At 37.5% G+C, this 72,089-nt stretch overlaps 1 protein-coding gene and 1 non-coding gene across 2 annotated transcripts; both read right to left on the reverse strand.

The window, feature by feature from the left end:
- Positions 1–735: 735 nt before the first annotated feature.
- SNRPB2 (small nuclear ribonucleoprotein polypeptide B2) lies at positions 736–7,563 on the reverse strand. The gene is made up of 6 exons (XM_049774365.1): positions 7,460–7,563; positions 6,945–7,117; positions 4,196–4,336; positions 3,044–3,094; positions 1,490–1,578; positions 736–1,058 (listed from the first exon to the last, which is right to left on the reverse strand). Exons 1-6 carry the CDS (start codon positions 7,521–7,523, stop codon positions 899–901), a joined length of 678 nt encoding a protein of 225 aa, XP_049630322.1. The 5' UTR covers positions 7,524–7,563; the 3' UTR covers positions 736–898.
- Positions 7,564–41,198: 33,635 nt separating this feature from the next.
- On the reverse strand, positions 41,199–41,305 carry LOC126012989 (U6 spliceosomal RNA). The gene has a single exon (XR_007497328.1). It is a non-coding gene; the product is annotated as a U6 spliceosomal RNA (small nuclear RNA).
- Between the last annotated feature and the right edge of the window lie 30,784 nt (positions 41,306–72,089).

The raw sequence follows: 72,089 nt of genomic DNA on the forward strand, positions 1-72,089 counted from the left end.
CACCATACATAGTACCAATAGCCTGTCAGGAGTGATCCCTGAGTTCAGTGTCAAGATTAAGTCCTAAATGCAGCTGGGTGTGGCTTCCCCAAAGCAAAACACAAATCAGAGATCTCTTGCAGTTCTTAGAGTAAATAACTGAGATTATTAATCAACAGTTATTCTCTTAGAAACAATCCTGCTTTAAGAGATTAAGTTAAAAAGCAAAGCTTGAAGAGAAGCTCTCCTTCTGTTTCCCAGAAACAGAGTACAGATGCACCTGAATGACCTTTTTCAACTTAATACTGGAAGACATAAAAGCCTACAACAAACAAAATATAATCATTTAAAGAATATGAAAAAAAATCAAATTTAGATCCTTTCTAAATCTCATTTTCATCTAACTATCTGGGATTATAATTTTTACCATTTACATAATTTATTAGTTTATAATCTTATTCTCCTTTGCTTTTATATAAAGGGTTTAATGTTTATACCAAAAACTGCTCAAAAATATGTTAGAAAAGCATCATATTACAAGTCATATACCTTATTTAAGATGTTCTCAACTAGGGGCTGGAGAGTTTGAATCTCGGCATCCCATATGGTCCCGAGCCTGCCAAGAGACTTCTGAGCAGAGAGCCAGGAGTGGCCCCTGAGAGCTGCCGGATGTGACCCAAAAACCAAAAAAAAGAGATGTTCTAAACTACTGTAAGCATTAGTGATAGGAGAAATAAAAAATGAACAAAATACACACAGAATACAAATAAAGGTTTATTGTACAAAACTATGACCTTATACATTTTCAAGATCAAGACTAGGTAATTTTAATCCTTCACAATTCTCACAATGCCAAACCAAATGTTATCAAAACCAACATTATAAATAACAAGTCCTTTAAAGTCAACTATCTCAAATGTTATTTCTTGGCATAGGTGATCTTCATAGCATGAGACGGTGTGATCTTAAATCCCTGTAAAGCATCCCTGGCAGCCCCAGCCTGACTATCATTTTCAAATTCAACAAAAGCAATGTCATGTCTCCCAGGTACCAGACGTACTTCTTTGAAACCAGGAAACCTATGGAGAAAATGAAAAAAAAAAAAAAAAAAAAAGCATAGATATATAAATAAATGACTACTTTACAAATATACAGATGACTGTAAACATAAATGTCTGCTTTGTGTGTATGTCTGTTAAGCAATTTGCTGACACTGGAATAGTATCACATCTTACAAAGAATCTTGAGCAGAATGAAAGAACCTAAAATATAATGCCAATTTTGTCGATGTATCAAAGTTGTTTCCTACATAACTCTATTAGAACAATCTAAATATGAGGAAAATTTTTACTTTTCATTTGCTGGATCTGCAGACTAGAATCATCTTATGCTTAATAAAACCTAATCTGTGAAGATGTTGCATAATACATATATAGATTTGTCTATAGAAGTGCTATTAGTCCTGTCAGTGGGCACCCAGAATACAGATATGCTTCCGTAAAAAACTTACTGATTAAACAGCATGGATAACATCATCTCATTTGTCTCTTCTGGTAAATTATTCAGGAATAAAATGTAGTTTGGAGGGTAATCAGGGACCTATTAAGAAGACAAAAAAGTAATGTTAACTTTGTAACAAGAGCAAACAAAGTAAAAATAGTATTGTAGGCATTTAAACTAAATTAAAATACAAACTAGAAAAAGCTACAATGCCAATGAAAACTCACTACATCACTAAGTGAAAAACAACAGAATCAGAAACTATTATTTATAATAACTAACTTAACAGTGACTAAAGAAGCAAATATATAAATTTTGAATGACAGCTCTTATTTCAGAATATTTAAGTCAATATTTAAGTTTTAAGCATTAGGAAGCCAACTGTAATTAAAGACTAGTACTGTCACTTCCTCAGCAAGGTCCCTGAGTAATAATACTCACACACCCAAAACTTTGTGTGTCATTTTTTTAATACCTTCTTGTATTTAAGAACATGTGGAGCTGGGTGGCCTGAGAGAGAGTACAGCAATAGGGCCTTTGCCTTGCATGCAGCTGAACCAAGACAGACGGTGGTTCGAATCCGGGCACCCCATATGGTTCCCCAAGCCAGCCAGGAGCAAACAACCCCTGAACATGTGGAGCTGGAAGACTCTTACGATTCAGATCATGAGGTGACTTTAAATTTTTTTTTTCCTAGTGAATGAGCAATCTATAAGCACTGTTAATAGATATTAGATATTAAACATGGTTCTTGATATCCTACCCTGAAATTTATGGAAGAATAACCTGTTGAAAAGAAGCTCTTTGTCTTTTGGCTAATTTCACAGAAAAAAAAAAAAAGATGAAGTAAGGAACAATCTGTAACAACTTACGGCTAAAGAATGAAGTGTTAGCACTTGTGAACTGATAAAAGAAAATGCTTACTTAATATCAGAAAAGAAAAACCCCAGTGAGGCAAAGAATTCACTGACTCAAGGATCCTGTAACTTAAAATCCAAGATTTCCATAATTTCATTGCAATTATGAAACAATTAAGTCTAGAGCTTTCTCTAAAGCTTTCTCTGAAGAGCCTTTACAATGAAATCTGTTAGGAATTTCCTAAACATCTACAAAGGAGATTTATATTTGTCCTAAGTGCAGGCAAGGGTTCACTGTAAAATTGTAATGTGCAAAGAGTGTGAGTCTATTAGGAAAGACAAATTAGTATTTCAGCCAACTGGAATGAAACAAAGCCTATTCGCCAAGCCATGCTTGTAAACCCCTGAGCAGGGGACTGCAGCTAGAAAACAATTTTGCTTCCAGCAGCCACATAGTTTAAAATCTGATGTTTATACCATCACTGATTAATTATGAAACCAAGATATCAAAGTCTGGTTTTTCTTCTCTTAAAATTAAAATTAAAATTAATATAGGAATAAGTTCCTATATTAAAGACCATAAAAATGTATTGCTTTGTATGTCTTATGAAGGAATTATTTTGTTTTTACACACCTGTAGGTTATTTAATCATTGCTGTTTTGTATTTCTAAAGCAAGTACCATATTTAAAATAAAAAAAGTATTACCTGAGGATTTGGTGTTGTATTTCCTTGAGGATTCGCTGAGTTTGGTGTTCCCTAAATAGAAACGAAAGTTAAAATTTTCATTTTCTCTAAGGAAATAGGCATATTTTAATAATACATAAAATTAGCATTAATTTAAACATAACACTCTTTAAATTTTACTTCAAGAATTTATAACTTAACCCTGACTCAAATATTTATATATTAAACATATCAAATATTTTTGCAAAGTCCAATCCTAAATTTTACAAAGACTCTGTTCATAGAATCAAAAAAAATTTTTCCCGAAAAAAGCTCAATCTAATGTTGAATACAACAAAAGGATTAAAATATAATAATGATAATTAGTAGAAGCAGTAGTTAGTAGCAGATCAAAATGCCCAGGTCAAAGTTCTAAACCAAATAGAAAACGTATGATCAAATTTCATCCCTTTTTTGAGAAGAAATCATATAAACAAACAAACAAAAAAAAGACTAAATAAAATTTTAGTCTACATTTTAATATTGAAATGGCCTGGGGCCGGAGAGATAGCATGGAGGTAAGGCACTTGCCTTTCATGCAGGAGGTCATCGGTTCGAATCCCGGCGCCCCATATGGTCCCCCGTGCCTGCCAGGAGCAATTTCTGAGCATGGAGCCAGGAATAACCCCTGAGCACTGCCGGGTGTGACCCAAAAACTACAAAAAAAAAAAAAAAAAAAAAAAAAGAAATGGCCAACAGATTATTATCTGTTAAGGACTGGTCATTTTTCTTAATTAATTAGGGGAAAAAAGTCAGGTATTTTGTTTAATAAAACTAATTATTTCCAGCTGCTCAAAGAATGCAGCTGAGTGCTCGAAGTTTAAAGAGGACTACAGCAGCATTTACTCACTGGAAGAGTCACTAAATAGGAATAATTTGGAGAATGAGGAAACTAGATGCCATGTTTCATATAAAATATATACATGAGACTTATTTAATTTTAATTTGTTACTTAAACATAAATAATGGAATTTTAAAACTTAAGAATTTTAAACATCTTTCTTTTAAATATTCATAACACACACACACACACACACACATGTTCATACACATCCAATAACCATCACCCAAGTAGAAAGCAGACATCCGTATCCAATTTTTAAGCCAAAAAAACATAGCTTTTGTTGACCTTACCAGGCCAGGCTTTTTGTTTGCAGCTGCAGCAGCCTGCTCCACAGTTTTGGCTTTTTTCTTTTCTTTCTTCTTTTCTTTGTCAGCAAAAGTACCACGCATCTTCGATATTATATCAGAATCTGTTTTTGCATACTGGATTCGCTGATTTATTCGAAAACATGTTACTTTTAATTAGACTGAAACCTATTTACAAAGTCATTAATATTCCAAATTTCTTTATAAAAATGCAGGCTAATTTTGAAGACATCATCCCTGAGAAATATATGTGAGAAGATAGCTAGCTTCCTGAGTGTTGAATGAAAGTAAGTCTTGGCCTATGATTTACAATGCAGTTATATTCCAGCATATTTTTTCAGAAGAAAAACTATAGATTTTCATATGGGAAAAATTCTGAACCATGTTTCATTCCATTAAAACAATGGGGAGGGGCAGAGTAATTGTACAGCGGGTAGGCATCTGCCTTCCACCTGGCTGGTATGCATTTGATCCCTGACATCTACATATTCCCTGAGCCCTGCCAGGAGTTATCCCTCAGCAAAGGACCATCCCTTACTAGGGACCTTTAATAGAAGAATCCAAATGTGTCTACTTGCTATAGGAATTACTTCCAAAATCTTAATCTATTATTTTAACTGAAAAGACAAATTTTTATGTAAATAAATTTTGATTTGCAATCCTTTGAAAGAAAACAAAAGAATGGCACTATTGATTAGTGCAAACATTCTTGATTAGTGCTGTCATAACAAATACACCAAGAAAAGAGGAACACTAGAAAATACTGATCTAAGACAGCAGCTTCTCATCCTTAATATTTATTTCAAGTACCTGGTGTGATTGTACAAAGGCAGATTCTGATGCCATAGGATAGGATGGGGCCTGAGACCAGCAGGTCAAACAATCTGAGCAGTATGTCCAATCTGAAGCATTAGCACACCAATAGATTAATTCCACTTAACTTCAAGTGATGAGTTAAACTATTAGCTTGATGTGTGCACTCAGAAATTTCAACTTCCATTTTCAAGTGAATATTTCTTCACTGGAGTCCAAAGAGCTAAAACTAGTTCTCTGATCACATAAAATTACAACAAACCTACAAATTACTATCTAAAATTGTTTATACAACAAGAATTTGATCTCAATCGAAACAGAACAAGTGGGATTGTAAAGTTGCCTAGGTTTGAGCATGGAACTTGTTAAAAATCAACCACAATTCTTTGCTTCCTTTTACTTAAGCAAGAGGTGAAAGGCTGAGGAGTAACAACTACATATACTATCTGAGCATTGTAGGTTTATGTGGCTGCTCTGGGTTGCCAAAGTATCAGTATACTTAGTCCATTTAACCAAAATAAATATACTGACTACTTGAATTTTTTAGATTTAGTCCTGATGTTTGCCTCCAACTCCCCAGGTTCTCTGCCTTCTCCTTTATCAGAATACATCTCAGATGTTCTTGCACATGTCACTATGACACAGCTTCCTGTGAAAATCACTCATCTCAGCCATCACTTTTACTCAGGTTGTCTAGACAAGCATTTCTCAATCAGAGTCTGTATCAGTCCCCAGTGAGCACCCAGAATATTACAAAGGTGAGGGGATCACAGGATTAAAAAAACAACAACACATAAATGAGTGGCTTGAGATGAAGAGGCCAACCAGAAGGACAGAGAAAGACAGACACTTGAAAAAAAGATCAGAATGTGCCATACTCAGAAAGAAGCTGAGAAATGCCAGCGTCCACAACAAAACATTATTTAGTTCTTATTTTTAAAAATGGAAATGTCAAGAAACTCTGGTCTATACTAAATACAGTTCAGGGAGAAAACTTCACCCAAACCTTAGAGAAAGGAAGAAATCAATCTTTATGCTAAGAATGCCATGACAGAAGCTCCTAAGAAAATAATGTCCCTTTATGGAGGCATTCTGGGCATTAAATAATACAGTGTCCTAGAATCAAACCTTTCTGAGCAGAATGAAACAGAAGAATATCTAAAATGATCAATAATTATAAACCACATTCAGAAATTGTTCTTTTTCAGGATTCCCAAGACTTAGCAGTATATGCTACCTTAATAAGGCAAGACCAAGTCACTTAAAATACTTTCAATATAAAATCAGTCTAATGAATTTTCCCCAATGACTTAAAATATTAGTTGGTAAGATGATCCCAATATCAAATATAGCAAATCGTTTATAGTTCCTTGTATCCTAGGAACAGGTATATTGAAATAGTTCATCTCAGATCAGCAAAACATAACTTCTAAACAGAAACTGCTACTTTCTTTATTTTGAATTGATTTGTTTTCAGATTGCTATACCTGACTGTGTTCAGGGATCACTCCTAGAGTGCCGGGGATTTGAACTGGGGTTACCTGTGGGTAAGGCAAGTTCCCAAACTCCTGTGCTCTTACTCCCATAAAATTGTAATTCATGCCTAAGCTAAACACTAATATTATGTTCCGATCAAATGAAATTTTAACTATTATTTCTTCACACTATAAAAAATGGGCTGGAGGCTCATTGTGACTGTAAAAATAAATACATAATAAATGAATGATCAAATAAAAAAAGGGCTGAAGAGATAGTACAAAGGATAAGAATCCTATTTCACTGTGACCCACTCAAGTTTGATCCCCAGTATCATAAAGGGTTCCCAGAGTACCACCAGAAATGATCCAGAATACGCAGCATACAGTATGGGTCCAAATCACCTAATAGAGTAATTAAAGCCACGATAATAAGATCAACTTACCATTGGTTTACCATAAAATGGAAATCCTTGTAACTGCCTTAAGGCATTAGTGGATGAGCCCAGTTCTTTAAATATCACAAAAGCTTGACCCCTCATCTTCATGGTCTTTAAAGCCACAATATCTACTACATGGCCAAATTGAGAAAATAGTGCATAGAGTGATCTCTTTAACTCTGCGTAAGAGAAAAAAATTAAGTTGGTTGTGAATGAAGCAATGACAAAATTCTTCATCACATCTAATTAAAAGCCCCTCTCACATTCACTTATTTGTTACTTTAATTTTAAAAGTTTCCCAATGGCTATCAAAATTTAATGTACTTGAAACTTCTTATATATGAATTAAAACATAGTCAACATAATTTAGACTATTACTTTAAAAGGCTTAGAATTCTGACACAAGAGACAATTTCAGGCAGAAAAAGGACAAGATTCAATATTTTAAAGCAGTACAGTTTGTAAGATAGGCATAACTGAACATACTTTATTGTGAACAAATATAATTAAAAAGTACTTACCTTCTTTTTTAATTTTGTCATTCATATTATTGATATAAATTGTATGATTTGGTCTGATATCCATGTTTTGAGTCGAACTTTTCAAACAACCTAAAGAGAATAAATTCTGCTAAGAACAAGGAATATTAACTTAGACTATAATGTGATCTAAAGACAATCAGGATAAATAACATGTAAATCCTCTTTCAATCTCAAATGTCAGAAACCAATAATTTTCAGCAGTCTTTAAAACTCTCCAGAACTTGCCTGCAATCCCTTTTCACAGACACCTTTAATAACATTTTATTCAACAAGTCCATTGTTATACTCCTCTTTGAACCAGTGATACTGTTTTCCCACCTGCCAAAGCATAGAGTATAAAGTATCAACAAGGTAATAAAAGTTTGCTGAGCACTGTTATGAGTCTACTACCAAAAATACAAAAGCAGGAGTCCTGACTCCACATTTTGTCATTTGAAAGACCAGAGACGGATAGTACTGTATGATGGGTAAGAGTTCAAATTCCACTAATAGACAAATCTGAATTCAAATTGTGTCTATGCTTACTTATAGCTTAGTTCCATCACCTCTCAGTTGTTCACATCTGATATTACCGAGATGCTAGCAGTGTGTAAGTATTCCTCAGAAATGGTTCCACTACTACCTATCTAGACCTGCATTTGCAGTCAGTATTTTAAATGTTATTAGTGGTTATTTGAAAGCAGAGAACTGACCAGAGTTCCCAGGTCAAATGCAAGCAGACCTGGGAATTAAGCTGGCTATCTTCTCTCCCTCTAACTTTTCTTTCACACGCTCACACACTTCAGCTTCTACACTGTTTGGGGCTGTACTGTATCACCAAGTGTCAGACTCTTTGCCTGTATATTGACTTTAAGTTATACTCAATGCCTGTGAACTGTATATGGACTATTATAGTCACTGCCTGTGAATTGTACAATAACTGTTACACTCAATACCTGTGAAGTGTATACAATCGATGCCTGTGATTTGTACATTGACTGTTACACTCATTGCTTACATTGTTAAACTCAGTGCCCATGAAATGAGCTATATATTATTACATTCCTTGCCCATGAATTGTATATTGGCTGTTACAACCAATGCCTGCGAACTATACACTGGCTGTTACACCATCTCCTGTGAACTGTAGATGGACTGTTATAATGTCTGCGAATTGTATACTGATTGTTCTAAGCAATGCCTATAATCTGTACATTGTTACACTGTTAGTGAACTGTACATTGTTACACTCAATGTTCATGAACTATATATATATATATATATATATATATATATATGATTACACTCCTTGCCCAGGAATTGTATATTGGCTGTTACAACCAATGCCTGTGAACTGTACACTGGCTTTTACACTCATCTCCTGTGAACTGTAGACTGTTATAATCAATGTCTGTGAATTGTAAATTGACTGTTATAATCAATGCCTATAATCTGTACATTGACTGTTACTCTCATTGCTGGCGAACTGTACCTTGTTGCACTCAATCCCTGCAAGCTATGCATTGTTAAACTCCTTGCCCGTGAATTGTACATTGGCTCTTACAATCGATTCCTGTGATGTGCACATGGACTGTTACACTCATTGCTTGTGAACTGTACTATTATCACACACATTGCCCGTTAACTGTATATTGGCTGTTACAATCAATGCCCGGGAACTGTATTTGCCTGGAACACTCATGGCCTGTGAACCATCCAGAATGGCTGGCAGAAATCTGTAAGAGAGAGACCCTGCTCGTGCAGGGAACAGGGGAGAGCAGATGAACTCTTCTCGGTGGAAAGGGGCCCACCGAGACCAAGGGGAGGAGACTGGAGAGGCAAAGCGGCCGAAGAGGGCGTGGGCATCATCCTGGCCCAGGAGATGAGCGGACACCGCTGCCTCTTGGGATGGAATGAATGACCCAGACTCGGGGGAACCAAGCACGTCCGGATCCAGGCCCTGAATCGGGGTCCCGCTCGGCGAGGACTTCCAATCCGCGCTCGGACTCGAACGCGGGGGCACCCCGAACCCCAACGACCGGCCTCACACACTCCTGGCACCCAGAGCACATTGTATCAATGGGTCTAGCAGCCGCCGCCGCGGCCCGGGATGGAGAAGAAGGGACCAGAAACGCGCGCGGGACTCACCGGAGACAAGCTGGGGAACCGGAAGTCAGAAACCGGAAGCCGAGTTCCACAGCGGAAGAGAGGCCGAAGGCGCCTTAATCGAGCGCCGGCCAGGCGGGAAGCCGAGCGTGGAGCGATCGATTCGGCGTGTGCGCATGCGCTTCTGGTGGGCTGGCCGGTGGAGAAGTGCAGAGCTTTGTAGCAACTAACTCCGAGTGCTGGCCCCAAGAGGAGAGATTATTGTACCAGAGTAAGATGCTTTTCTTGTCTCCCTACCACACCTGGGTAGGGAGATCCCCTTGGATCGCCCGAGCACCTTCAGGAGTGATCCCTGAGCACCGCAGGGTGTGGCCCCCAAATCTAAACAATAAGTAAACCAACAGAACTGATGAGGACAAAGTGATGTTTGCAAAAACTCAGCACGTCCCTTTATCACTTCTGCTGGACTTTTATCTTTATCCTACACAACTTTATCCTACTGTTTGCAAAGTTTATATCATTTAAAACTATAGTTTGGATTATCCATTTACAACAGGGTTGATAAAATGGCCTTGGAATGGGATAAAGGCAGGCAAAAATGTTAGTAAAAGAAAGGAATCCGCATTTTCTTTATATTCTACCACTCTGTTTAATCTGGCACAACTGCAGCAATCTTTGTTGACCCTCAGGCCGACAACGAGGTGCCCTGGTACCACTTCTCTGGGACCTGCCTGCCTCTAGCTTTAATATCCAACCATCTCCTTTATAGCAGACAACTTTCAGATTCTTGAGACTTTTAGGAAATTCTTCAACATTCAATTTAAGAGCTTCAAGTCTCAAAATGAGTTCCCAGAGCAAAAGGAATTGCTTTATTGCAATCATACTTTAGGAATAAATACTTGGAGCATAAAGAGCACATTGCCACAATACAATAAATGGTTTCTAAATGCGATTTCTAAATGATGGCTATTACTTAGAGCTTAGAATGGAGTCACATAGGTTGGTACAATTACAGTGGTTTTGTCAAAGATCTAATAAATGGGAAGAGGTATCATATGACCAAGCTTTTATATTATTGCATAACAAGGATGGACTCATTAGAAGTTTTCTTTCTGAAGAATAAAAGGCTCATTTATCCTCCCTAATCATTAAAACCAGTAAGAATGAAAAGTTTTTTTATTATTATTTATCCTTCTGTGTCTGGTGGCATCTCTGAAGTTCCCTGTGCTGCCTCTGCTCTAAGAATCTCCTTCCCTGTCAGATAAGAAAGCCTTGACTGATCCCCCCACCAACATTAAAGAGCTTGTAAGTTGAATTTTGTCTTTTAATAGTGTGAGTAGTTCTGACTTGGTCCAATCTAGAGTTTTGGAAATCATAGCAGTTTATTTGAAGATCTTCTAACTTAAATAAGATGCCATGGTGTTGGGGAGATGGAACCTAGATTAAAGTGTATACTGACTGTGATTTCTTTCTGATGTTTATTAAGAAATGATTTCTCTGTCACATAATCTTTTTAAGCCTGAAGTCTGATAATAGTATAGCCACCCACCCTTTTTAAAGGGGTTATTTTCTTGAAGGATTGTCCTCCAACCTTTAACTTTAATCTTAGTTTGCTCTGACTACTCAAGTGTGTTTCTTTCAGGCAGCATAATATTAAATTCTATTTTCTTATACATTTTGCCACTCCATGACTCTTGATTGGTGCATTGAGAGAGATGACTGTCTTGGGATTTTGTGTCATCTTTTTGTAGAATTTTGTTGTGATCGTAAGGTATATTTCTGGCATGTAGTCCATCCCAAGTCAATCCTAGGTACCACTCAGTCCCCTCACCATTAGGTGTTGCCTTGGAGTCCTTGGAGCACTGATGGGTACCTGGGTAATTCTTGGCACTACAGGGCCTGAGCTGCACCCTATCCTCAGGCTCTCTGGTCTAGTGTTTGAGCCTAGTCTGGTGACTGACAAGTGGCACTTGATCTCCTGAGTACCATTTGGGATCCCCCATCCCACCAGAAAATTTTGATTCTACATTTATTGTAGTTCTGAAATCAACCTTGATTTGAGAGGGGGGGAGTGGGGTCCACATCAAACTGTGCTAAGAGCTACATATATGGATCATTACTGGTGTGCTTAGGGGATATATAAAGGATGTTGGGGATGAAATGTGGGCCAACTTCATGCAAGAAAAGCACTGTATGTATTGTATTCTATCTTTGGTTCCAGCAGTTTTGAAATTAAGAAATTAAACTCTAGCAAACTTGGGCTGTGGTTCAGTGAAATAGTACATGCCTTGCATATATAAAGCTTTGGGTTTGATATATGACATCACAAAAGAGAGTGAGAAGAAGGGAGGAAGGAGGAAAGGAAGGGAGGGAGGAAGTAATGGAGTTTGGAACAGGATTGGCCACATATAAAGCAAAACCTTTTCTATACTATTTCTCTAGCCCCAGAAATAGTCATTTAGGGATTCAAAAAAAAAAAATCAAAAACTAAACTCAGCTTTTGTGTTCTTTGTTCTGTTTAGAACTAACGTCTGAGTAAAATTAGTTTCATTATTGTTTTTGAGAAAAATAATTTTTGATCCTTTTTTAAAAAAAGTATTGATTGATTGATTGGTTACTGGGCCACACCCAGATGCGCTCATGGGTTACTTCTGGCTCTGCATTCAGAAATCACCCCGAGCAGCTGGGGGACCATATGGGATGCCAGGAATTGAACTGGGTCCCTCCTTGGTCAGACGCATACAAGGCAAATGCTTTACCGCTGTGCTATCTCTCGGGCCCTGTTTGATCCTTACTATTCTTAATTATTTAGGAAATAGGGTAGACTGAATTGTTGAAGACCAGAGCAGTGTGGAAACTAGTAGTCTCAAGGACTTAGGTGTCACTTAGCTAGTAAAGTTTGATAAATTCTCCTACCCACCTCATGACCTTCCATGACTTGGCGAGAGGTCCCTGGGGCTTTATTTCTGTGTTGTGTCTTGTTTCTATTATGTGCTAAATTCTTTGATTTGGGGATTTGTCTGTGAGTCCCAGGTTTCTTTTCATATTTCTATGTGCTGTAATATCTAGACTCTGTCCATTCTGTTGTCATACAAAGAAGCTCTTGACAACAAAAGATAAAAAATTATCGATACAAGTGGTCCTTAGTGACTTTTCATTCTAAGTTTAAAACAGTAAATTTATGGTGCTATAACAATAACATAGCAAGTAGAGCATTTGCTTTGCATGTACCTGAACCAGATTAGATCCCTGGTATCCCATATGGTCCCATGAGACTGCCAGGAGTTATTTTTGAATGCAGAGCCAGGAGCAACTGCTGAGTGCTGCCAGTGTGGGCCCATAGCAAAACAAAAACACAAAAATACCACAATACACAAATAAACAAAATTGTAGATCTAAAAAAATGCAGCAGGCTGGTTAGAGTCCAGAAACTTAGAGGAAGATATCTTAGGTAGTTTGTTCTGTTTTGCTTTCTTGCCAGGGAATCAATCATTTTTTGACCTTGAGGAAAGAAAAAATGGGAGATTAGATTAAAGTGTTTTTACCTTTTTCTTGGTTGAGAGAACTCTTGGTCTCAAAAAATTGTGGCTTTATCTTTAGGATTTATCTTGATGCTTGAGGTCCAGGTTCAACTAGGAATTAGGTTATTTATTTATTTCATTTTTATTTTTTTGATTTGTGGGACACACTCAGTGGCATTCAGGGGTTAGTCCTGACTCTGAGCTAAGAAATTGCCCCTGGCAGGGGCCAGAGTGATAGCGCAGCATTAGGGTAGTTTGCCTTGCACATGACTGACCAGGATGGACCTGGGTTTGATCCCCCGGAGTCCCATATGGTCCCCCAAAGCCAGGAGCGATTTCTGAGCATGTTTCCAGGAGTAACCCCTGAGCGTCACCGGGTGTGACCCCAAAACCAAATAAAATAAAATAAAATGATGATGATGATGATGATGATGATAATAATAATAATAATAATAATAATAATAATATGCCCCTGGCAGCTAGGGGACCATATGGGAATATGGGATTCTGGGGATTGAACCCAGATTAGTCCCAGGTCGGCTGTGTGCAAGGCAAACATTACTGCTGTGTTATCACTCCAGCCTCAAGGAATTAGCTTCTTTTAACCTTAAAAATGAAAGTATGGTTTTCGCGATGAGAGCCATCTTGAGTTAGAAATTAAATCAAAGTGCTTGTGTTTAGTTTTATTTTTACAATCATGGGAAAAACAAAGATAATTCTGTTGTACCTAAATTATGTTAGCATGTCTTCCTCACTTTGACGAATAAAACTGGTTTTAAATTTAGTAATTTTATCTGAAACAAAGGTCTTTGAATGTATAAATTTCTTATTCTGCCTATATTTACTAAAAAGAATTATTTTATATTACTTAAATAGAGATGATAACTAACTTGGGTCAGAGAGATAGTACAGTAGGTAGGTTTTTTGTTTTTGTTTGTTTTTTGCCTCTTTGGCACCCCAAATATTTTATGAGCCAACCAGAAGTCATCCTGAATGTAGAGCCATAAGTTCTGAATACCAGCAGGTGTGGCCCCCAAATAATAAAAAACAAACATTGATATAAAACTCTGGCTAGTCCTATCAAGTTAACTTATTATCACCCATTGTCAAAAATTGGCCTTATTTCCTAACACCCAAAATATGAGCCCTTTGGAGGGCCTAAAAGGGCCTGATGTAGATGACCATGTCATTCATGTCACTCCAGCTTCCTCAGAGAGAATCTAAGGAGCCATAGGTAATTCAGCTATGCTTGGTCAAGAGCACTGTCATGGGTTAGGCTCTGTCCCAATGGATTAAATACCAAATCTGTTTGCAACTTTTACCCTGAAAATTATAAAGACTCTTAGAAGTTAGGAAATGCTAAAACTGATCGATTGGTTCAGGGACTATAATTTGGAAAACCTGACAACCCAGAAGCCACCTTGTTTTAAACGAATTCATTAACTATTAGTATATTACTTATGAGAACTAAACATCTACTAATATCATGGGAAGAGGGCAATATTTTTATAATGACTATGGAATCATGTCTGGCTAGATAGTACATGTCAGTAGAACCTTTTTCCTGAGAAATTAACTTGCCTTGATTCAGAGGAACTTTTTAAACTTAATCTAAACTTTCAGCAATTTCCTGGAGAAAGAAAACCGAATAATTATATTCATTTCTACTGTGTTTACACAAAATAATTGTCATTAGAATAAATATATTTTACTATACTTATACAAAATAACTGGCTATATTCATTAGAAGAAATCTTAATCTGTTACAATAATTAATAGAAAAGGGAAAAGGTAGAAAAATATGTTACAGTAACATGCCTTTTCATAAAGACTACAAAATTTCATGGAATTTTTTCTTCTTAATCATATTTATTTCAAAGTTCTTGCTTGTAAATTTGAATAAATACTCATTTGGGGGGTTATATCTATCTGTATCTTTCACAATCAGGTCTCCAGTCTTTATTGTTCCAGTTGACTCACATTGATTATTATTTCTCACAGTCCTCTTCTGAAGGCACTGTGAGATTATGAGGGGGAGATTTATTGTGCTGTTTTCTTGAACATCAGAGACACAGCCAACCAGGAAATCCTGTCATCATAAGGTTTAGTTAGAAACAGACAGTTCTCTGAACTTTTAGCTAAATTAGCAGTTTATTTCTGCTTGTACCTTTCTCCCCTTCTTTTGTCTATAGAACTGTCAAACTGTCAGATTTGTTTCAAAGCCCCAACAACCATAGACAAGGAAGAATTAAAGCTGATCCAAAGAAATTATTATCTGACCTCAGTATTAGAAACCAGAAAGCCTGTTGGGTTAGGGATAGATGAAATGTTAAGAATGATCCTCCTTATCCTGTGCCATCTGATGGCACAGACTTTAATCAAAGACCTTTATTTAGATTGATATTAGAAGTGTGCCTTATGATGCTATCTGATGCTATCAGGCTCCTTGCACATGGCTAACCTGGGTTCAATCCCACTTATGGTTCTGTGAGTCCTACCAATAGTGGTAGTGACTCTTAAGCATAAAGTGACCCTTAGCATAGAGTCAGGACTAATCCCTGAATACTGCTAGGTATGGCCCCCAAAGCAAAATGAACAAAATATGTTTTATGGAAGGACAAGCTTCTGCCATCATCTAGGTTGATAGATCCAGAATATACCAGTTTTTATTCCATCAGTCTTTATGTTGTGATTATTGGCCTTTAAACAAAAAAAATTTATACTGAACAAATTTATCAAAGTGGTACTGGGGAGGAGAGGAAGAAGGAGAATAGAAGAGAACAGATCTAGGAACAATGAAAAAGAGATATTCACACTTTGGTAAGGGTGTAATAATAATTGAAAAGGTCATATACACATCATTATTCATTGCATGAAATACTTAGTATAATAGCTAATATTTGGATTCAACCTACGTTTCCAATGATACAGAAAATGGTCATGAAGATTTGATGGTACAATACACAGCAACAATAAGAAACAGTGAAATTATGCAATTTGCTGCAACATGGATAAAATTGGAAAATATCATGTCAAATTAAGTAAGTTCCAAGGAGGAGAACAAATATAGAAAGATCTCACTTATATGTGACACTTAGAATAACAAGATGACAGACTGAAATTGTAGTAGAGCAGGTGGACATTTACCTTGAACACAGCCAATTGAGCTTTGATCCCAGGTACCCCAGAGGGTCCCCTGAGCCCTTCTAGGAGTGATGATTGAGTGCAGAACCAGGATTCAGTTATTAATATCCTCAGTTGACCCAAAAACAAAAAATAAATAGTATAATTGGATGTAATTATACTATATCCAGGAAATGTAGTGTGTTAAAAGGGGATTACTTAGATAACCCCTAGATCCAGAGTATAAGAAGGAGAGCAGAGAAGGAAAAATAATTGAGGTGGGGAAAGAATAGACAAATAAGAAGCAATGGGGGAAGGAGTAAAGTGTCCTTAGGTATACTGGTGGTATAAAGAAATGGTGACCTTTGCTCTGCCTGTCTTTCTTTTTTTTATAATAATAATTTTTATTTTGACCAAAGTGGATTATATATCTTTTATAGTAATATTTTAGGTACATAGTGACATTGAATCAGGGGAATTTCCACGACCAAAGTTATTCTCCCTCCAACCCTGTTCCCAGTAAGCATCCCATATCCCTAACCTTTATTCCCCAGGTTGCTAGTATAAGTGGTCCGCTCTGTGTCTAGCTTGTTGTAGATTGGGTATCGATTCTGTTGTCATTGGCTTTAGATTTGGTGTTTAAATCTGATCATTTTTATTACTACTTTGTGATCATACAACTGTTATTTTAATTTTTTTATTTAAACAACTTATTACATACATGATTGTGTTTAGTTTTCAGTCATGTAAAGAACACCACCCATCACCAGTGCAACATTCCCATCACCAATGTCCCAAATCTCCCTCCTCCACACCCAACCCCTGCCTGTACCATAGATAAGTTTTCTATTTCTCTCGTACATTCTCATTATTAGGATAGTTCAAAACGTAGTTATTTTTCTAACTAAACTCATCCCTGTTTGTGGTGAGCTTCATGAGGTGACCTGTAACTTCCAGCTCTTTTCTCTTTTGTGTCTGAAAGTTATTATTGCAAGAATGGCTTTCATTTTTCTTAAAACCCATATATGAGTGAGACCATTCTGCATCTCTCTCTCTGACTTATTTCACTCAGCATAATAGATTCCATGTACATCCATGTATAAGAAAATTTCATGACTTCATCTCTCCTGACGGCTGCATAATATTCCATTGTGTATATGTATCACAGTTTCTTTAGCCATTCATCTGTTGAAGGACATCTTGGTTGTTTCCAGAGCCTGGCTATTGTGAATAGTGCTGCAATAAATATAGGTGTGAGGAAGGGGTTTTTGTATTGTATTCTTGTGTTCTTAGGGTATATCCCTAGGAGTGGAATAGCTGGGTCGAATGGGAGCTCAATTTCCAGATTTTGGAGGAATCATCATATCGTTTTCCATAGGGGTTGGACTAGACGGCATTCCCACCAGCAATGGATAAGAGTACCTTTCTCTCCACATCCCCGCCACTGCTTGTTCTCATTCTTTGTGATGTGTGCCAGTCTCTGGGGTGTGAGGTGGTACCTCATAGTTGTTTTGATTTGCATCTCCCTGATGATTAGTGATGTGGAGTATTTTTTCATGTGTCTTTTGGCCATTTGAATTTCTTCTTTTATCAAAGTGTCTGTTCATTTCTTCTCCCCATTTTTTGATGGGATTAGATGTTTTTTTCTTATTAATTTCTGTCAGTGCCTTGTATATTTTGGAGATTAGCCCCTTATCTGATGGGTATTGGGTGAATAGTTTCTCCCACTCAGTGGGGGGCTCTTGTATCCTGGGCGCTATTTCTTTTGAGGTGCAGAAGTTTCTCAGTTTAATATATTCCCATCTGTTAATCTCTGTTTTCACTTGCTTGGAGAGTGCAGTTTCCTCTTTGAAGATGCCTTTAGTTAATGTCCTGGAGTGTTTTACCTCTGTGGTTTTCTATATATCTTATAGTTTCTGGTCTAATATCGAGGTCTTTCATCCATTTGGATTTAACCTTTGTACATGATGTTAGCTGGTCTAAGTTCAATTTTTTGCAAATGGCTAGCCAGTTGTGCCAACACCACTTGTTGAAGAGGCTTTCTTTGCTCCATTTAGGATTTCTTGCTTCTTTATAAAAAATTAGGTGATTGTATGTCTGGGGAACATTTTCTGAGTTTTCAAACCTATTCCACTGATCTGAGGGCGTGTCTTTATTCCAATACCATGCTGTTTTGATAACTATTGCTTTGTAGTAAAGTTTAAAACTGGGGAAAGTAATTCCTCCCATATTCTTTTTCCCAATGATTGCTTTAGCTATTCTAGGGTGTTTATTGTTCGAAACGAATTTCAAAAGTGTCTGATCCACTTCTTTGAAGTGGTATCATGGGTATCATTAGCGGGATCACATTAAATCTGTACAGTGCTTTGGGGAGTGTTGCCATTTTAATGATGTTAGCCTATTAAGGTGGCTAGTTGAAACTAGGAGGCAGGGTTGAGTGGAAAGGGTGGAATGAGAGGGAACCTGGAAACATAAATGGAAGGAAGTTGACCCAGAAGACACTGATGGTGGGATTGGTGCTGGAACACTATATTTTTAAAGAGCTATTGTAAATAACTTTGAATATTGGAGCCGGAGCAGTGGTGCCAGAAGTAAGGTGTCTGCCTTGCAAGTGCTAGCCTAGGACGGACAGCAGTTCAATCCCCTTGCATTTCATATGGTCCCCCCAAACTAGGAGCAATTTTTGAGCACATACACAGGACTAACCCCTGAGCAACAAATGGGTGTGGCCCCAAAAATAAACAAAGAAAACCAAACAAACAGAAAAACTTTGAAAATCATGGTGATTTAATAAAATAAAACTTAAAAACAATAATTAATATTATTATCAGTCAAGTTACCTCAAAAATGTTATCTCTAAAACAATAATAGAAAAGAAAATGTGTTTACTCAGGTTTAACCTAGTTCTGTCTCTCATAGAACATTTAAACTACAGGATTTACTTTGCTGTGAAACAGGTTTTTTTTTTTTATCAAACTAAACCCAGAGGCAGAACTGTATCACCTCAGCAAAGCTTTCTGCTTCTGTTGATGATAAAACTGGTTTATTTTAAAGTAGCAGAAAAATTACCAAAAACAGTTGGGGAATAAAACTGTTTCAAGGCATATAAATAAAGATGATAACTGAGGTGCCTCTTAGTAACTCCAAAAACACATATATTTTTCTAACTTATCTGCACGTGTTTTATGTTTCTCTATAAGTGCTTTCAGTATCTTGGTGCAGTAGCTTTAAGACAGGCCATGTTTAATGGAAAATGCATCATAAAACTGTGGTGAATACATTTGGCTTATTTATGTTCATACAGTCACAAAATGTACCACAATTTGTATTCTTTTTCTCTCCCCAGGTGGTGATTGCATTAAAAAATTTATGTAGAGTGAAATTATTTTCACAACAAGCATTAAACAAATCTGGGCATTATTTGTTAAGCCCCAAATCAGTTTTACCTTTCCTTGGCTAATAGTTATTATGTTCAGTGAAATATCCTCAAAACATCCCTCTAGTTCAGGGGAGATATTATTTTGTGCAATTTTTTTTACCCAGTTCCTTGAAAATGTTTCTTTTTCATTATTTCTGAATACCTTCTTGTTTGAAATAAAGGTAAGACCCAGAAGACTGTCATTGATAATAGACATTACTGAATTGATGTTAATAGTCCTCACACCCATGAGACTAGTGCTCACTGAGCAAAATAGATAACATCTGATATAGGAGGCCCAAGAGATAGCATGGAGGTAGTGCATTTGCCTTGCATGCAGATGGATGGTGGTTTGAATTCCAGCATCCCATGTGGTCCCCCAAGCCTGCCAGGAGTGATTTCTGAGCATGGAGCCAGGAGTGACCCCTGAGTGCTGCCGGCTGTGACCCAAAAACAAAACAAACAAAAAAATCTGATAAAGGCTCTGATAATAGATGAACTGCATAGTTTACAAGCACTATCTGACCTATGAGGACCTGACAACTGATCTAGATCAGTGGGAACAGAGGGTAGAAACTTGAACTTGGCTTCTTATGTTATAACAGAGGGTATACATAGTCTGGGCCACCTCCATTCCTTGAGGGCCACTACTGAAGTAATATAATATGACTTTCAAAATAAAAAAAGTTATGACATCACCTAACAAACAAGATACCATTTAAATAACAATGATCAAGTATAGTAGATTTTACATATAACACCGAATACTGTATTTTTGTTTTAAGGTTTATAATAATATGATTGGGTTTTGTTGTACTTTTGATTTTTTTTGGTTGCACCCACTGATGCTCAGAGGTTGTTATTCTTGGCTCTGCATCCAGGATATATCTGGTGATCTCAGGAAACCATATGGGGTGCCAGGGATCAAGCCTGAGTTAGCAGTATGTAAAGTAAGCACCGTATGCACTGTACTATTTTTCCAATCCTGTAAGACTTATAATAATAATCTGAAATCCAAATTTATTGTTATTACTTTGGTTTTAGAGCCACACCCAACTATGTTCAGGGCATATTCCTGTTCCCATGATTAATCAGGTATCATCCTTGATGGTACTCAGGGGGCCATGCAATTGAACCTGGGTCTCTGTGTTGGCCACATGCAAGGCAAGACCTTGACCTACTGTATTATTTCTCCAACTTTAAACCAAATTTATAAGGAAAATTTCCCCCCTCGATTTTAGACCTTAATTACATAATTTTAAACATAGGCATATCACTAATTTTATGGGCATAGCAACAGACATTTTAATGCAGTACTTCTCAAATATACATACAAATTACCTGTGAATTTTGATAAAAAAATAATCAAACAGATGAGATTAGATGGGGAACAGAGGGCAAGGAACATCAGTGGTGATAAGGAATGACAGAGCTATATATCGAAACTACAGAGTCAACAACACTGAAATCATGAGACCCAAACTTTAACAATCAAACTTAAACAATTGACAGGCTAGAAAGGGAAGGTATATGAAGGAACCTTGGAACTTGGTGGCAGGAAGATGACTTTGGTGCTGGAATTTTGCTGGAATATTATATGTCTAAAACTCAACAATGAATTATTTTGTAAAGCAAAATAAAACTTTGTTTTAATACAAAATAAGTGAAAACTCAAATTTTGATTTTGTAGAACTAGGAAAGGGTCTGAGAACTTCAAGTTTTTGGAGGCTTACAGGGGTTACGTCTTCCCCCTCACTATATTTTGTGGCACAAACTCTAAGCATTACTTTGTTAAGAGTTGATAGATGCCCAGTCTTGGACATAATAATTAATCCTGGAACATGAGGTACAACCAGATATAGTATATTATCTTCTATGCAAACACAAAGTAACAATTTCTTTCAAAGAACTATTATTTAAAGTGTTACTTTATTTTAACTGTCTTCTATAGGAAACAATTAAGGGAGAGTAACACTGGAGTTTTTGTTTCCTCTTAAAAAGAGATTTTAATTGTGAGGTTTTTTTGGGGAGAGGTGGGCCACACTTGATGACACTCGGGTTACTCCTGGCTATGCCCTCAGAAACCAATCCTGGCTTGGGGGACCATATGGGACGCCAGGGGATCGGACTGCAGTCCATCCTAGGCTAGCATGCGCAAGGCAGAGGCCTCGTCGCTTGTGCCACTGCTCCAGACCCTGAGTGTGAGGTTCTGGGTCACCTTTTAATCTGTGCTTGTCATTAAAGTTGAGCACAAATGTTCTGGTTTTTAATCTCCTAGAGTCATGAAGGATTTGTACTTCTGTACACACTTTGAAAAGTGGCATGATTTTGTAACGTGGTCTAGCTAACAAATAGAGCAAATGATTAAATATGTGTCACTTCTTGTCTTTGTATTTTTGAAAGCATATTTCAAGAAGGAAACTGTCAAGATCAGATCCTGAGCTAGTACAATGATTTTGAGGACACCTCACCGTGCTCCTTACTCTCCTACTTCAGTTTCAATTGATCAGCAACACATGAAAGAAATAATTAACTGTAATATAAGGGATGCTTAATTTTTTGGTTTTTGGGTTTTGGGTTTTGGGCCACACCCGGTGATGCTCAGGGGCTACTCCTGGCTACGTGGCCAGAAATCACTCCTGACTTGGTGGACCCTATGGGATGCCCGGGGATCAAACTATGGTCTGTCCTAGGTCAGCAGCATACAAGGCAAATGCCTTACTGCTGTGCCATGGCTCTGGCCACTCAATTAGCTAAGATTTTTATTAAAGATACTTGCATCGATTTTTATCAGGGAGATTTGTGTGAAAAATTTTTTTTCCTGGGAATGTCTTTGTCTGCTTTGGGTACTAGTGTAATGTTAGCTACATAGAAATTGTTAAGATAGATTTCTGTGTCTTAAATGTTTTGGAAGAGCTTATGTTTTCTTTCCTTTTTCCCTTTCTTTTCTTAAACTGATTTTTATAGTCTCTAGAAGGACTCCTCCCATGTTTTGCTTGTTTGAATTTTTGCCCTCCTTTTCTTTTTTTATCTTTTTTTTCTTACCTTCAAACAGAACCACATAACTTGATCCATCTTGTTCTGCCTCACAAATTGAGGGGAAAATGATGGAGGGCACCAAGACCAAACAGTTGTATGAACATTGAGTAGAAATAAAAAATGATCAGACTTAAACATCAAATTCAAAGCCAACTCCAACAGAATCGATACCAATCTGCAACATAGACACAGAAGGGACCACTTATACTAGCAGCCCGGGGGAGGGGGCAAAGGAGGGGCGATATGGGATGCATACTGGGAACAGAAGTGGAGGGAAGAAAACACTGGTGGTAGGAATGCCCCTGACTCAATGTCACTATCTAAAATACTACTGTGAATGATTTGTAATCCACTTTGGTCAAAATAAAAATTATTTATAACAAAAAATAAAATAAATAAATAAAATAAAATTATTCAAGCTTAAAAAAATAGTAAATGTAGTAAATTTCAAAAAGTTTTTTGTTTGTTTGTTTTGTTTGGGCCACACCCGTTTGATGCTCAGGGGTTACTCCTGGCTAAGTGCTCAGAAATTGCCCCTGACTTGGGGGGACCATATGGGACACCCAGGGATCAAACCGCAGTCCTTCCTTGGCTAGCACTTGCAAGGCAGACACCTTACCTCTAGCGCCACCTCACTGGCCCCAAATTTCAAAAAGTTTGATAGAATTTAACATTGAATCCACCCAGAACAGGATGGTTTTTCCCTGTGGGAATATTCTTGATACTGTTCAAAATTTCTTACTTGTGATTAGCCTGTTAGGATTTCTACTTTCTTCTAATTCGGGTTTAGGATATTACATCACTCTAAGAATCTATACATTACTTCTATATTCTCCAGTGTTCATGAGAACCTCTCATTATATTTTAACTTACTGAAGAATGTGTTGTAATTTCTCCCCTTTCATATCTGATCCATATAATTGAACATTTTCTCATTTTGCCCATGTGACTCTACCTGAACTGTTATCTATCTTGTTTATTCTTTCAAAGAATCAATTCCTAATTTCACTGGTACTTTCAGTTGCTTATGTTGTTGACTGATACTCCTTTAAAAAAATCCCTTTTTATACCTTTTCGTTTGTTTACCATTCCTTCTCCAGAGTTTTGAGATCTGTGTTTAGGTTGCTGGTTTGGGTCTTATTTTCTTTAATAATGTAGGCATGAGATGCTATAAATTTTCTCCTTACTATATAGCCTTTGCTACATCCCATGGATTCTGATGGCTTTTATATTCAATATAATTAATTTCAAGGAATATTTTCCTCTTTGATCCAGTTTTTGTTTATCAGTAATTCATTCAACTTCCATGGGTTGGAAGTTTTGTCCATTTTTCCCCTGTGGTTATTTATACTTTCATGGCATTATGCTCTGAGAAAGACTTTTGAAAGTTTAAATATGTTTGAGTAATGAGTTAATATATATGATCTACCTTAGAGAATCTTTTATGTGTACTAAAAAAGAATGTGTATTCTTGTTTTTGTAGGTTGAATCACCCTATAAATGTCTAAAAATCCCAGTTCTTTTAGCTTCTCACTTAGGCCTCTATTGTCTGGTTAATCAGTTTATGGTGAAAGTGAATTATTGAAGTCTCTCACTACTATTGTGTTTCCATTAATGCATTTCTTTAGTTTTGCTATCAGAACTTTTATGAAATTTCCTGGGCGTTATTAATAAATATATCTGTCCCAGTTTTTTTTTCCTTCCTTTGGATTGTATGATTGTTTTCCATCCTTCACTCTGAATCTGTATTTATCTTTTAGGTTTAGTTGTGTTTCCTGTGAGCAGAAGATGGATGAATTTTCTTTCTTGATTCATTCAGTTACTTTGTGCCATTTATAAGGAAATTTAACCCACTGACATTAAGATGATAAATAGGGCTATTTTGCCATTTTGTGTATATGTGTATGTAATTTGGTTTATTTTGCAAGTCTTTTCTTACAGTTGTTCAGCAATTCTTGGAGTTTATTAGAATCGGTTTATGAGTTGCAAATGCTGCCAATTTTTGTTTGTCTGAAAAGGTTCTTATCCATTCTTCAAATCTAATTGATAGCTGGAAGAACAGTGAACTCTGGGGTGAAAATTTTTGTTAGTTTTGTTTTTTTCTTTGGGGGAGCCACACCCAGTCTTGCTCAGGGGTTACTCCTAGCTCTGCATCAGAAATATCTCCTGGCAGGCTCAGGGGATCATATAGGATGCCAGGGATCAAACCCAAGCATGCCTTGGGAAAGCCACATTCAAAGTAAATGGCATACTGCTGTGCTATCACTCCTGCCCCTGGAATATTTTTATTCAATACTTTGAATACATCATTCCACTCTTCCCTTATAAGATATTTATATAGAAGGTCTGTTAAAATTCTTATGTTGTTTCCCTTGTATTTAAAAGTAGATTTTACTTTTTTGCTTTAAGTTGTATTTTTCTTTTATTTTAAATTTTGATTACTATGTCTTTGTATTTTTGATATTTTGTTTGATTCTCTTTGGGCCTTTTAAATATGTGCAGAGATAAGGAAAGTTCTGAGTAATTTTTTGTGACAGTCATTTCCCCCCTTTTCATTTTTTCCTTTCCTATGATTCAAAGATTATTTCTCTTATTATTATATATCACCAGTCTTAAATGTGTTACATTCATTTATCTTTTTTCTTTTGTCACTTCATTGTATGTGATGTCCAATATTTTGTCTTGGATTCCAATGATATAGTTGATTCTCTTGTTATCACATGGTAAATTCTTTTGTTATGGCTGGATATTATATTTATAATGCCTTCAATTCCATTTATATGAACTCTTTGATACACTGAATCAGTTTCTCTTTCAATTCATTGAATTATTTTACCAATGATTGCCTTATTTTCATGGACATTGCATGGAACACTGTTTTACATTCCTCATCAATGGAGGTTTAGGGTTTTTTTTTTATATCAATGATTTGGGAAAACTACTGACTCTGTCTACCAAAACATGTAAATTCCCTTGTACCTTGTATCTTGTAACTTTTAAAAAGTTGTGAGCACTGTGATTTGAGATCCATATTTATAATTGTGTGTGATTTGATTTGCTTATATTTCAGCACTATGTTTATATCTATAAGGTATTAACCTAACAATGTCAGTGCCCTAAAATGCTATTTCATTGTTCATACAGGAGAGTATCTAGTGAGCCATTTGTCTTGATGGTAATTGTAGAAGAATTTGAGATATCAAAACAAAAAACATTTGGAGCTAGTCAGATGGAAGAGGTGAACATGTCACACAGATATTCTACTATCTGTGTGGTTTTGAGATTGAGAGGCAGGCAGCAGTAGGAACGAGCAGTTCTTGGTGAAAGGAAGCAAGGAAGGGGTATAAAAAGTGTGGACCAGAGAGGGAGCAGAGCCCTGGACTCACCTAAATGATAAAAGAGGCCATTGTCTGCATTATGGGACCCTCTGGTTATGTCCTGGGTTCTGCAGCCTGGATGGGGAAGTCTTGGTGCAGAGTACCAAGAGAAAAGTGGCACACAATGTGGGAATTGTGAGGCAGGTGACTATAGTTACTTTGGGCTCAAGAGACACTCTTATGTTCTTTAGATTTCCTGACAACACAGCTCTTTGAGGGGTTGAGGATTGCCTTTGAAGACCCGACTTCAGATAAAAAAAAAAAATTGTTACATCCTATATCATCTTTGGCATAATCAGGATATTCCTGACTATGAAGCATTTTTGAAATGGCAAGACACAGAGGGCAGGATTGACCATACAGAGCCTCTGGCCAGTGGACAGTATTTGTCCTTTATCCTGAGAACCTTGCTCATATATTCATGTGGCTAGCAAGAGCAATTTTGGACAGAGTTAAATCCTTTCTCAGACACACACAGAAACATTTCTGATCATAGCATCTAGGAATTTTTTAAGAATTACAGCCCCAGGAACTCCAGACCCTTAATAGTCTGCCTTTCATCAGTTCTGGAGAACCTCTAGAAATTACCAGTAAAATTGTTGTAGCAACAGATGCAGTGTAGATACAGCCCCAACCAATATAAAAGACTCAGGGAACCTACTCTATAAGTGGAGACTGATCATTTGAACTTTGTGAGACATTAACCTTTTTTTCAAATCCCCATATTGTCCTTGAGTCAGGAAACACTCACTAAATACCAGCGATGACAAGATGTGTTCATGAAGAAATTTCATTGTGGACTTGTAGGAAGGACTGACAGACTTCTCAGAGGTAACCTGCTAAAGCTTCAGCTGCTTTCCTGTTGTCACCAGGTCTAGTGGACACAGACTCAGTCTTCTTGTCTAATTGTGGCACCATTTCCATTAGATTATAATTTGTCTGTCCTCAGGCATGGTGGGTTATATTACACAGAGACTGATCCTGACCTCTCTCTGGAAATTACTCTGGAAATTTTTCCTTGTTAAAAATTTAGTTTTATATGTTTAATTATTTTAATATCATTCATATATTCCTTTTGATGACAATGATAATGATGTTTCATACACTATGTTATATTCACACACACTAGATTGAAAAATTCTAGTGATTGCATAGCAGTCTGCTTGAAAGAAGCACAGCATTAAGTGGCTTTGGGCCACATTTTTCCTGCCAAGGCATGTCCAGAACAAAAGTTGTGGTCTCCCCTTTAGTCTACAGAGATATCCTGACCCCTACACCCCTTTTTTCAAATGATTTTCCAAAAGTTGAGGACAGAGAATGAACAATCATTCTCTGACCTTTGTTACAAAAAATAATTTCTGTTATTCTTTGCCCTTTCAGTTGATTTTCTTCTTATTTTGATTGGCCTACAGATGAGCCAGGATTTCCTTATCAGCTTCTGGAGTCTTGCCAAAACTATGTGTTTCTTGCATAAAAAGCAACACCTTTACACCAAACTGCTCCATCTAGTTTTTAATTATTGGATGCCTCTTTCAAAGAAAATTGAACCCCCAAATCTATCAGTTCAACTTAGAGCTGTGAGAGACTCTAATTCTGTGTTACCAGTTGTGGGAGGTATACTGAGGTATGTGGGAGGTATGTGGGAGATAAGGGAACAGGGAATGAAAACAGATTGGGGGTTGAGGGGCTGGGAGAGAGGATGAGGAAAAATTAAGCACTAACTGGTATCCTATGGAGCTAGAAATATTCTACAGATATATCAGATAAAGCATTGTCAATATTCCATATCATAGCCAGGGAGCATACCACTCACAATAAAAAACAAATTTATTTAAATTAAAAAATAAGAAGAAAATAATTGTAAAACACACATATCAAAATAGTAAATAGGATTATGAAAGAGATATATATACCCATCCCACTTTTTGCAGGGGGAGATTTCACAGCACTTCTCCATTTTCTCTTCTGTAGAGATCGGGACTTCATCCAATTGCAAGTCTGCTGAGACCTCCTTCCCCATGTCTGATGGGTCTTTCAGGAAGGCTGCACATTCTGAAGCTCCATGATCCTGATCCTCTTTGGGGGGTGGCACATCAGTAACATCAGGAACCATTTTGGCTTCTATATTTCCACTTGGCTCGTTTAGTGGAAGAGATGTTGTTGGAGAATCCAAATCTGGAAATGAGAGGAGAAAATATTACACATGTTTCTGCCCCAAATGCTTTTCTAAGGTCAGATTCCAGGTTGACATCTGCAGGGAGAGTGAGAACATGGACTACCACCATGTCTTCCCCACTATACTTTCCTATGTCTGGTGGTTAATCCTGATCCACTAGAACACCAGTTCCTGGGACAATCTGGCTGTGGCTCCCCCATTCTCCTGTCCATATGCTCAGACACATCATGCGGCTCTCTCACCTTTCTCATAGTGATCCTCTGAATCTTGTGCCTTGTGGATTATTAAAGAGTTGAACAATGGATAGATTTTAATAACTTCGGAGTAGTCATCTTCCGTTTGGTCATCCCGTCTGTCACACAGCTCTTCTACCCAGACTTTGTAACACCACTCTCTGGTGGGCAATGGCACACTAAGATTAGACCAGGTGTCTTCACTAAAGGACTCCTCTTCACTCTCTCTCTACAGCAAGACAAGACCAGCAGAAGGTCAGCATTCCTTCTCTGTACACTACCACTCAGTCCCTTTAACTGAATCCCAGGTCCCTGCACACCTGGACTGCGGTCCCATGAATGTATATGATACACTTTAATATTAAGTTAAAGCTTAACTTGAAGGGCACCATCCAGTTTCCCTGACTCAGATATAAGCCTGGGACTGAGGTGTGACATTGACTACTCCACTGTAAAAGGTAGGCCCTTTCCACATGAATAAATACACACAGAACCAAAAACGCACACTCAAGCACACATACACTCACACACATTCACAACACAAACATACTTGGGGAGGTATCAGTGTTTTGACCTGTCTGTGCTGCTTTGTCTTACCCTTGATGACGTCCTGGGCAGAGACTGGGCAGCTTTGCACCAACTCCTACCCTAGTGCTTAAGTCTTTGAACTATTCCCCTCTTTTTTGGGCTTTTTTGGCCACAGCCAGGGGCTCGAGGGAAACAACAAAACATCCTTCTCAGCTTGACCGACAAGCCAACTGCCGTTTAATATTTGTATACCTAGTGATCAGGGTTCCAAGTTCTATGACCTCATCATGTGAGGTCACTTCCTGGTCCTCAGACCTGGGCTTCCTCCTCAGAATAACCTCTTCATAATCCTTCTATATGGATAAGATTCACCTTCTATTCCTGTGTCCTATTTATACACAATTACTCCTCCCCAGTCAACTCACTTCCCTGGAGAGAGAAGGATGAAACCAGGGCCTGTTGTGGATTTCTTCCTTTATCTTCTCAGGTTGTGATTCTCATAATCCACTTGTTTTTCATGTATTGACTCATTCCTGCATCTCCTCCTAAGGATGACATAACTCTGAGACAGATACAAATGAACTTAAAATACTGTTCTTTAATTTTTTTGAGGATAAACCCTTCTGTGTATGAGCTGTTGAAGATATAAAGATAGTGTCTTTTAGCTGTCCTTTCCAAAGCATATACAGAACAAAAACATGGAATCTATTCAGTTAATTAGAAAAATATCTTAGATTTAGAAATGGATAGATTACACTGAGAAGACCATTCTGTAATGAATTTAATGCCCACTGAAATTTTTTCTTCTATTTTTTGTTTGTTTGATTTTGTTTTTGTTATTGGGCCACACCCAGTGACACTCAAGAGTTACTCCTGGATATGCGTTCAGAAATCGCTCCTGGCTTGGGGGATCATATGGAATGCTGGGAATCAAACAGAGATCTTTCCTGGTTCAGCTGCGTGCAAAGCAAACACCCTACTGCTGCACTATCACGCCAGCCCCAATTTTCATTATGTTTTCTTTTTTTAAATTTTATTGTGGCCAAAGTGAATTAGAAATCTTGCACAGTGATATTTAAGGTACACAGTGACAATAAATGAGGGCCTTTCCACCACCAGTGTTGTCCTCCCTTCATCCCTGTTCCCAAACATATATCCCTTATCTCCCTCCTTTATCCCCCAGAATGCTAGTGTAACTAAAAGCATGTATGTTAACACTAATGTAAACCATTTTTTTCGGTTCAACTATTCTTTTCATATATTACAAACTAATGCTTGCTGTATCTTTCTGATATATACTTATTTTGTGATCAGGAGTAATGCTTTTGCTTTTGTGAGTGTTTCTTCTATTTTATTGACATTTACACAGCATAACAGATGTCTTTCAGATGTGAAAAATAATCCATTATTTCCAAAATGCCCCAGTAATTACTAAGGTCTGGGTTGACACTCCTCCAAAAATGGTCTGTCCTTTTAGAACAAAGAAATCTCTCAATTAGAGATGCCTTTATCTAACTTTTAAGCAGTTAGGGAAGGTAAGAACCCCCAGCAGGTTAGTTGATGTTGGTGCTTGTGTTGTTTGTTGGTTGGAAACTGGCTAGAGTTTTTTCAAAACTTCTATGCTGTAAGGAGCCCATCCTCTCTCTCTCTCTCTCTCTCTCTCTCTCTCTCTCTCTCTCTCTCTCTCTCTCTCTCTCTCTCTCTCTCTCTCTCTCTCTCTCTCATCTGTTTTCTCTATTAAACCAATTCTGAGAAAAACCCTTGTAGCCAGAATCATTCTTGCACAGCAACAGGCAGAAGCAGAATTCTTTACATTAGGGTTTATTAGTGCAAGCTGTTATAAGAAAAATACTCAAATAAGGTGTCTTAATTAAACAACTCAATTTGCCACAGAAATATGATTGAATTGTTCTTGATACCTTTATAAATAAAAACAAGGCAGAAACCAGCATATGCAACAACAGTGATATGTACCGGGCTGTGTGTTGTTGAAAGTTCAGGAGGAAGCTGCCTTTACATTATTTTCAATGTAATGATTAAGCTTCCATAGTAATTTAGAACAAGATCCAAATTCTTACTCTTGATTTTGATCTAGAAATGTGTAGCTGGCATCTAAGGAGGATCCAGCCATGTAAGCTTGACTGTAGACTTTTGAGCACTATTAGGCCTTGCTATGGAGATCTATAAATCACTGTTAATTCAGAAAACTTGAATATTACCTTTGGGACTATGGTATTTGACAACTTCAAAGTCATGCTTATGTTTGAAGACATGAAAATATATTTATTTTCTAGACTTTGAAGTCAAAGTCTCAAAATAATTGTTACAGGGCTGCCAAATAAATGTAGACTTTGCTATTCACCAAATTTGTATGTCCTTGCAACCTAGATGTGGAGAGAACATTACACCTTTACAGTAAGTTCTTTGTAGAAACTATAATTCTATTATAATACTCTGTTCCAACCATTTTAAACTTTTGTATGATTTATTTTTATTAGGAGTTCCTAATTTTCATGCCACAATAGTTTCCAAAATTATGTATTCTCAGAAGAGTCTTTGAGAAGGATATGATTCATAAAGCTTGTAAAGTTTTTTCTCTGCATCAGTGAGATGACTGTTCACCATCTAATAGAGTTCTGTTCTTTTGGTCTCTCTTGTTTTGTCTCTGTCTTTACACAAATCTAGAAGTTAGACCCTTGGCAATGTTAGCTCTTCTATTAAAATTCATTGTCTGCCAAGGTTGACTCTAGTTGGTCTAGAAAGAGGTAGACATCTGTGGTGGACACCTCTACCATGACTTATTTCCTCATTTATGTATTGACACATTTGACTTTTTTTTTCCTCTTTGGGCCACACCTGGTGACACTCAGGGGTTATTCCTGTCTATGTGCTCAAAAATCGCTCCTGGCTTGGGGGACCATATGGGATGCCAGGGGATTGAACTGTGGCCTGTCGTAGGTTAGCATGCAAGGCCAACGCCCTATCGCTTGCACCACTGCTCCAGTCTCTAATTTAAGGGATACTTGTTAATGTGGCACAGCTTAACCTATCTTAGCTTTATATAATGACTATAACTACACACAAAAAATAACTTAAAAGTTCCAAGGGTTTTGAGTCGTTTGATAACAGATATTAAGTACAAAAAATAAGTTTTGTGTTTGAGGTGATTCCATCTTTTTAAGGGGAAATCAAACTAATCAACTTCTAATTATATAATGTATCTTCTGAGTGATCATTATTGAGTAATTTAATCCTTTATTTATTGAGTCCCTATGAAATAAGTATAGAAAAAAGTATCTTGAGGTTGAGTTTTGGGAAAGATTCATAGTTGGTAGCATTTTCATATTACCTTCAAGCAGCTTTCTGAAAAAATAAAGAGATGTCATGTTCACACTCTAATTTTAGGACAGGTAAAATTATCTTGTAGCAAATGACCAGGAAATGTATAAACTTTTCATGGGAGATTTAATAGCATGAGACAGTTTGGATTCTTATAACAAAGAAACTGAAAGGAAAAATGAAGGCTCTAGTTTGAATTGCAAAGTATGTTCAGACAAGACAACTCTGAAAATTATTTCAGTCATGGGAATCTAAAATAATTATGTAAATGAGACTGGTGCTTTCTTCGATTTTGCTTAAGGTGAATGTGGGTCAGTTCAACTATTGTACATTTTTCTAATATTCACTGGCAGATACATCATCACCTGGGTTAATGAGTTTATTAAAATGGATGATGAAAAATAAGAGTTTTATTTCTTATTGATATTGGATAGTAGTCTCCCTTTAATCAGTCTTTTTCTTTCAACCTTTCTATGAAGTTACTTCCTGAGATTTAATGTGCCAAATTACTTCAGATACTGAAAGTTATTAATATTATAATACATTTTGTTATTTTAGTAGGAGCTTCGGAATAAGACTGGTCAGTGTAGATGCCTGGAAGAAATTAGTTCTAAGTTATTTCCTCTTGACTAAAATTACAACTGTCAGAATCCATTACAAGTGGCTAAGACTAGAAGAGCCCATTCTTTGCCTCATTCAAGATAACAGATCCCAGACTTCTCAGTGCCATATTAAGCTTTAAGTAATTTCCTACTGAACCTCTCATCTATATGAGCACCTACAACATGACAAATCCAATGACAGCTACTGGAGACAAAAAGATGAGTAGTACAGATATGTCACCTTCTGTCTCAAAGATTCTAACTTCATAGAATTGTCAGACCAATAAGTAGATGCATGTGAGTTGTGAATAACCACTGCAGAACTGCTCTTATTATTATTGTCACTTCAAACATTGATACAAAACTTAATAGCATAACATAACACAGGTTATTTTTTTATGGACTTTGTGGGCTATACATTGAGTTAGAATGTGACTGAATGGTTTTTCTATTCTTCTGGAAAGGTCACTTAGGAAAACTCAACCAATAAACAGGCTCATCTGGAAGATTCTAATAGCATATAGCTATTTGAGGAGAATAACAAAAAGAATGAGTTCAAATGAAGTGTTCTGGAGCAGGAGAGATAGTTCTGCAAGTAAGGTGAAAGCTTAGCACATACTTGACCCTGGGTTTGGTTTCAAGCATCTTATATGGTCCTCCAAACACCTATAGAAGTAACTAATGAGTGCAGATCTGGGAGTAACCCCTGAGAATCACTGTGTCTGACTCATTCCTCACACCCCCCAAAAAACAAAAACAAACCAAAACTAATGAACTGGTCATATTTGATATTTGTAGCATAGTAGATTTAGGATTTCTTTTTTGTTTTATTTTGGGGCCACACCTGGTGGCACTTGAGGTTACTCCTGGTTCTCCACTCAGAAATTAATCCTGGCAAACTTGAGGACCACATGGGATGCTAGGCTATAATTTTTGTTGTTTATAATTTCTTGTTAGTACAAAAGGTCTATCTAGATTAAACTAGATTTGAGAGAAAGTAAAGTTGGTTTCTATTTCTTAATGTGAGAATAGAAAATTCACACTGCAGAAAGCTGTGGGAAAGGGTATATTATTATGGGTATCTTTGAAAATGCCATATGCCAGGGGAAGAACAGAAGCGAAAAAGGAAACAGAAGCAAAAGAAACAGAGGAAGAGATTTTTCTAGATTCAGGTTATTAGAAAAGTAGAGCATGAAAAAAGGAAAGTAGAGACAGCGGGCCACAGATCTCCTGGACTAAACACTTGGTCCAGGAGACTGGGACCCCCCACGCCAGGCGGGTCTTCATGGCCGGCCCTGGCAACTCGGGCCCTGAGGAGCGGGCGGAGGAGAGAAGCCCCTCCCCTTTCAATTTTCAAACTGGAGAGGGAGCCCGCATTTGGACCCAGCAGAGCGCACATGCCAGGAAAGCCGTCCCTCTTTTTTCTGTTCCTAACTGGGTAGACACCAAGACTAACCTTCTGCCCCAACACCACTATCCAGCTCCTCATTGAAAGACACCCTCTCGGTCCCCAGCTCATGCCTCTACAAATAACTACAACCAACATGCCTGTTGACCCATGCTTGGTGGCCCATCTTGCCCCCATCAAACTATGGACTGTTGAATGGTACTGGAATCAGCTTCAGCAAAACCCCTAGTTCAAGGACAATATAGGGTTCTGTAATGCCGCAAAACATGTCTCAAACTCAACTATCACCTGTTGTCATCAAATACCCTTGTTTTCTTTCTTTCTTTTTTTTTTCTTTTTAAAACATAAAAGGGTCACATGTATCTCCTTTGTGTATCTCAGATGTATTCCCTTAACATCTATAACTATTCTCGAATATCCTCATATAGTGACAATTTTGCCCACTGGATTTGTTATTTGATTGCTTGATTTTCCCCCTTTGATATCTGTTTTATAAGCAATACTGGTAGAAGAGTATCTCTGCATAGATTTCACGTTTATACCAAGTTACGGGGAATGTTGGACTTTATTCGTCAGCCCCCAGATGCACCGACAATATCTTGTGGCATTGCTTCTCTTTTGCATAGGCACATTAAAATGGGAAAATAATACATATGCAGACAAGTTCTTATCTAATAGAGATGGGAACACAAATTTGGTAATGTAATTAGGCTTTTCACCCTGAACATTAGCATAATGATGCGGCTCAGGCCTCAGAAGAATGGGCATCGCCCACACACACCTGAACAATGGATACCATCTATGGAAACAACCACAATTGTCTTTAACATTACCAGGATCCAAGCCTCTACCGGGTAAGACCTACCACTGCTTTGGCATTGACTTACTCTAAGGAGTGCTCCCAACACCCAGACAACTCAGCAACAGTCAGCATGCAGGGCAGATCACTCTGCATTTAATGGTATGCTGAAACTAGAGGATGCTCCACATCAGCCTGACATCAATAAAAGAAATGCACAGAATCCAAAGTCTTTAAATATAAGAATCTGATACCGACAATAGCTAAAGTGTGAAAAAGTTTCACTGGGACCTTGAGAATGACTGGAGTTGGATAGACTGGTATGCCTGGAACCCAGAGTCTGTCTTATGCCAATAAACTTCTGGGGTGAGGCCTTTTTGTAATCAGGTCAAGGATTTTTTTCCCATTTTCCCCATTTTTCTGGACCTATGCAAACAATGGCAATTGCCACTATCACACCTTTACTATATTTTTTTACTCTTATCCTTTAAGGAAAAAAAAATACAACTTAATGAACTTAAAACAAATTATTGTAGTAGAATGCCTGTCTCGAATACAGGCAGGGGATGGGAAGGGGGGGGGGGTAATGTTACACTGGTGAAGGGGGGGTGTTCTGGTTATGACTGTAACCCAAATATGATCATGTACTTAAATAAAATAATTTAAAATGCTCACTTTGTAAATATTCATTGAGCTGTTTTATTAAAGATGTGAATTTTGCATGTCTAATATATTTTTTAAAAACTTATGTCTCAAAAAAAAAAAAAAAAAAGGAAAGTAGAGATCTCTCCAGCTATACAAAAACACTCTTTGAATGTCCTAAGATAAGAAGGGGTTTGCAAATCAGGAACTAACAGGCAAGCAAAGATGAAGCTGGAACATAGGAGGTGAGCATCTTGCAAGCCATGAATACTGTTATTCAAACAACAGTGGAAACCAGATACTGACACAGAGGAACCATGTGATACATGACATGTCATGTGAGACTGTTTTAGGACTTTTCAAAGAATTAAAGGAGTCACGTCTGGACAAATTAGGAAAGAATTATATGTCACACTTTAATTATAAGGGTGACTTGGAGTAATGTCTAATTTGACATAATGATAGGACTTTCTGATAGAGTAAACATAAGGAAATAAGAGCCATGAGATGTTTTAGATTCCTAGGGACACTGTAACAAACTTCACAAAGTATCTTAAAACAGATGTTAATTTCCATACCTTTCTGCAAAAAGATGGCTGAACTCATTAGGATCATACCCTTTCTGAATCTCTAGAAAAAATTTTGTTCCAGGTCTTTCTATCGGCTTCTGGCATGAGTGACAATTATTTCTTGGCTTGTCAACTTCTCATTATGTGTTTATACTTTAGACTCTTTTCTTAGCTTTTTTTTTTGTTTGTTTTTATTTTTTTGTCTGTTTTTGGGCCACACCCATTTGACGCTCAGGGGTTACTCCTGGCTATGCGCTCAGAAATTGCCTCTGCTTGGGGGGACCATATGGGACGCCAGGGGATAGAACCACTGTCCGTCCTAAGATAGCGCTTGCAAGGCAGACACCTTATCTCTAGCACCACCTTCTCGGCCCCTTTTTTTTAACTTTAAAAATATTTAAGGTACACAATGGCAAATCTTACACAGTGATATTTAAGGTACACGGTGACAATAAATGAGGACCTTTTCACCAGCAGTGTTGTCCTCCCTTCATACCTTTTCCCAAGCATATATTCCTTATCTCCCTCCTTTATCTCCCAGAATGCTAGTGCATCTAAAGCATATATGTTAACACTAATGTAAGCCTTTTTTTTTTTTTTTTTGCAGTTCCAGATATTTTTACTAGTGGTTTCTTAAAGGTTTGGAGTCAAAGGAGCACTGTGAAAACAATGTTTGTGTGGCAATTATCGTTTGCATGGGCCCACAAAAGTATGGAGGTCATGGAAAGGAAAAACTTTGGCCTAAGTACAAGGAAACCCTACCCCTGAAGTTTCCTGACATAAGACCATTTCTAGGCTCCAGGCAAACTAGTTTGTCCAATCCTGGTCATTGTCTGTAGTACCCATACAGTTATATTTTTCACAGTCTCTATTGTTGATCTCATGTTTCTGTATGGAAGGTCCTGGAATCTGTATATCCGACATTGAAGTCAGGATGGTGCGGAGCAGCATTTAATTTCAGTTTGCAATTAATGAGCAATGCAGAAAGCCCTGTCCAGTACGCAGGCCGTTGTTGTTGTTTAAATCTTCTCAGTGTTAAGGGAAGACTCTTTTGAGTAAATCAATGTCAGAGCAGCAGTAGGGTCTTCCCTGGTAGAGGATTTCTTCCAGGTGATGTCATAAACAATGTTGGATGTTTCATAGATGGCTTCCCTGGTTCAGGGGTGACTGGAAAATACCCAAATCTCTGAGGCCTGTGCCAGGTCATTATGTCAATGTTCAGGGTTTGTAAGGTTCCATTGTACCACAAGATTTGTGTGTTCCAATCTCTATTAGATAAGAACTTATTTGTATGTATAGTATTTTCCATTTTATTGTGCCCATGCAAACAAGGAATAATGCCACCTGGCATTACCAGCGCATAAGGGGGCTGCAAAAACAAGTCCAACAATCCCCGTGACCTGGTTCAAACATAAGCATTAAACTGAGAGACTCTATCACCAAAATTCCTTATTGAACAGTTCACAGCGAGATTGGTGCCTATGGGAATGTTAGAACAAGTCCAACAATCCAATTGACTTGGTTCTTATATAAACGTTAAATGGAGGGACACTTCTTTTTTTTTTTAATTTAAACACGTTGATTACATACATGATTGTGTTTGGGTTTCAGTCATGTAAAGAACACCACCCATCACCAGTGCAACATTCCCATCACCAATGTCCCAAGTCTCCCTCCTCCCCACCCAACCCCCGCCTGTACTCTAAACAGGCTCTCAAATGGAGGGACACTTCTACAAACTTCCTTATTTAACAAATAACAAAGGGAAGGAAAGATAGAGAGGGACTCTTTCACCAAAATACCTCATTGAACAGTTCACAAAGAGGAGAAAAAATAAAAAGTGGGGGAAAATAAACAATCTAACTTAAGACAGTGGACTCAATTGTCACCGTTCATGGGAACTAATCAGAAACCTAGTATGGTAGCAACCACAGTTACACAATGAAAGAAGGAAGAGGCCAAGCGGCTGCTGAGGGTAAACAAGTAGGAAAAGAGTACTGGCCTCTTCCCAGCCTGAGAGTCCATCCTCTCATTTTTATTTTGAAAATATATGGTACCCCCACCCGAACTGGTCTCTTCCCAAACTGAGAGTCAGTCCTCTCATTTTTATTTTAAACATATATGGTATGCACGGGGACACTAGCCCCCACGCGGTTTTTTAAATGGAAACCAATGAGAAGAAAAAAAAATACCAGTGAATGTCACAACGTAATGACCCGACATACACCAGTGATGCAGCGGCCCGCCATCCACCCCATGTGCCCCCCCCTCCCCTTAGTGTCAGGAGAGAAAAGGGGAAAGCCTGAGGACCATGGTAGAGTCCACCTGGGCTGGCAACTAGGGAAGGCCTGGAATAGAGGGGGAAATAAGGGAATGGCTGGAGATCTGCCAAGCCTCCCAGCACACACACCCCCACCCCAAGCTTGGGAGAATGCCATCTGGCATGGGGTTTCCCCTAACCCCATACCTGGGAAGCGCTGGCCTCCAGAATCAAGTCACTGGAAGCCAGCTATCTGCCCGGCTCCTCCCTTTGCTCCTCCTCCCTAGTGTAGAGAGTGGGGTGGAAGCCTGGAGACCCCTAATGGAGTCCACCTGGAACCCACAGCAGGCCCCCTGAGGTGGCACTCAGGCTCTTTTCTTAGCTTTATAAAGAAATCGGCCATATTAATTACAGAACTCATCCTATTATAAATTTTAATTCACTTCTTTTTATTTTTTATTTTGACCAATGTGAATTACAAACCTTTTACACTTATATTTAAGGTAGTAGTGACAATGAATTGGGGTCATTCTACCACCAGTGTTGTCCTCTCTCCACCCCTGTTCCCAGCATGCATCCCATACTTCCTCCATTAGCCCTTGGACTGCTAGTATAACAGGTCCCCTTTGTATATAACTTGTTATAGGTTGGGTATCCCAATTCTGTTATCATTGACTTTGGATTTGGTATTTAGGTCTGATCACATTTTATTTCCACTCAATGTTTATGTGTCTATTTGTTCCTGGTACCATTCACCTTCCCCCCCTCAATTTTTGAGGCAGAACAAGATGATTCAAGTTCTGTGGTTCTATTAGGGGAAAAAGGGGGGGGGGGGAAGCAAGCTGGAAGGAGTTCGTCTAGGCGCTATCAATATCAATTTAAAAGACAAAAGGGAAAAGAAGAGAAAAATGAAAAAAAAGGAAGGAGGGATGGTGTGGCAAGGTTTTGTGGGTTTTTTTGTTCTTTATTTTGTTTGTTTTGTTTTTGCATAGGCACAGTAAGTATTGGGGAAATTAGAAAGGGAATTCCCTTGGCCTAAGAGATGCAGGGTTTCTCCACCCTTGAAGCATACTGTCATACTGTCATACTGGACATACATGTCCAGACATGCTCATTTTCAAACCCCGAGGTCTTTTATGGTGCCAGGAAACGCTCTGCTCAATTGTGGTTTTCAAAATCAGTCCTCTGTAATTAGAGATCTTGGTATTTGCACAGGTCATAGAACGAAGTCTAGGATAGCATTTTTATGGTTCCAGAAGTTCTGTTGTCAAGGTTCTTGTAGCCAGTCTTCTGTAATTAGTGATCTTGGTTTTTGCACAGATCTAGGACAGAGCCTAGGATAAAGTTTTTCTGTATGGTTCCAGAAGTTCTGCTCAGTTGCAGTTGACAAAGTCAGACCTCTGGAATTAGAGATCTTGTTTTATTTTTATAGAAATCCTAGGCCAAAGGCTGGGCTAGGCTCTTTCTTGGTCACAGGAATAGTTCTGCTCTGTCACAGTTGTCAAAGTCAGTCTTCTGTAATTAGTGATTTTGGTTTTTGCACAGATCAAAGGATTGATTGTTTTCTGATTTCATCTTATTGTTAGGTGACAAGATAGGGCAACGAGCTCTTAGATCAAGTTGTTGCTGTTTTCTCATCATCAGGGTATCAACCTGGTGCAAGTTGGTGCCAGAGCAGTATTAGGAATCCCCAGGGGGAGTTTGATTCCTGGTTCTCTTGCAAGGAACTGTTTCAGTTCTATGGTTCTGGGTTCTGGGGTTCGGGGTTGGACAGTTGCTGTCCAATCACATGGAGTCCAATTTAAGTCCTCATGACAAATGTTCAGGTTGGGAGTTCTTGTATTATAAAGTTTATGGGTCCTTATCCCTAGTATATAAGAGCTTGTTTATATATATATTCCCCCCCCCTTTTTTTTCTTTACCATGTCTATGCGAAAGGGAATGGTGCCATATTATATTGCTGGTGCATTTGAGGGTAAGAATGACAGCTTCTACAATTTCTGTGACCTGATTTTGACCTGAGCTTTTATCCGCAGCAAGACGTTTTCTTCTAGAATTTCCTATCAAGCAGAACTAGAACAAGTGAAATTAATATATATATATATATTATATATATTGATATATATATTGGGGCCAGAACACTAGTGCCAGAGGTAGGACATCTGCCTTACAAGCTCTAGCCTAGGACTGACTGCGGTTCAATCCTCTGGCATCCCATATGGTCCCCCCAAGCCAGGAGCAATTTCTGAGTGCAGAGCCAGGAGTAACCCCTGAGCGTCATGGGTGTGCCCCCAAAACAAAACAAAAGCAAACTAACAAAATGCATATAAATAAAAATAAATAAATAAGTAAAAAGGGATGGAGAGGCTACCTTTAACTTTGGAAATAAACACACTAAGAGGTATAACTATTAAGGTATTAAACATACAAGGAAATATAGATATCCCCATTAAGTCTTTTGAGATATTCTTGCGGTGGGGTGAGATCCAGGGTACATTTTCATCCCACACTGTGGTCTTGTTGAGTTTGAGTGATGGTTTGTAGCAGTTAAGAGATCAGGTAGTGTCCTTGAGCTGAGAGTCCTTCTAGAGTTAAATATAAAAATATGGAACACTTCATAAATTTGTGTGTTATCCTTGCTCAGGGGCCATGCTAATCTTCTCTGTATCATTACAATTTTAGTATATGTGCTGCCAAATTGAGCACTCTTAATTTGCTCCTTTAATTACATCTTCAGAGATTTTATATTTACAGGATCTAGGAATCAGGACTTCATATCTTTCAGTGTACACAGTTCAGTTCTTTTCGAGAAAAGAGGAGAATAATCAAGAATGTCTTTCAGATTTCCAGCTGGAACATTCAGGACATCTGTGAGTAGTATTAAGAGAAGATACTGACAGAGGTAACCTAAGAGTGAAGTAGTTTCATTTGAATAAACTCAATTTCAATTGACAGATGTCCAGGAGGTAATATCTTGCAGACAGTTGACTAAACATGTTCAGAAATTTTGGGAGGGAATTATGTAAAGGAGTCTCTATGTTATGAGAACTATAGGTTGTCAAATGACAGTGTACAGGCTAACCAGCTGGTAAAAACGAAGAAAAACTTGGAACTCAGAAGAACTGAACACAATCTCTCAAGGCATGGGAGAAGAAAACCAAGGGCAACATCATCTAAGGAAAATGTCAACAACCAGCTCTCCAATGCTAAAAAAAGAAGAGAAAAGCACTAATTCATAGTTTGCAAATTCCATATCTACAAGCTTGACATTTTCCAGAAACTTTGAAAGTTCTTTCCTTTAAGCTGGTATAAGGAACCATATCAGGCTGGCTCCAGTAAGCCCTAAACATGAGTCTCAGTTTCATGCTATTAATTCTGTAAATGGAACAGTTAACTTACCCTCTCTGAGCTTTGCTCTCTCTGTCTATAAAATAAATGGCTAATTTTCATGGTCTCCTTAAGGTCTCCTTCTATTTTCATATAGCACGAATCCCAATAGCAACTTTTGGTTCTGTCCTAATAGTAATGGGGCCTCACTGTGAATAAAATAAATATGTGATGCTTTACGACTAAACAGTTGAGTGTTAGGTTATAGGGAGTGACATTCCTATTAGATGATGGCCAATTCCTGCTTTTTAGTTCTGTATACAGAAAACATAAAGGAGGAACTAACTGCAAAAGATTATCTCCCCACCAGAAGTTACCTTTCCTAGAATCTCTAATCTTCATTTCAGAGATGCCAATAGTATTTATTCTTCCTGTTTTTTTAATCCACCCAGTTTTGCTGCTAGCTTTTAGTCTAGTGTAGTTCATATAGTCAGCAATTACTTTGATTCCTTAATCTTAAAAGTGAGATTAAACAAATATCCCCTTTCTCATGTTCCAGCTTTGAGAGCTTGAATTTACTTCTTCTGGAATTTTGGTTCTCTTTTGTAAAATGGTGGTAAGATAATGGAACTGAGGGTCACTCCTAACATCTGAATTACCAGGAAAAGAGTGAAGAGGGGGAAGTACTGGTCCACCCTCCACCCCCAGCACTGTAAAATCTTGGCCCAATCTCTTCTGCTCTATTCCAAACTGCCCAACATTGCACAAGAGGATATATATTTAAAAAAATTCAGTTGGTAAATTCATACTCTTGTCTACTTTCCTTTGACTTATCTTTGCCTCTATCATGTACAGACTTTTATGTCTTTGAGAAAGAGGAGGCATATAGACCCCTTCACTGGGATTTCAGTTCTCTAAACTGAGAATACAATCTATTATAGAGAAAGAATGCAGTTTCCACTGAACTCTTGGACTAGGATTACTGGTTGCTAGACTTAAAGTTGGATTCTGCAAACATAGGACACCAGGCCCGCTTCTTTTTGAAATAATGCTGTACAGCATCCTATATGGTACCCTGAGCCTGCCAGGAGCGATTTCTGAGCCTAAAGCCAGAGTAACCCCTGAGTGCTGCCATATGTGAACCAAAAGAAGAAAGAAAGAAAGAAAGAAAAGAAAGAAAGAAAGAAAGAAGAAAGAAAGAAATAAAGAAAGAAGAAAGTAAAAGAAAGAAAGAAAGAAAAAGAAAGAAAGAAAGAAAGAAAGAAAAGAAAGAAGAAAGAAAGAAAGAAAGAAAGAAAGAAAGAAAAAGAAAGAAAAAAGAAAGAGAGAAAGAAATAAAGAAAGAAAAAGAAAAGAAAGAAAGAAAGAAAGAAAGAAAGAAAGAAAGAAAGAAAGAAAGAAAGAAAGAAAGAAAGAGAAAGAAAGAAAAAAGAAAGAAAAAAGAGAAGAAAGAAAAAAAAGAAAGAAAGAAAGAAAGAAGAAAGAAAAAGAAAGAAAGAAAGAAAGAAAGAAGAAAAAGAAAGAGAAAGAAAGAAAGAAGAGAGAAAGAAAGAGAAGAAAGAGAAGAAAGAAAGAAAAAAAGAAAGAAAGAAAAAAGAAAGAAAGAAAGAAAGAAGAAGAAAGAAAGAAAGAAAGAAAGAAGAAGGAAGGAAGGAAGGAAGGAAGGAAGGAAGGAAGGAAGGAAGGAAGGAAGGAAGGAAGGAAGGAAGGAAGGAAGGAAGGAAGGAAGGAGAAAGGAAGAAGGAAGGAAAAAAGATAGAAGAAAGAAAGAAGGAAGGAAAATGGGAGGAAGGAGGAAGGAAGGAAGGAAAGGAGAAAGGAAGAAAGAAAGAAAAAGAAAGGAGAAAAGAAAGAAAGAAAGAAGAAGAAAGAAAGAAAGAAGAAAGAAAGAAAGAAAGAAAGAAAGAAAGAAAGAAAGAAAGAAAGAAAGAAAGAAAGAAAGAAAGAAAGAAAGAAAGAAAGAAAGAAAGAAAGAAAACCACCTGAAATAATGCTGTGAAAATAACAGTAGTTATTGCCTGAATTATATTTTTAAAAGGGAATAGAAAAGAAGATATACAATGTTTCATACAAAGTGAATACTAAAAATAGTTTTTCATCTCTTTCCAAGGTTTAAACTATTTAAGAATAATTTCTATAGGAAATAAATTTATGTATATTAAATAAATTTTATGAAATTTATAATAGACATAATTCAAGCATAGCATTCTATTTCTGCATTTGGGAGAACAAATTTACAAGTTTGTGGAAAAAAGTATAAGTGATTCAAAGACAACTATAAAATATACAAAAAGGTATTTTCTCACTGTGGTTTGCATAGAAGTGAGAAAATTTTATTTTAGATTATTGGTGGGAGTGGAAATACAAAGAAGGAAGACTTTGATACCAGAAAGAGACAAATATTGTATTTGTAGGTCATATTTATAGGTTACAATGAATGGACTCTATCAGAATGTAGAATTGAAAATAATGCGGACATGAACTGAGATAAATATTGGAGATCAATATCTTAGAAAATCTCTAAAGATAGAAAATGTGTAATCACCCTATTTTTTTGTTTTATTTTATTTTTAAAATAATTTTACTTATTTAGGTTTTGATGCACACCTAGTGGTGCTGGGCTAACTCCAGCTCTGAACTCAGGAATTATTCCTGGTGGGGCTCAGGGATGCCAGAGATTGAACCTAGGTCAACTGTGTACAAGGCAAGAATCCTACCTGCTGAACTATTGCTCGAGCCTCAAAATTTTATTTTATTTTTTTTTACTTTATTTAAAGAAAATGCATCACATAGTTGACCTAGTGGATAATAATATATTTGTTTCCAAATAAGTGAAAGCAAAATTATTTAAAAAATAAATAAGAAAATTGAAGAAAGTAAAGTTTAAAAAAAAGAAAGAAAAAAGAAAAATTTGTATTTTAATGCCAAAAGTTAGTCTAACTTTCTGAGATTTTAGTCACATTTTACATACACATTGGCTCTTAAAAGTGAGCTGATACACAGGCTGTAAATGAAGCAAAAACAGTTTCTTATATTCTTATAAGATAAAAGAATAAGGGAAATAACAATCTTTGGAACAATAAGCCATTTTTTATTTTGAGTAAACTTATTTGATACAACTAGCTGAAAGAATAGCCAAATCATGTGCCTTTGAGCAGGACAATTAGGCATAAAGATTATTTTCTTTGTGGATATGATAAAATTTATTAAGAGCTCAGCATGGCATACATCTGATTGGCCATCTCTTTGAAAGATTTGAATATCTCCTCATAACTATTTGTATCTTCCTTGTGCCACAAAGGAAGTTCTGAAATGCACTAAATATAATTAATTTAATAATAATATATAAAGTTAAAACCAGGTAGAAAAATATAAATATAACTTCAACCTATGTTTCTTTAATAACTTTTCTATCAGAGGGTGTTTTCTTATGATCCATCTCATATGCTTACTTTAAAAAATTATAACTAGTGAATATATAAATTTACATAACATATATTGCACATAATTTATTTGTACATTCTAAATAGTTGATAGCTCACAAAATATGTTTAAACATTTCCCAAATATCAAAGCAATTTTCTCTTTTGGTTGGAATAATAAAGTTAAAGCTAGCACAAGATATCAAAAGGACAATCTGAAATTTACACGTGATCTTAGCCAAAAGGCTGAGAAGCAATGACAATATGAAATTTAAAGAATGGTGATCATTCTCTGAAATACTTCATGAGCTGAGCCACATGTTTTACCCACTAACAACTCCCTACTGCTCCCTTGGACCTCACAAACACTCCTGCCTCCAAAAACCATAAAGATCCCTTATCCCAAAGCCCTCCACAAGATCAGATCTCCCATTATGTTGCTTGTGGCTCTTTGTTGCTACCTTGATGTGCATCCTTAAATATTTCATATGAGAAATATTATTTCATATCTACTTCTTTCCTTCTGATTGACTTTACTTAGTATCATAATCTCTAATTCTATCTGTGTTGCTATAAACTGCATGATTTTTTTTAGCCTTCTAGAGTATTGCATTGTGTATATATACACCACAAGTCCTTGATCCATTCATCTGTAGTTGGATGTTTGGATTATTTCCATTTCTTGGCTATTGTTTTAAGTGTGGCCATAAACATAAGTGTACATATGTCCTTTTGAATTAATGTTTTTGTATTTGGGGGATAGTTGCTAATAAGTGAAATTGCTGGATCATTTGTAGTTCTACTCCTATTTTTCCGAGAGCTCTCCATTTTCACCACAATCTCACCAAACTCTGGTTGTTTCCAGATTTTGGGATAAGTGCCATTCTCACAGGTATGAGATGATATTTCCTTGTTGTTTTGACTTGCATTTCCCTAATCAACTCATACCTAACATTTTACAAGCATTTTAATCAACCATTTAATATTAATGCCATACTCGTTAGTATTTTATTGTGGTCTTATAGTGTAATATGTAGAATTTTTGTGTTTCCAAATTGAATATTAGCTCTTTATGTGTTTCAGACTCTTATTGTCATTGCATGCTAGGAATTACATTAATATTTAGTGGTTTAAGTATTTCCAGATTATTAGTCCTGTAGATTGCTTTGGCACTAAGCATCAGAATAAAGAGCATGTTCACTAACTGGTTCATTGAATGTTTCCACAAAAGAAAATATGTTGCTCCAAATCTTTGATTCTCAAGAGCAAACTTAAACATGTCCCAAAATAGCTAAAATAAAACATATAAACCAGGAGTCCTCAAACTTTTTAAACAGGGGGCCAGTTCACTGTCCCTCAGACCATTGGAAGGTCTGACTATAGTAAAAACAAAACTTATTACGAATTCTTATGCACACTGCATATATTTTATTTTGCAATGAAGAAACAAAACAGATACAAATACAATATGTGGCCCACAGGCCATAGTTTGAGGACCACTGACAGTTCTAAGGTGGAGTAGTTAGAGCACTTACACATTGTTAATAGGTTGTAAACTTGTACAACTGTAGAAAAAATGATATGTTTATTTTATAACCTTAAAACTCCATTCTAAATTACTAACACATCAAAAATGCATAGGCACAGGTAGATCAGCAACAGAACAATAAACATGCACCAGAATGCTCAGAGTACTTATTATTCAAAATATTTCCAAATTAAAAACTATACATTTTACTTCATATTGGATAGGCAAATTTAATATTTTATATATTCACATATATTTTATATATATAAATGTGAATATATATTCACATGTATATTTTATATATTCAAATACAGTGTTGAATAAAGGAACCCATGCATAATATTCCCTTCAGTAGCTCATATACTGAAAAAAATCTAAGTGTAAGTTAAGTCTTACTTTTTTTCATATAAAATGTTTAAGTAGATAAAGCTGGGGAGATAGTGCAAAGGACTGTGAGGTGTGCTTTAAGTGCAGAAGGCCCAGGATCAAACCCTAGCACATATATATGTATATATGTATAGATGGAACTCCTAAGACCTTCAGAAGCAATCACTGAGTTCCACCAAGAGCAATAAGTTAGGAGTAGCCCTTGAGAACATCCAGGTATGGATCTAAAACCAAATACATTAAAAAGAAAGCAATGAGAACATTCAGGTATGGATCTAAAATCAAATACATTAAAAAGAAAGCAAATAAATAGCAAAACTGATTCTTTAGAAACAAAACACAGTGGTTATCCAACATGAAGAGAAGTCACCCATGGAAGGAGATGCAAAGAGGTCTTATTGGGGTGCTCAAAATATGATCTAAGTGTTATCTTCCTTACTTTAAATGCTGTCATATAAGTAGGATGTTGTCACTTTTTGAAATTCAAATTAGTTGTACATTTGTGGTTTTGTATTTTTATGTGATTTTTATACTACTATCCAAAGCTTACTGAAAAATAAATGAAAAATTACCAAATTGTGAAAATATATAGTAAGCAAAAGTCATTTTTATTTGACATCTATAGGGCATGGAAAAGAATGGGTTTAATAAGAAAATATCCAAACTTGGGCCAGAGCAATAGCACAGTGGTAGGGTATTTCCCTTACATGCGGCTGACCCAAGACAGACTTGGGTTCGATTCTCGGCATCCTATATGATTCCTCGAACCTGCCAGGAGAGATTTCTGAGCGCAGAGCTAGGAGTAACCCTTGAGAGCAGTCGAGTGTGGCCCAAAAACAAACAAACAAGAAAGGAAATATCCAAACTTTCTTGTAGCCCTAATATTAATGGTTCTACAGTTCTTTTAAAAGTCCAGTAGAGGGGCTGTAGCGGTGGTACAAGCAGTAGGGTGTTTGCCTTACACGCGCTGACCTAGGATGGACCATGGTTCAATTCCCTGGCATCCATACGGTCCCCCAAGCCAGGAGCGATTTCTGAGCGCATAGCCAGGAATAACCCCTGAGCATCACCTGGTGTGATCCAAAACACTAAATAAATAAATAAATAAATAAATAAATGTCCAGTAGAGAGGTTGGATCAATAGTATAGCAGGCAGAGTACCTACTTGCCTTACACACAGCCAACTCAGGTTCAATCCCCAGTATGCTACCCTGAGCACCAGTAGAAATAATCCCTGAGTGCAGAGCTACAAGTAACCCTGAATGCCAGTTATGACCCAAGAATAAAATATAAGGCCATTAGAAAAGACTAGAAGAAAATTTCCCTGATATGAGGCCAATTTGCCTAACTGGAAAAAAATGAGGGAGAATATATGAGTCCTCTAGCAGTCTGTGTTTAGGACTCCTGTGTCTCATATCCTGGGGACAGTGGAGAGGATTAATATGTTAGAAAAGCAGAGTATCCTTTACTGGAGAGGTAAGAGTAAGCTGGCTGGTGCTGCAGTTGTTCTTTCTAGATTTTTTTTCTGTGCTCAAATTTCTGTGTACTCCTTTCTCTCGTATCTTTCCAGCTGGCATACTTTGCATTTAAAACTGACAACTGGCGAGGACGAATGACTTTTTTCTTCTCTCCCTGGCATTTCTCTTATTTTCCTCACTATTGCTGGGGCCTCTCCAATCTTTTCTGGGATGTGTTCTTCACTTACCAAATGCTGAATTTGCCGTTTGCTTTTATTCTGACAGCACACATTTCAAAATCAGAACGTTAATACTATCTTCCTCTCTGCCTAACTCTGACAAACTTACTCATCCATTTCAGTGTTTTGTACTCCAAGGATGGCTCAGACAAAACTATAATTCTAAGAGAGAAAATAAATCAAAGAGGTGTTACGGTGGGCAGACAGATGGATGGAAGGAAGGAGCTTGTGACTGACATCACCCACCCTGTCATTTATTTATCAATTAAATACATTCTGCACACCTATGGGGAGAAGTTATGGAAAATGCAAAGAATACCAGGTTCCAGGTATACTTCACAAGCGACACATCTAAAGAGGATTAGGTGTGTGGCCAAATGTATAGATAATCGACAATGCGTTATTAAATTCGCAATGAAGTGATGAGATGGGAGTGATGCAGGGACTCAAAAGACTTCTAGGGCTTCCGCGGGGGACAGTATCAGTTACAGAAATGGAGCCCTAAAGAAGTCAGGTTAAAATTGGAAACAATTGGGCCCGGAGAGGTAGCACAGTGGCATTTGCCTTGCAAGCAGCCGATCCAGGACCAAAGGTGGTTGGTTCGAATCCCGGTGTCCCATATGGTCCCCCGTGCCTGCCAGGAGCTATTTCTGAGCAGACAGCCAGGAGAACCCCTGAGCACCACCAGGTGTGACCCAAAAACCAAAAACAAAAAAATTGGAAACAATTTCAGCAGAGCCCAAGTCTAAAACTGGATTGAGAAAGTAATGGAGTTTGCAAGATACTACTCCATAATCATGAAATATAGACAGTACAAAAAGAAAATAAAGTTAACATAGGGGAGGGGTTACTGTTATTCTAAATGAGGGGAAATAAATATTTGAAAATGAAGTAGACTACTCCACAGAAGAATTATTTTTTATAAGGCCAGAGCAATAGCAGAGCAGGGAGACCATTTGCCTTGCATGTGGCTGACTGGATTCAATCTCTACCCACCCATAGGATCCCTCAAGCCTGCCAGGAGTGATTCCTGAGTGCAGAACCAGGGAGTAATCCTTAGTGCTGCTGGGTGTGGACCACTCCCCCCGAAAAAGAATTGTTTATTATTTATTTGTTTATTTTGGTGGGCTATACCTGGCAGTGCTAAGGGCTTACTCCTGGCTCTGTGCTATGAAATCACACCTGACAAGGCTTGGGGAATCATATGTGGTGCTAAGGATTGAACATAGGCCTGCTACATTTAAATTAAGTGCCATAACTACTGTACTATCTTACTTTTTTTATTTGTTTCCCTTTGTTTTCTTTTTAAATTTTATTTTATGGAAACCATTGCTATTTAGAAAGTCCTTTATAGATGGATTTTAGACATACAGTGACAGTGAATTAGGGCTAGTCTCACCACCAGTGCTGACCTCCCTCCTCCAATTTTCCCAGAGTGCATCCTATACCATCACCCTTTGCTTCTTGGCCTGCCACTGTAACAAGTCCATTTTAAATTTAGATTGTTATAATTTGTGTCTCTTTATCCTCTTGTTCTTGACTTTGGCTTTGTCTTTTTGTTTGTCCTTTTTCCTTATCCACCAATGCACCTGGCTCCACCCTTTATATTTTTATTCTCCTTCTTAATTTTATGAAAAAGTGTAAAAATATGATGTGAAATAAATTAATTCATGTCCCAAGGTTCTATGAAAAAGGTGGGAGCTCCTATCTAAAAGATAAAAGGGATGGAATTTTGTTGCATAGGTGCAGCAAAAGTTAGGAAAAAAAAAAAAAAAAACCTTTGGCCTAAAATACAGGCTGTCCCTACCCATGATGCATCCTGCCATAAGACTGATGTACTATTTTTTAAAGAAAATTTAGACATTTTGTTTTCTTTGAGGGGTCACACTTGGCAGTGCTTAGGATATTTACTCCTAGCTCTGTGCTCAAGGATTATTGTCAGTGCTTGAGGAACCAGGGATATGGGGTGCCAGGGATTGAATGTGGGTGGATATATATAAGGGAAGAACCTGCTATACTATCTCTCCAGTTTCCATAGAGGAAGAATAGTAGAGAAATATATCATAAAATTTCTTTCACTCATTACATTTGAAATGTAGTCTAGTTCCTCATCATGTTTTTTATACTTGGGACTGCAAAATTGCCTGTGCTGGGTTACCACATTTGCTGAAATTTGATTTATATGAGTAGGGAACATGAATATTCACTCCTTCCACTTTCCTATCTAAAGCAGTAAAAGAACAACCTACTCTAACTATTAAGGATGAGCCCAATATGATGGGGTCTGCCTCGTCCATTTATGATACCTAATATTATGCTCCAATAATAAAGAAAAATACTTATGAATTATAAAACATAACTGTACAGAGCAAAGTGTCATGGTGTTCATTAATATACATCATTTTCTAGTTTTTGGACCATTTACTGGTTTAATTTATTCAGCAATAATTTTGAGCTCCTGTTGCATGTTTGGATATAGTTTCTGAAATCTCACATAATCCTGGATCAAGAACTGGTGTCAGGCTATAGCAATAGTATATTAGGTACAACATTTGTTTTGCATTCTGCCTCCCAGGGTTCTATTCCTGTCAGCACATATGGTTTCCTGAGCCCTGCCAGGTGTGGTCCTTGAGCACAGAGCTAGAAATAAGCCCTGAGCACCACCAGGTGTGGCCCAAATACAACAACCCACCAACGGGATTAAAAAAGAAAGAAAGAAACATGTCTTCATATGTTCAAACTGTCTTAGTTAAGTTCCCCAGTATGGGTGGCTTGAATTGTGGGAATTTAGTCTCTCACTATACTGGATACTTCCAATCCTCTAAGATGTGAGTTTCTTTTTGGCTCACAAATGAACTTATTTTCTACATCACATCGCCTTTGTTTCTATATACCCATTCCTCCTTTCTCTGTATATCAGTATCCTATTTTCTTCCAAGCATACCATGTAATGTTGGAAGCCACTCTAGACCATCTCATTATAACTTATCTACTTGAAGGCCTTTTTCCAAAGGAGGCTTCCACATGAGTTTGGATACAGTTCAGCTCATAAATACTTGGAAAGCAATTTGAGTTCTTAACCATTATCATGAAGTTCATCCTTTCAAACAAGACTAGAAAGTTGATTTTCCTCATTAACACTAACATTCATGCAGTAACATGTAGCATGTTGGTGGAACTACACTGCAGCAAGCTCCCCATAGCATTTGGTATCCAACAGGCCACCAATTGTGTGCTACAAAGGCTTATACGGTCCAGGGAAATGGCTGTGTCCAATTTCCCAAAGTATTTGCAAAACATACTGAAATGGAAGCATCAGCTTATGCTCTGCATTTCTCTTTCTTTTCAAATAATTCAAAAATAAAGTAGATTTTAGTAACCCTGCCACACAAAAGTGAATCCATGCCTTCAGTAATTTTGTTTGTGGTTATCACATTCATGCTAGTTCTAAGACAATTTAAACAGTGTTGATTTATTTTTTTCTGAGTTTGAATGAGGGCAACACTGTGGAGCCATGTTTTTCCAGCTCTGTGGATGGAATTTCATGGTCTAACTGCCAACTTATTAAGAGAATCTACTTCTTCCAATTTTAAGAATTCATTCTGCTTTTAATTTCTCTTAGTCTTCTTAATCTTGAAATAAAAGCTTTTGTCCTGGTGATGTATTTTATCCACCCAAACATTCATTTTCTTCAATCCTCTAAGCTGGCTTGGCAGCACCATTTTCAAAATGTTTGAAAAGAAGGTCGCTGAACAATCACAATGCTTTCTCTGCACAATGCTCTGTGAAAATATGTTTCCAGCTTTAAATTTCTAGATCCTTTTAGCAGTCAGGGAGAAAAACAATTCAGATGTAGCGACTTAAAGTAAAATAAAGACAGTTATACCTTGATGCATAACTATTTTACCCTTTTTCTTGAACCTTTTGTGAATACATAATAATGTAGCGGTTCATCTTGAGCACCTGCAGATAACTTGGTGAAGACTCAATATTCTTCTTTCTTTAAGCTTAAAAGTCTGCCTTTGGGAAAATGAAGAAGAGCCATCTGCTTACTCAGGAGATAACCCTCTTAGTGCAGATGAGAAGCACATAGAAAGGGAGAAAATACATTCTGTATGGCTTCCTCTATGACTGAGAGATGGTTTTACATTCCATGGCCTCTGCTCCTTCTCACTATAATGGTAGTATTCTCACAAGGATCCTTGCTCACATGAGTATTATTCAGAAGAATTAAAAATTAATTAATTGAAAAATAGCCATGGAAGAGATTAGGAGGGTTTCTGTTGCATTTTCTTGGCTTTGTGTGTGGCTTGGCCACATATAAATCAATTTTAATTAGATTTTTAAGGCCTTAACTTTTTACTAATTGTTAGATTTTGAGGTTTAAAATGAACTTGAAACTCTTTAATACAATTTTTCCAAAAACATTTTTATCATACTGAAATACCAATGTCTAGTACCTACTGCACTAGGTTAAACAGTAAATTACCTTTCATTACAGGTAGTAATAGTCATTCTATTATAGTCAATGAAAAGGATAGAGATTTTTCCTATTCAATAAGATTTTTTGTTGTTGTTTAAGATAAATAGAAAAAAACACTGCTCAACAAATTTTCTTCCTCCATCCTCTCTCTTCAGACATCATCTTTGTTAAAAACTTAGACAGAATAATAATATACTTTAGAAGAAAAGGCAACCTCTTAAAAAATCTTTTATTATCTACCAGTTATCTAAATGCTTGCTTTCTATGGTGAGCATGATGGAGCTTATTTCCTCTCTTCCTTCCTCCTATAACTCTTCTTGTAGATGAGAAATGAGGGAAAATCCTCAGAAATAGATGAATACCGTTATATAAATGGATCTGACTTAACAGCAGCTGGCTACACTGACAATTCTAAGTTCAGGTGCAGAAAACCATATTAATTTTGGAAAATACGGCTTTTAGTATATGTAGTGCTCCACATCAGTGATATCGGGAAGGCGATGGAGTTTTGGTTTTTTATAACCTTCAATTTATTACAAATAAAATCAGGTTTCTTTATGGTTGGTTTTGGTTTTTGGTTTTGGGCCACACCCGGTGACACTCAGGGTTTACTTCAGGCTATGCCATCAGAAATCACTCCTAGCTTGGGGAACCATATGGAATGCCGGGGAAAGAACCAAAGTCTATCTTTGGTCAGCCGTGTGCAAGGCAAATGCTCTACCACTGTGCTATCACTCTGGCACCAAAATCAGATTTCTTGTGCCTGGAGAATTCAAGAACTCTACCACCAAACAGAGCACACAGAGCAACTTGTTTTTCTGTTTCTTGCTATAGCAATTATTTTTCTTTCTTTTTTTAATCTTCTTTGGCCACATCTGGATGTGCTCAGGGTTTCCTCCTGGATCTGTGTTCAGGGATCACTCCTTGTAGGGTATGGGAGATCACATGTGGCCCTGGGTTAACTACTTGCAAGGCAAGTGTCCTACCTCACTATTTCTCTGAGTGTATTATCTCTCTAGTATATTAACCTTCCCCACATTTTTTAGTTATCTTTGTTGTATGGGTGTGGTTAGTGGCAGCTCTGGGCAACACACTAGCTGAGTGGAGGTCTCTAATTCAGTGAGTGGATGGGAATAGCCAGAGATTGAACTTTTGGCTTTATGTCTAAAAAGCAAACACTATTACTGAGCTTCAACCTTGAAACCAGGAAAGATATGTAGATTTTCTCCCCAACTTCACACTCCGGCAGTATTGGGGATCAAACCCAAGGCCTTGCACATGCAAGGAAAGTGCTCTACTGTTGATCCATATCCCTGGCTCTTATTTTCTTTCTTATTGAAAGTAGAAATACTATAACTAGGAGTATGTGCAGCTTATTACTGTTGTGCAGGTTTTTTAATTATGTAATAGTCCCCAAAAAAGCATTTTCTTCTACTATTTACTATTTGAAAAATACGTTCAATTTTATTGTTATTTAAGCAATATTATGGATGTACATCTAACACTACTAGGAATGATAAGCAAAGAAGTGAGTTTAAAAGGACAAACTGCATTACTTTTAGAGTAAATGGTGATATATTTAAGGCAAGGTTAACTGTGATCCCAATGTTTATATATTTGAATGGTTAATAGTTAATTCCACAACTCCTGGACATTTCTTTTTTCTGTTTGTTTGTTTTGGGGTCAGACCCTGCAGCGCTGAGGGGTTACTCCTGGATCTTCAATCAGAAATCACTCCTGGCAGGCACAGGGGACCATATGGGATGCCAGAATTTGAACCACTGTCCTTCTGCATGCAAGGCAAATGCCCTACCTCCAAGCTCTACATATTTCTTTCCTCTAAAATCTGGTTCAAGACAAGGCTGCATCTCTCACCCTTATTTTACATAGTGCTGGAAGTTCTTGCCATAGCCATTAGTCAAAAAAGAAAAAAAAGATATCAAGGGCATTCAGATAGGAAAGGAAGAAGTCAATCTCTCACTGTTTGTAAAAGACATGATACTATAATGAAAAAACCCTAAAGACTCTTTATAAAAGCTTCTAGAAATAATACATTCCTATAGCAAAGTGGCAGGCTACAAAATTAACACACATAAATCCATGTCCTTCTTATATACCAATAATGACAGGGAAGAAATGGGCATTAAAAAAAAACCATTCACATTAGTGTCATACAAACTCAAATAACTTGGAGACAATTTAACTAAAGAAGTTAAGGACCTATACAAAGAAAATTACAAAACCCTGCATCAAGAAATAAAAAAGGACACAAGGAAATGGAGGCACACACCCTGCTCATGAATTGAGAGGATTAATATCATTAAAATGTCAATACTCCCCCCAAGCATTGTACAGATTTAATGCAATCCCTCTAAAGTTACTCATGACATGCTTCAGTGAAGTGGATCAAACACTACTGAAATTCATTTGGAACAATAAACACCCATGAATAGCTAGAGCAACCCTTGTGAAAAGGAATATGGGAGGTATCAGTTTCCCCAACTTTAAATTGTACTACAAAGCTATAGTCATTAAAACATCATGGTATTGGAATAAAGACAGACCCTCAGATCAGTAAAATAGACATGAATATTCAGTGAATGTTCCCCAGACATACAATCAACTAATCTTTGATAAAGGAGCAAGAAATGCAAAATGGAGCAAGGAAAGACTATTTAACAAGTGGTGTTGGCACAATTATTAACAACTGAGCTGATAAAAAGCAAACTCAGACCTCCATCTAACACCTTACACAAAGGCAAATCCAAATGGCTTAAAGACCTTGGTATCAGACCCAAAATTATAAGGTATAGATAGAACAACACTTAGGCAAAACAATCTATGACATTGAGACTAAAGGTATCATCAAGGAGGAAACAGCACTCTCCAAACAAATGGAAGAACAGATAAATAGATAAGACTATATTAAGCTGAGAAGCTTCTGCACCTCAAAGGAAATAGTGACTAGGATACAAAGTCCACCCACAGAATGGGAGAAACTATTCACCCAATACCCATCAGATATAGGGCTGGGATGGGAAGCATTGGTGATGGAAATGTTGTACTGGTGAAGGGGGTGTTCTTTTTATAACTAAAACCCAACTGTAACCATGTTTGTAATCAAGGTACTTAGATAAATATATTATTATTTAAAAATAAATGAAAATAAAACCCAAACAAAGATATTCAAGTTATTGACAGAACTTAAGAAGGAAAAATCTAACCCCTTCAAAAATGGGGAGAAGAAATGAACAGACACTTCCTCAAGTAAGAAATACTAATGTCCAAAAGACACATAAAAAAATGCTCCACATGACTCACCATCAGGGAGATTCAAATCAAAATAACAGTGAAATACTACAAGCCACAGAGACTGGCACATAGCACAAAGAACAAGAACAATCAGTGCTGGGATTCAGTGGAGAGAAAGGAACTCATATTTACTGCTGTTTAGAATGCTGTGTAGTCCAGACTTTATGGGGAAAAATGGAGATTCCTCATAAAACTAGAAATTGAACTTCCATATAATCCAGCTATACCACTCCTAGGGATATACCCTAGGAACACAAAAATACAATACAAAAATTCCATTCTCACACTTAACACTCTTTACAATAGCCAGACTCTGGAAACAACCAAGATGCCCTTCAGCAGATGAATGGCTAAAGAAACTGTGGTATATACACACAATGGAATATTATGCAGCTGATAGGAGAAATGAAGTCATGGAATTTTTCTATACGTGATGCACATGGAATCTGTTATGCTGAATGAAATAAATCAGAGAGACAGAGAGATAGACACAGAATAGTCTCACTCATCTATGGGTTCTAAGAAGAATAAAAGACATTATGTAATTACACCCAGGGACAATAAAGATGAGGGCTAGAAAGACTGGCTCATGACATGAAGCTCACCACAAAGAGTGGTGAGTGCAATTAGATAAATGACTGCACTAACAACTATCATGACAATATCAGTGAATGAGAGTAGTAGAATGCCTGTCTCGAATGCAGGTGTGTTGCGGGGGGGATGGAGATGGGAAGCATTGGTGATGGAAATGTTGTACTGGTGAAGGGGGTGTTCTTTTTATAACTAAAACCCAACTGCAACCATGTTTGTAATCAAGGTACTTAGATAAATATATTATTATTTAAAAATAAATGAAAATAAAACCCAAAGAGATTGAGTAGGCTGAGATCACAGATCTTAATCCTTAAACAACTAATATTGAATCCCAGCTTTTATGAGTCCCAACTCAACAGCTGTAGAAAGTAATACCAGAAGGCATGTATCAGACACCTCCACCCACAGTCCTTTCTACAGTATTGTGTACTGCAAGATCCTTGCTTAATTTCATTCTTCACATTGGAGACCTAACAGGTAAATTATAGATTACTTCCTCATGTAGTCCACTGATATGCCAATGTACTTTCTACAATGATGGTGGAAAAAATCAGAGATAACCCAAGGATCAGAAAGCAGAACAAAACAAGAAATTAGTCCTAAATGAAGAACATGATGATCCTGAAATTTAGAAGGCAGAAACACTGAATCTTCACATATGAAATAAGAGGTTCAAATAATAATATCAAAGAATGGACATTTTTCTATGAAGTTCTATATTTGTATTAGGGCTCTAATTTCTCCGATGCTGTTGTGGTTTATCTGAAAATTTTAATATAAGATAAGGTTATCTCTTATGTACTCATAATTAAAAATGACATAGTTATCTAATTTTTACATCTCCCAAGGTCTAGAGTGGATGACCTATAATGTAAAACTCTATTTCCTTTTTAAAAACATACAAAAATATCATTATTCAATTATGTATTTGAAACAATGGTAAACTTAAAAAAACTATAATAATTGGTATAAATTTTGTGAAGAGAATAAAAACATCATAAACATCATCCCTGCTATTTCCCTTTACTTTTCCTTGTTGAGCCAGGTCAGAATTTTAGACAGCAAGACTTTCATCTCTAAGTACCTTAATCATTATTTCTAAATGCAAAGACATACCTTTATGTAATCTCAACACAATTATCAAATCCTTTTTTACCCCCCCATTGGTAGATACTATTATCTAATAAATAGTCAGTACTTATATTTCATCAATTTTCTCAATAATGTTCTTTATAGAACATTTTTCCGATCCACGAAGCATCTCAGATCAAACAGTGCATATAGTTGACATTTCTCTTTAATCTCCTTTAATCTGGAACAGATCCTCAGCCTTTCTTTTTCTTTGATATTTTGAAAAGTGCAAGCTTGTGGTGCCCTGATAGAGGTTTGTCTGGTGTTCTCTCAGGATGAGAGCCATTCAGTATTTATAACAGCATACCAAAAAAGTGAGGTTGTCTCCAATAGAAATATTTTGCATCACAATTTGGTCTTTAGTTATAACATTCTTTTAATATCAAAAGATTAACATTATGACACGGTATATTTGATACTGTTTTATGTATGCAAGGAAAATAATATTAAATGATACATAATTATTTATAAAACATGTATACATATGTTAAGAGAGAAAACACACTCACTCTCAGAAAAGGTGATCTCTATTCATTGAGCTTTCAGCTACCTGTTTATTCAGCATAGAAACTGTCTATTTCAATTTATATATATAATTCAGTGTATATATAGCATATTTGTGTTAGAGCATCCTTTTAATGTGCTCCTAATGTAAGTTTTAAAAACAGTGACTACCATGTTTACTGGTTTCTATTTACCAAATCTATCTTCTCTCCATGTACCTGACACTCTCTAGCTTCAAATTTCTATCATCTTCCATAGCACTGTTCTACCAGTTTTCTAACTGAAGGCAGCACAAATGTCTGCTTCCCATTATTCATAAGCTACAGGATAGACAAAATAATTGACAAAAAATAGTTCAGAAACTGGAGAGATAATGCAGGTATAAGGCAATTGTCTTCACACAGCTGACTTAGATTCAACTCCCAGTGCCATATGTAGCCCCTTGAAGTTTCCAGGAGTGATACATCTCAGCACAGAGCTAAGACTAAGCCCTGAACACAGCCAGATGTGACCCACAAACTCTGCCCCATCACTAAATAACTTAGAGTATGCTGTCTTCAGTCACTTCCTCTTTAATATAGCCACTTAGAATCCAGATTACCATGGCCAATGGGATTAACCCCTAGTTACTTATTGCCCAATTACTTCTTATTTCTCTCAATCATCATGTTCTAGTTATGCTAATATTCTTGTTCCTTGAGTAAGTCTGTTCTTTCATTTCAAGGTGTTTACCCTTGCTAATCTTTTTTGGAAACTTTTTTTTTTTTTGGTCTTGCCTCTGATAGCTTCATCTTGTCATTCAAGTTTCTGCTCAATTGTGATCATATATGAGTAGGCTTCTCTGGGTGTCACATCAAAATAATTATTTCCCACAGCAACCACATCATCGTGTTTTACTTGCTTCTGTCTCTTTCTGTTTTTATCTCATATTATAAAAGATATAATATATCTCATATTTTTCTCATATTATAAATGTATATTTATAATTTTATCATGTAGCCCTACCATCTATGAGAACCATATATATCTTATTCCTTAAATCTTTAGTTCCTGTAATAATTTCAGGCATAAAGTGAATGCTCTATAAATATTTGTTGGATGATCACAGATTGAATGGAATCATCATTGAAAGAGGCAACTTAACTGTCAGAAAAGCAAAGATCATTGCACTTGCCAATTAATCACCTAAGTCACCAGACATATCTTAAATGTTTTAACTATTTCTAAAGATAATTGCAACAGCTAAAGAAAAATGACTGAGAATGAAGAGTCAAATAAAGATTAAAGATGTTAGGCTCTCATGTAAACAAACATATTCCATAAAATAAGAATATGTTTAACTTCCCACCTAAGCTTTCAAATTTACTTATAAATTGTAAGTAAAGAACAATGAACCATAAAAATTATATAATCTACTACCCATGGATTCATCATATCTGTTCATATCCTATTCTTTCCTTAGTTTGCAACACAGTATTTTTTTTCTTCTTGATCCCAAATGTGGACATCTTCCCTAATCTGGAAGCTCAGAATTTTTTCCCCTACATATTTTTCCTATCTCTCAATGTTCTTCATTTTTTGGGGAGAGGGACTTAAGCCACACCCAGCAGCAGTCAGGGGTTACTCCTGACTCTGTGCTCAGAAATCGCTATTGGCAGGCTCAGGGAACCATATGGTATGTTGGAAATTGAACCCAGATTCTTCCCAGACTGGCCACATGCAAGGCAAATGTCCTACTGCTGTGCCATTGCTCTGGCCCTGATCTTCATTTTTATAGCTACACTCATTACTTCTCTACTAGTGAATTCCAATTTTATCTTCAGCAGATTCATATTCTTGACAGAATATTTAGACAAATTTAATTTTTATTATAATTTATCTTTAAGCCTGGGCATATTTGTCCAAGTTGCAAAAATTCCAAGGTATTTTATTATTCAAAAAGTTATATTAGTTTCTGAAAGTCAAGAATTATATTTCCCTTTAGTTCTTTACCATAGGTAGGCAGAATTCAGTAATTTTATTGTTTCTGAGACACATTCAGCAGTGCTTAGGACTTATACCTGGCTCTGTGATCAAGGATCATTCCTGACAGGCTTTAAGTACCATGTAGGGTGGTTGGATTGAACATGAGTTGACTATGCGAAAAGCAAGCATCATACTCTCTCTCCAGTTCCTCAGTAAATGTTTTAAGTCACATAAACCTAAAAAGAAAATACTATGTAAGTGAAAATAACTATGCTTGTCACATGTTATTTTTCAGTGTAGTCAACCACCTGAAAGTTAGTAACTTAAAATGATAACTGTTTCCTTGGCTTATAATTCTGCCAGTAAGTAGTCTTTGAGCTCAGTTGGATGTTACCTCTGGTCTTGGCGGTGTTTACTCAATCGGCAATTGAGTTTATTGGTCAAGACCTTCAACTGTCCATCTCTACTTCATATGTTCTCTCCAGCAAACTAAGATGAATTAGCTATTATTTTCTCCAGAACAAAAAGAAGCATACAAGAAGTTTCTTATGCCCTGCATTCCAAAGCAGTAGTTTAGGGCATGAGAATTCCAATTCTACTCCCATTCGCCTACCTTAGAATTGCCAGACAACATATATATATATATATATATCCAACCTGAGCTGATATTATTGGGCTATTTGGGAGAAAGGGATTGGGCCACACCCAGTTATGCTCAGGGTTTACCTCTGATTCTGTGCTCAGTGACCACTACTTGTACTTGTGGCCCATATATTGTGCTGGGATAGATTGAACCCTAGTAGAATGTATGCAAGGCAAACACTTTACCTACTGTATTATCCTTCTGGCTTAATATTATGGGCCACTTAGCTATGAGTATTATTTTGATAATAGTATGGGTAACTTTTGCTGCTAGTACATATTATTTTGCAACTGGAATGTACCTCACTGAAGTATGAACATTTATAAAGAAGATAATAAGGGGTTGGTGCAGTGGTGCTAGAGGTAAGGCGTCTGGCTTGCAAGCATTAGCCTAGGATGGTTCGATCCTCCATCATCCTATATGGTCCCCACAAGCCAGGAGCGATTTCTGAGAGCATAGCCAGGAGTTACCCCTGAGAGACAAATGGGTGTGGGCCCTAACAAACAAACAAACAAACAAAGAAGATACTAGAAAGTATGGTAACTCTTTTTTTAACTTCTGAACAAAATTCCATAAAACATGACATTATCTTCACTAATGGTACTTAAGTAACTGAAGTAACTGCTTTATTGCAAGAAAACTAGAAATGCAAAGGCTCCGGGAAGAGCTGTGGCTATGGATGTCTGCCTGACTCTGATTGGTGACCTATATGGTAGAGGTCATAATTAGCAAAGCGAGTCCTTCCTGACATAGCAGTACACTTGAATACACCCTGGATATGTTCAGTTAATCAATAATTGGCCTAAAAGGGAGACAGAAATACCAAAGTTCATACAGAACTGAAGAACAGTGTTGAAACTTTCAGAGGAGAGCAATTGGTCATTCCTTTTCCTCTGGCCTTGTCACCATGACAACAAAGGGACTGACTTTAAAGTTTATCAAATATATGAGGATATCTGTGAAGAGCAGGCAGGTGGCTTTGATGAGGATATTTTAGATTGACAGCAGGCAAATGATATTTCCTGAAATTTATATTGGGGTCCTAAATGGAAATTTTTCTCTGATAATGAAAGGTGGCACAATGTTTTTCAGCATTTCTATCAAAATCTCTTAAGATGTTTTTTTAAATATGTTGGCATTCACGAGCAAAATATGAAGGTTTGGGGGGAGGCTTTAATGATTTTCTTCTCTTTACAGTTACCCAAGTGACTCTAATGTGCATCCAGTAACTCACAAGGTTGTGTCAACATAATGAACCCTCAGCTATAAAGAATGTCTGGTGTATTTCAAAAGAAAACGGTATTGTAGAAATCAATGCATATGTGTCTTAATTCTGACTTTACCATGTGTTAGCTGTCGTGCCTTTAGAAAAATCTTCATGTCTTCAAATGCATGAGGGACCATGAGAGCACAAATTGCAGAGGACTTGTCAGTACAAACATCTCAAAGATGTAGATTTAAAAGATAATACTGAGTTGTAAATAACATTTAAGACCAGATATAAGTGGTTGGAAGTGCACAAGTGAATGATAAGTCTCAAATAAAAATTTAGAATACATATTTATACACACATATTCATAGAAGAATTATTCTAATAGTCAAAAGATGGAGGCATCCCAAGTATTGATTAATGAGCACACAAATAAATCAAATCATAAATATATAACAGAATATGGTTAATCTTTGAGAGCTTATTTGGAGGTTCTAGTAGTATAGTGCAGCTATATGTTCATCCTCAACTGGAGAATTGTGGGTCTCTATTCATGACAGACTGTCCTCTTCTACTCAGTGTGTAGCTTCAGAAGGGATGCATTTGAGCAGTAAGGGAGGAAGGGGACACCTGCTGCATCAGCAGAAGCAGCCAAAACAACCCCAGCAATCGAGGGGTCACAGCCAGATCACCCTCACATTCCAGGAATATTGTTCATTTTTACTTTTAGAAAAAGGAAATTACAATACTTGCTATAACAGGAATGGGTCTTAAAGACTTTATTATAAGTAACCCAACCGTCAAAAAATACTGTATACATCTATATAAGGAAGTACTTAAAATAATCACATTTAATGTAGAATGGTAATTTCCAGAGTCTAAAGTAGTAATAAGGGGGAGATGTTGTTTAATGAAAATAAAATCTCAGTGAAGAATAATGAAGTTTTCTAAAGATGAAGAGTGGTTATGGTTCCACAACAATGTGAATTAATGTAATGTCTCTAAAATTTAGTGACTAGGAGTTGGAGCAGTAGTGTGGAATAGTAAGGCTTCTACCTTGCTGGTGCTAGCCTAGGATAGACCATGGTTTGATTCCCAAGGCGTCCCATATGGTCCCCCAAGCCAGGAGCGATTTCTGAGCAAATAGCCTGGAGTAACCCCTGAGCATTACCGAATGTGCACCCCCCAAAAAAAATAAAATAAAATGTAGTGACTAAATTATCTTGTTTTATACCACAATAATTCTGAAGGCACTCAGGGGACCATATGGGGTGCTGAAATTGAACCTGGGTCAACTGTGTGCAAGCACTGTACTATCTCAGCTGTCCCATCCTTGAGAATTTTTGAGGGTTTTTAAAATTCTGAATGTCCAGTACAGATCATTTCAGTCACATTCTAAGGGGGTGTGTGTGATACAGGTATCAGGATTTCTGTATTTAAGTTCTGCAGGCAGTTTACATGTGTAGTCCAAGTTCAACTCAGTTATAGAATGTCTCAAATTTTAACTTCTGAAGGTTTTCAGGAGATAGATAGGTGGCAGAACTACATGCCTAGAGCTTAAAAGCTTTGAGTTTGATTCCTACCACTATGTGTTCCCCTGGATGTCCCTGAGTCCCCTAGCATCAGCCAACTGAGTGTCATCCTCAGCAATCCATATGGTCCCCTGAACCCACCAAGAGTGATTCTTGATCACTGTGCCAGAATTAAATCCTGAGTACCTCTGAGTGTAGTCCAAACACCTCTCCCATTAAAAAAAAAGGAAAATAAAACAAAAAGGCCAAATGTTCTTATTTGTTAGTATATGGAGGTCATCTGAGAGCATTCGTAAAATTCAGAGACTATAGAACCCTAAATAAGCCACCAATTCGTAGTTACTCGAAACGGTCTATTTTCCCATGGTGGGGGTGAAAATTTCTAACATAGTCAACATATTGTGGTGGAATGAGGTTCAGATATTGTAACCGAATGGACCTACCTACCAAGATGCCTTGAGCAAAGTCCACCAACAAGAAGAGGCCAAGTGCTCACTGCACCAGCTGAGTGGTATGTCTGAGCCTTGTCCGCTACAGGGCTCCCCTCTGCCATGTGTCTACTCCCTTTGTGACATGCTCAAGGACTTGAGCTTTATGTGCCCCTGAGCTGCACCCAGTAACTTGGGCTTTGGCCTGCATTGGAGCCAGCTTTGTTGGTTGTCTCTCCTTACCTTTGCTTCATTATTTCCAGATGTATCTACTTTTCCTAGTCTAGTCAGGTAATATTCTCTGAACCACCTTCTGCTGTACCTGTGCAGTACATCCCGCCAGAAGGGGCCCCCAGTGGGAAGTGATGAGTCTTTGCCTCACCTCCTCCAGTCCACAAAGATCGGAGACCCTAGAAGACAACATCTCCATAGACTGCAATTTCTGGGGTTCCTTTGAGGGAGATTACTCATCACCAAACCCTGATGCTCCTCCCCTCCATCAGAGGAGGCTGACTTTGCCTATGAATATTCCAACAACTTTGCAGGTTTTCACATTGAGATCTTCCTCAGAATCCAGTTTAGTTTAAATCTTCCTGTTCATGCTGGGCAGACTACTCTTCAAAAGCTCACACTCAGGGATACACCTAGCCTCCTAAATTTAAATATTGCAATACAACTAAACCCGCCTCATAAACGGTAGGAGTTTATATGGAGCTGTATGTAGAGGAGGAACTGACATGAGCAATATAAGCACTTCTGGGCACAGAAGAAAACCCTTACAGGTGCCAAACTCAGTAGCCCAATAACTCCTCCAGGGTTAAGCTAAGCTCCGCCAGCACCTTGGGCCTTTCAACCACAGTTCAGCACCCTACACCTTCACTCTCTGCCAAGGTGCCAACTTCTGACACAATACTGCTACCTCAACAGCAAGGGCTCCTGGGTATAGGGGCTGGCATGTCATGGCACACAACACCGTTAATGCTGGGTCTGCCACATTGACATCCAGACCCATCAACCCAACAGTCAGTAATGAACCATTTAATGAAAACCCATGTCAGTGTTGAGAAGTTCCAGGTACCAGTCTTAGACCTTTGCCAACCATTCAGTGCACTGACCATTATGGAGAGAACCGCACCTGCCTAAAATCTCTGTTCAGGTGTCACCAATAAGGTTTGGTCACATCCAGACCAGAGCGGCTCTAAGGTCACCACAGTGGAGCCTTCAGCACAGCTCCCCAACATTACCACTATTGTGACACCAGCCACTGAAATGTGCAACATAAAAACAGATGTTGCGCCTGCCACTAGGCCTCCAGACAAGATATCCAGCACAAAGCACCCAGCCAACTCCTTCTCAGCTCAGGATACCTCAGCATCTGTCATTGTGAGCACCCAGGAAGGACTACATCCTCTATGCCAGAGTTTTGGAGGCCTGAGGTTGGGGTCAGGGAGCAGGACTTCTACCATGTCCATGAAAGTGCTTTCTCAGGTGGTGGTTGATTTGGAAATCACCTCTATTATATCAAAGACACGAACCCATGTTGAGCTCACCACTGATTCAGTAGTCATAACTTCCAGCACACAGATGCCTTCTTGCTATGGCTAGCTTTGGTCTGGCTGTGTTAGAGAACTTCTTTGAATCCTCTCCAGGAAAGTGGGAACACAAATGGCAGCAAAATATGAAGAAATGAGGGGCCACACAAAGTTAAGTGGGAAAACAGCATTCTTATTTTTAGTGTGAAGAACCAGGGGTATATGGGGAATTTTGCCAGTCACAGGTATGAAAAGAAAGCTCACATTTGTATATATGCAAAGTACATCATCTCTCTTGTAAATGGAGGCTTTTTGTCAGTATACATAGTTTGATCTACAAAACAGTTCACCTGGCTTAGGTGGTATGCAGACTTGATGAATAGATGCATTTCAAGTAAGAGTCCAGAGTTAAAAAGAGCAGGTTAATTTTATCCTCTCAAAGCAGTCCTGTCTGGCTAATCTTTGATGTAAATTAAGGTATTTAGCAAGAAACTGGGTTTCCCTGTAAAACTTTCTATTTCTGAGGGAAGACGTTTTTGTATTAGGGTCAAATAAAAGAGATAAACTATCTAAAAGGGAGGTAAATGTATACCAGGTAAAAATTCTCAATAGCTCAATGCTGTATCCTGGCCAAAATTTTTGGATGTTAATTCTGAGGTAAAAACTAGTTAACAAGTACTCAAAGATTTTAGAGATGTCCTCAAAGTGGAACATTCCTTTCTGTTAAAAACTCAAGGGCATTTTAAAGACAAAGAGGAATAAAAGTTGTTTTTAAGTGTTTTTTTTTTTTTTTTGGTGCTAAGTTCCAGAAAAAGAGAAATTTAATCAAGGTTATATATGCCTGTAGAAATCCTTATGTTAGGAAATATAAAGTTCAAATATATACACACTTAATACAGCAGAAGGGAGATTCATATTGAGGCTAAATGTTACTAAGCATGAAAAGTATCACCTTTGCTATCAAAAAACTTGGTCAGCCATCCACACTAAGGGAAAACTTCTCAGTGGGCCTTCTGAGGAGATTCTCATTAGATAGTGGAAGGTGATACCTTCTTACTGCTCTTCCAGGATACATGAGCTCACTTCAGCTAATACCTCCAGCTCTTCCAACCAGATCATGGGTGTCAAGTATCCACACATATCTGCATCATCTGTAACATCTGAGATAGCACAGTGGTAGGGCGTTTGCCTTTGATGCAGAAGGACTGTGGTTCGAATCCTGGCATCCTATATAATCTCCTGAGCCTGCCAGGAGCAATTTCTGAGCATAGAGCCAGGAGTAACCCCTGTGCGCTGCTGGGTGTGACCCAAAAACAAACAAACAAAAAGAAATGTAAAAAGCTTAATTCTATGGGGAAACACCATGGAACAGCTTGCATGTTTATAACTATGGTCATAATCCCAGAGGAAATCATGCTTTGAGAAGATCCACAGATTCTACTTATCTATTATGTTAGGAAGATTACCAAGTATATTGTCAAGAATATAAAAATCCATGACTCGAGAAGACTCCACATGCCATGACTTCTGGGTGTCTTCCTGGGATGACCACTTAGTCCAGGGGACTGATATCCCCCCACACCAGGTGGGTCTTCAGGGCCACGTCTGGTTAATCGGGCCCTGGGGGGGAGGGGGGAGAGAAATTCCTCCCTATACATCCACAAACTACAGAGGCAGGGCTGGGCTCAGAAGACTCCACATGCCAGGACTTCTGGGTGTCTTCGACTGGTATGTTGGGGGCTCTGGGCAGGACAGCTAGCCATCGGCCCTCTGGGCTGACTACTTAGTCCAGGGGACTGAGATCCCCCCACACCAGGCGGGTCTTCAGGGCCACGCCTGGTTAATCGGGCCCTGGGGGGTGGGGGGAGAGAAAATCCTCCCTATACATTCACAAAGTACAGAACTGCATGGGGGCGCTAGCCCCTGCATGCACTGCATGTATTAAGAGTATTCCTTATCCTTATGTTATGTTTTGCATATCCAGAATGTCCATTTTGTATTCTGCCCTTTCCCACACCCCTACAAAGCTCATTTTTACTCCTTAATTCTCTAACCCCCCCAAACATCACTAACCCACATTACTCTTTTTAACTTTAGTACTGCACAATCCTAATCACAGACCAAAGCTGTGCATTCTGTGTAACAACCCCAAACTGTTTCAAGAGACATAAAATGGACACATATTTCTTTCGAGTATTTTGTGTTTTTTGTCTGACAGCTATAAGTCTTACTAAATGTTTTCTTATACAGTGACGATTCTAACCACTTTTTATCTTCTCTTTATGAGCTGTTCAACAAGGAATTTTGGTGAAAGAGTCCCCCAGTTTAATGCTTATGATTGAACCATGTCATGCGGATTGTTGGACTTGTTCTTATGGCCCCCATATGGACCAATAACACCTCGTGGCATTGCTCCTTTTTTTGCATAGGCACATTAAAATGGAAAAAAACTAAACATACAAATAAGATCCTATTTAAAAGAGATTGGAACACACAAATCTTTAGTGCAAAGGGACCTTACACCCTGAACATTGACATAACGACCTGGCACAGGCTTCAGAAGAAAGGGCATTTTCCATTCACCCCTGAACCAGGGAAGCTATCCATGAAACATCTAGGTTTGTCTATAACATTACCTGGAAGCAATTCTCTACCACGGAAGACCCTACCACTGCTCAGACATCGACCTGCTCTAAAGAGACTTCCCTTAACACTGAGAAGACTTAACAACAACAACAACAACAACAGCCTGCTTACAGGACAGGGCTCCCTGCATTGCCCTTTAATGGTGAGGTGAAATGAGAGGACGCTCCACATTCTGACTTCAATGTAGGATATGCAGATTCCAGGATATTTAATACAGAAACATGATACCAACAACAGAGACTGTGTGAAAAATAAAAGTGTGTTGGCACTACAGACAATGTCTTGGATTGGACGAACTAGCTTGCCTGCAGCCTGGAATTGGTCTTATACCAGAAAACTTCAGGGGTAGGGTCTCTTTGTACTTAGGCTAAGGTTATTCCTTTCTATGCCCCTCATATTTTGTTGGGCCTATGCAAACAACAATTGCCACTCTAACACCATTTTTACTGTGCTCCTTTGACTCTAATCCTTAAAAAAAAAACCACTTAAAATTTGAAGTTAACTTAAGCTAATATGCATGTACATTGAAATGTAAAAAATACTATGTCTCTAATGTTTAAGGAGTTACGTAAGTTTTATGGCTTTAGATTGCCTTGTGTGCTGTTAAGAAATATTATAATGTGTTACAATCTGGGGACTTGAGGGACAAAGTAATTATACATGGATTTTGTTTTATTTATCTTAATATTCTTTGGCTGAAAGTTCAAAGTTAAGATATCAGCAAGGGGACTTCTGAGAATTATGTTATGGGTGATTGTCCTTCCACTGTAACTTTACCTTGTCTTCTTTCTTTGCATCTTTGTTCTCATAATTAAAAATAAAAAAATTTTAAAAAAGAAAGAAAGAAATATTATATTGGTAAAAAAAAACCATGACTCTATTATGAAGTATATTTTGTACATTTAGAAAAGTATAAAACAATGTACAGTTGAGCATTGACTTAAGGTTTAATTTGATAAATGTAGAATGTTATTTTATGTTAGTAAACTTGCATAAACTAAGCATAGGAATATATTCACTATGGTTGAAAAATACCACAAGAAAAATACCACAAGTAAGTGAGAAACTTTGGTCTAGGAAAGGCAAGGGAAAAAGGATTTGATTCCAAGGGCTTCTGGATGCCTTTTTTCACTTCTAGACATACATCATAATATAGTAGTAATTGGTGAAAGCAAAGAGAATAAAAATGAATGTATAGATATAAAGAGAAAGGTAGATTGAATTGACACAGTCTACAAATTGAACTAATGCCATAGCCCCTGGCCTACAAGCATGATGTCTCATTACTAGTAGAACTGCTGTAGTGTAGGCCTAGCCTCCCCACTGAAAAGGGAGGTGTGGTCCTGGCAAGCACTGCCAAGAAAAGGCCACTAGGTGCCTTAGGTTAGCGCTTGGCAGAATAGCAACAATAAGCTTACTAAAAAAAAAAAAATCAGTATATAATGAGATTTAACAATGCCTACTAGATGATAAACAGTATGGTATGCCTATGCCCCTTGCAATTAGACAAGAATTACTGGGACATACATTTCATACTCTAAGCTGACTTTCCCAAAATTGGAAGAGTTTACAATAATATTATTTGGCCGATCACTTAGTAGCATGTACAGTATGAGAACATTTGGTTTTTCAAGATGTTTTCCATGGAAAACTTTTTATTCTTGCCTTCTATAGTTTAAAATCATTGAATCACACACTGCCTGTCCCACGCTGAAAGTATTCATATAATTATCAGCCACTTAGTAATGGATTTAATACCACAAGTATGCTTGGTCTTTTAGGTCTTTTTGTAGCAACACTTAGTTAAGTTTTAATAAATGATTCTGTTGACTAATAGTTAATATTTAAAAATTATTAAATAGTAAAAAATGAATTTATAGAAAATACTGAAATTTTCAGAAATGTTCAGAATGTACAGGTGGCAGTTTTGTAGCAGTGTTGATTTACAATGGTTAACCCTGAAGCTATGATCTATGTAATGCTTAACATACCATAAGTTTCAGCTATTGATAATTTTCTGAGTTTAAATGTGGAAGGAAAACTTTGAATGGACCTACTCTGAGTAAACAATCATTGCTGAATCCTTGCTCCCATCTACCTACTGAGTAATCCTGAAGCCCCTCCAAGTGCTGCTGACTCAGCTGCGGCTCAAAGAAAAGCACTTGAAGCAAACAGTCCAAAGAAATTCATAGGAGGGTAAGCTTTCTCTTCTTTTTCTCTCCCCACCTCACCCACTCTCCATTTATTCCAGAACTTGGATAGGATCCCATCAGGATGCCTGGGACCCCTCGTTAAAGAAAGAGCAAAGTAAGAAGGTAAGAGTTTGTAAATAAGTAACTTGGTAAATATTAAGAAGATTTTACTAAAATAAAATAAATGTTTAAGGGCCGGAGAGATAGCATGGAGGTAGGGCATTTGCCTTGCATGCAGAAGGACAGTGATTCGAATCCCAGCATCCCATATGGTCCCCCGAGCCTGCCGGGAGCGACTTCTGAGCGTAGAGCCAGGAGTAACCCCTCAGCACCGCTGGGTGTGAGCCAAAAACCAATAAAATAAAATAAAATAAATGTTTGGGGATTGGGGAGATAGCACAGCGGTAGGGCATTTGCCTTGCAAGCGCCGACTCAGGACCGGCGTTGATTAAAATTCTAGTATCCCACATGGTCCCCCATGTCTGCCAGGAGCGATTTCTGAGCACTGGGCCAGGAGTAACCCCTGAGCGCTGCAGGGTATGGCCCAAAAACAAACTAAAATTTTACTAAGAACAGTCGTAGATACAGAATTATCCAGACTATTGCAGGAAGTTTTGTTATTTATTAAGAGATTTAGTCCTTGATTTCTAGAAGATCAGTCTTTCCTTGGAAGACTGGAAGAAAGTAGGAAAGGATATCTGTAGGTTTTATGAACAACATGGCCCAAAGGAAGTTCCGATTACTGCCTTTCCCTGATGCTCACAATTAAGGAACATAATAGACGATAGGTCCAAGTTAGTCTGGTTCAAGAGACTAAATCAGAAAATCATGAGCCTTCTGATGATAAAGATTCTGTAGAAAGTTATAAAGATTGGTTACTTCGTAAGGAGGAGGCAGAATTGAAGGAAAACAATAAAAAAATCTGCTGACTTTGGCTACAGCCCTTCTTACTATGCAA

Source organism: Suncus etruscus, chromosome 6 (genome assembly GCF_024139225.1).
Source record: "Suncus etruscus isolate mSunEtr1 chromosome 6, mSunEtr1.pri.cur, whole genome shotgun sequence".
Taxonomy (NCBI): domain Eukaryota; kingdom Metazoa; phylum Chordata; class Mammalia; order Eulipotyphla; family Soricidae; genus Suncus; species Suncus etruscus.

What these genes read in the sequence shown, in the direction of transcription:
- SNRPB2 (XM_049774365.1), bottom strand. Translation starts at nt 7,523, where the DNA reads ATGGATATCAGACCAAATCATACAATTTATATCAATAATATGAATGAC. An exon ending in TGACAAAATTAAAAAAGAAG is followed by an intron (nt 7,118 to 7,459) that starts GTAAGTACTTTT and finishes TCTCTTACGCAG; the next exon opens with AGTTAAAGAGATCACTCTAT. An exon ending in TTATCCATGCTGTTTAATCA is followed by an intron (nt 1,059 to 1,489) that starts GTAAGTTTTTTA and finishes TTTTCTCCATAG; the next exon opens with GTTTCCTGGTTTCAAAGAAG.